This window comes from Castor canadensis, chromosome 5, assembly GCF_047511655.1.
Source record: "Castor canadensis chromosome 5, mCasCan1.hap1v2, whole genome shotgun sequence".
Taxonomy (NCBI): domain Eukaryota; kingdom Metazoa; phylum Chordata; class Mammalia; order Rodentia; family Castoridae; genus Castor; species Castor canadensis.
Genome location: NC_133390.1, coordinates 178,030,792 through 178,099,531, shown reverse-complemented (window position 1 = coordinate 178,099,531; position 68,740 = coordinate 178,030,792). Strand labels below are relative to the sequence as shown.

The 68,740-nt window shown below is 46.9% G+C and overlaps 5 protein-coding genes across 9 annotated transcripts; 3 read left to right on the top strand and 2 right to left on the bottom strand.

Annotated features, from left to right (window-relative positions):
• Positions 1-12,397: 12,397 nt before the first annotated feature.
• On the top strand, positions 12,398-21,128 carry Prelid3b (PRELI domain containing 3B). Its single transcript, XM_020173626.2, has 6 exons — positions 12,398-12,558; positions 16,252-16,420; positions 17,563-17,652; positions 17,861-17,931; positions 18,049-18,151; positions 19,475-21,128. Exons 1-6 carry the CDS (start codon positions 12,527-12,529, stop codon positions 19,592-19,594), a joined length of 585 nt encoding a protein of 194 aa, XP_020029215.1. The 5' UTR covers positions 12,398-12,526; the 3' UTR covers positions 19,595-21,128.
• Positions 21,129-21,675: 547 nt separating this feature from the next.
• Atp5f1e (ATP synthase F1 subunit epsilon) lies at positions 21,676-25,031 on the top strand. Its single transcript, XM_020173627.2, has 3 exons — positions 21,676-21,836; positions 23,399-23,525; positions 24,894-25,031. Exons 1-2 carry the CDS (start codon positions 21,805-21,807, stop codon positions 23,520-23,522), a joined length of 156 nt encoding a protein of 51 aa, XP_020029216.2. The 5' UTR covers positions 21,676-21,804; the 3' UTR covers positions 23,523-23,525; positions 24,894-25,031.
• Positions 25,032-26,114: 1,083 nt separating this feature from the next.
• On the bottom strand, positions 26,115-44,847 carry Tubb1 (tubulin beta 1 class VI). Of its 2 annotated transcripts, none has more exons than XM_074075036.1 (4): positions 44,650-44,847; positions 29,949-30,057; positions 29,325-29,435; positions 26,115-29,224 (listed from the first exon to the last, which is right to left on the bottom strand). In XM_074075036.1, the coding sequence occupies exons 1-4, from the start codon at positions 44,827-44,829 to the stop codon at positions 28,152-28,154; spliced, it is 1,473 nt and encodes a 490-aa protein (XP_073931137.1). In that variant the 5' UTR covers positions 44,830-44,847; the 3' UTR covers positions 26,115-28,151. The 2 variants fall into 2 exon arrangements, with proteins under 2 accessions (XP_073931137.1, XP_020029217.1); XM_020173628.2 differs by lacking the exon at positions 44,650-44,847 and adding an exon at positions 32,828-33,159.
• On the top strand, positions 37,358-51,809 carry Ctsz (cathepsin Z). 2 transcript variants are annotated; one of them, XM_020173631.2, is made up of 6 exons: positions 37,358-37,704; positions 43,134-43,297; positions 47,761-47,940; positions 49,775-49,925; positions 50,256-50,421; positions 51,272-51,809. In XM_020173631.2, exons 1-6 carry the CDS (start codon positions 37,550-37,552, stop codon positions 51,380-51,382), a joined length of 927 nt encoding a protein of 308 aa, XP_020029220.1. In that variant the 5' UTR covers positions 37,358-37,549; the 3' UTR covers positions 51,383-51,809. The 2 variants fall into 2 exon arrangements, with proteins under 2 accessions (XP_020029220.1, XP_020029221.1); XM_020173632.2 differs by lacking the exon at positions 37,358-37,704 and adding an exon at positions 42,447-42,686 and having other exon boundaries at positions 51,272-51,808.
• Positions 51,810-51,898: 89 nt separating this feature from the next.
• On the bottom strand, positions 51,899-66,924 carry Nelfcd (negative elongation factor complex member C/D). 3 transcript variants are annotated; one of them, XR_002212986.2, is made up of 15 exons: positions 66,792-66,923; positions 63,284-63,402; positions 59,358-59,467; positions 58,439-58,548; positions 57,284-57,391; positions 56,679-56,831; positions 56,352-56,482; positions 55,276-55,441; positions 54,929-55,063; positions 54,361-54,500; positions 53,596-53,710; positions 53,143-53,238; positions 53,011-53,062; positions 52,467-52,596; positions 51,899-52,376 (listed from the first exon to the last, which is right to left on the bottom strand). XR_002212986.2 is itself a non-coding variant. In XM_020173630.2 (15 exons), the coding sequence occupies exons 1-15, from the start codon at positions 66,876-66,878 to the stop codon at positions 52,342-52,344; spliced, it is 1,773 nt and encodes a 590-aa protein (XP_020029219.1). In that variant the 5' UTR covers positions 66,879-66,924; the 3' UTR covers positions 51,899-52,341. The 3 variants fall into 3 exon arrangements, 2 of the variants coding, with proteins under 2 accessions (XP_020029219.1, XP_020029218.1); XM_020173630.2 differs by having other exon boundaries at positions 52,922-53,062; positions 63,284-63,399; positions 66,792-66,924; XM_020173629.2 differs by having other exon boundaries at positions 52,922-53,062.
• Between the last annotated feature and the right edge of the window lie 1,816 nt (positions 66,925-68,740).

The following is a 68,740-nucleotide window of genomic DNA, read 5'->3' as shown; positions in this document are numbered from 1 at the left end:
TGTCATAACAATAATCAACCCAATTACTTAGAGAGAGTCTGTATGACTTTTCTTTCCAAGATACTCTTGGATCTTCATCAGCTGTTGAGAGGCATCACAACAATAACATGGAGCTCACAGAGCCTCAACATCTGAAGAAAACACCTTCATTTATTATCTAGCAAATGTTCACTAGGCGCCTAGTAGGTACCTGAGAGTCTATAAGGATCACCACACAGTGTCCCACAGTTTATGTTCTTCCAAGTGAGTGGCCCTTCCACAAGGTCCCCTGAACTGGGGCTCCTCTACAGTCCCACGTGCCCTGTGTGTCCATGCCAGGGCTACCATCCCCATCTGCCTTCAGTTCTCCACAAATCTCCTGTCCCCAAGCTCTTCTTTCTCCCCAGAATTCCTCCTCCATCCCCTCCCCACAAAACATCACTTCTGTTCCCTTGTGATTCAACTACTGGATCAGTTTTTGAACATCAAATGTTTTCTCAACTTTACATTGCTACAAATAATTCTGAGATCTATAGCTTTGGCCAAATTCCTGAATATTTCATGAGGGTAGACGACTGCACCAGGAATCACAAGGACAAAGAGGAATGTTTAAGACTCTCCATGGATATGAGTAAAAGGCTCTCTGGAAAGATTGTGTCAACTTATTCTTTCAATAGAAGTGCATCAAAGTCCTGATTTCACTTGATAGGTGCCAACTTTGACGAAGAGCTAGATTTTGATTTTGGAATTTGATACTCCAAAAACGCTAGGCTATTTGAACTTGCATTAATGGCTCACCAATGCCGTGGATCATTTTTCACATTTATTAACCTTTTTTATCTACTGACACTTTTTCTACCAATTGTCTGTTCATGGTGTTTCATTTTCTGAAAGGTTTTAATACATTAAGAAAATAAATATCTAGGGGCTGGTAGAGTGGCTCAAGTAGTGAGAGAGCCTGCCTAGCAAGTGCCACCAAAAAATAAATAAATAAATAGAAAGAAAGAAAAAAAGCATCTAATGCTTCATACTTACAGTAAATATTCTCATACTCTATTTTCTTTTTAATTTGTTTAATGTTTTCCATATTTGTGAATCCATTCACAGATGAACCTGTATGGACAACTAGACTTTTAGTATTTATCTCTTTGGTTGGTCTAGGATTAATTTAGACAAATAACCTGAGGGAATCCAAGCTGTTGCTTTTACCAAATACTTAACTGACTGTCATAGCAATATTTATCCACTGATCTCTCCTTTCTCCTTGAGTTAGAAATGTGAATCTAAGCCGGGCGCCAGTAGCTCATACCTGCAATCCCAGCTACTCAGGAGGTGGATATCAGGAGGATCGCAGTTTGAAGCCAGCCCAGGAAAATTGTTCGAGAAAACTTATCTCAAAAAAATCCATCACAAAAAAGGGCTGGTGGAGTGGCTCAAGGTGTAGACCCTGTGTTCAAACCCCAGTACCAAAAAACAACAATAAAAAAAGGTGAAAATGCTGACATAATTGAGTGCTTCAGTATGGTTGATTTTTGAAGGTTATCCACTTCTTCCTGCCCATTTTTGCCCACTATCATATTATTTTAGCTGCTGTGGCTATGTCGTATGTTGTAATATCTGGTATATCAGATTTTTCTCTTCGTCTTTTCAAATCTTTCTGTGTGATCTTCACCTCTTTACCCTTCCAAATGAGCACTGGAATCCCTCTGTCAGGTTCCCAAAGCATCCTATGAGGATTTTGATTGAAATTTCATTAAACGCATTACAAAGAATTGACAACATCAAAACATTCAATCTTCCCTCCTGGGAGTATGGCATGCCTTCTCGTGTCCAAGTTTTCTGCTGTGTTCTTTTGAAAAATTTTATGACTCTCTTCATTTAGGTCTTATACATCTCTTATTGAGATTTTTTTTCCTAGATATTTCATATTTTGAATAGAATTTTTCCTCTACTTTGAAGTGATCATTGCTCGTATGAACTAAAGGCATCGATTTTGCACTTTTCAATTCATTTTGAATAAAATTTAAAAACACATTATATTAACTCTTCAGATAAATCACAAGTACAATTTCAGTAGCTATACAACCAATATTATGCACTGACTGCTTTTGTTAAAAATGTAGATATCTAACTGGGTGCTGGTGGCTCACGCCTGTAATCTCAGCTACTCAGGAGGCAGAGATCAGGAGGATCACAGCTTGAAGCCAGCCAGGGAAAATAGTTGCTATCTCAAAAAAAAAACCATCACAAAAAAGGGCTGGTGGAGTGGCTCAAGGTATAGGCCCTGAGTTCAAACTCCAGTACCACAAAAAAAAAAAAAAGTAAATACCTAAATGTATTTTTGATGAAGACACTAACCAGTTGGTGGAAATAACAAATAGTATTCGAGGAGCTCACCTTATTCAGAATTACATTCAATGCCATTTGAAGACAAGAGAAAATGCTGGCATTGCTTCCTACAGCCAGCTTTTTTCTACATTATTGCTGTTAGTTAACAGACAAGTCAGAAAAGGAAAAAGAGGGGAGATGTGGGTTTTGGCCTTACTCGTCTGCATTCCAGAGATTCATAACACATGGACTCCAGTGCGTCCATTTCCTATCTGCTAGGTGTCTGGAGTGTCTGTAGGGACTCAATATTCCTCTAGGCTATATCCACCCTCAAGTACTCATGAACGTTTTCATCGTCATTTAATGTAACACATGGTCCATAAAAGGGAATGTTTTCTGGTAGAGCTTTGGTTTCATTTTGCAGTACTAACTCTGAACAAAATGTCTTACTTTTCTTTCTTTCCCAATGGATTCAGTACATGCATTATCAAATATTTCTTTGATGAAAAATGGATATAGAAGGAACAGGGTGGATTTGGGGACATTTTAACATTAAACAAACTTGCAGCGCACAAGTAAAGCAATAGGAGGGACTGACCGGTTATTGTCTAATCAATCATTTGGGAACTTTTTCTAATAGGGCCATGCACTGATTTACTAAGGACATGTGGCTCAGCATTTTTTATCTTGGCCCCAGGCCTAAAAAAAACAGCTGTTCTCTCAAATGAATGCAGTTTGGGCTGTGGGCACTTGCCTCCCTCCAGACCTTCTCTAAGCAGCCAGAGAGGGCACAGCCATGCTTCTCTCTGCTCTGATCTCCCTCAACATGGTCTTGGGACTCAGAGAGCTGGTGAAAGTACTGCTCAGCTTTGGGCAACTGCTGATCCTCTCTACCCATACCCTGTGTTCTTTCTGGTTTGAGGACCTTCATGTGCCTTACAAGTTCCAAGTTCTGTTAAATGTCTAGGTTCTTTAACTGTCCACCCTCTTTTTGACAAGCAATTATTAATAAGGCCAGATGTTACCAAATGCTAAGAGTTGCCTTGCTTTCTATTGGGTCCTTTATTCCCTCAACAAATGTTTTGTGCCTGGCAGGGTGCTCGGAATGTGTGTAGCCACCAAGGGTATGTCTGCAAATGCACAGACATCTCTGCAGAGATGGCAGTCTGGTGTTCTTTCTCGCCATATGCTGTCTCTCACCAGAACTGAGAAGATATTGAAGCCTCTGGATCTCTCCAGTCCTACATTTGGATTGCTTGGTAGTTTCAAATGTTATCATTTCACTTTATACTTCATCAAAAAAAATCTCTTTGCAAATCTCCGAGGTGATGTCGGAGCAGCTTATGTCGATAGGCTGCTCTCTTTCCACAGGTCAAGAGGTACACTGATGGCTAGAAAGGATAAGTTCTTTGGCTTATTTTAGGAGAATGATATGATTTGAATATGAAATCCTCAGCTGGTGGCACTTTGGGAGGTTATAGAAACTGTGGAGGTGGAGCCTAGCTGGAGGAAGTAGGTCATGGAGGGTCTTATACTGGGGACCCACTCTCTGCTTCCTGTTCCCTGAACAACAGCCTCTGCCACACACTTCTGCGGCTGCCATGATGTTCTGCCCAAGTGCAAGCAACCACAGACTGAACTCTCTGAAACATTGCACTAAAATAAACAATTCCTCCCTCAAGTTGTTTGTGTCAGGCATTCTAATGCAGAGATGAGAACAGTAACTAATAAAGAGGAGGTGTAGAAACACAAGTTGAGATTGGAAGCAGCCATCTCTGTATCATCTCTTCCTAAGATGTTTGCAATGTTACCTGAATATTCAAAGAGTAGGCCTGCTCACTGCTGGATTGGCTGGCTAGCCAGTGTCTGATTTCATTCTTGAACACCATAATTCAGGTTGGTCTTTCTTTCCTGAAATAACTGCACAAACTAGTCTGGACACACAGCAACACACAAGTAGATGAAGAGTTACTGCTGGGCCAACAGGCACCAGTCGTCAAATCCATGTTGGCTCCCAAGGCCTTGGAAAAAAAAACTACCAGATATTCCTCTTGACCTTACTCAAGAACCTTCTATCCACAGGTGTAAGCTACTTATATTCCACAGCATCAGGCCACCCCTTCTACCCTGGGGCTCAATCGCCAGGCTCAAATAATGTATTTTTTAAGGAGCTTGATCAGTCCTCATAAGATGACTCATGGCAGACATCAGACTTCCCTTCCCCACTTTTGTGCGTCTTTTAAATACGGCTCTTAAAATGGACATAAAATGTCACACTTCTGCAGAAAGCAAAGCATCGACTCTCCCCTGGATTCTGTGAACAGAATGCAAGTATTTACTGTACTTCCCCTTCGGTTTAGAACATTGCAATGCACCCACTTTCTTTACCAAAAGCATAAGGGCCACCCAGCAGGTCACATTCTGATTTTAAACAGTTGTGCTCTGCTGTTGCTGGCCTTTGACCTGAAGAACCAAAACGAGGGAGGCACACACCCAAGCTGTGTGTCGTTGTGAAGTAGCCCTCATCCCCTCTATAATTTTGTGACAAGCGGCTCAGACTAGGAATTGGACAGGTGAGGTCCAAATTTCTTCACCACTTTTTTTTCTAGCCGTAAGGCAGGAATAATAGTCCCTACTTCCCTCCTTTACAAGATGTCACCCTGGCAAATGAGAGAATAGCTAGGGTACTCTGAGCTGCTTTGGAGAAAGTCAGTACATTTATTAATTCCAGAATGCATCCTAGGCACTCATTATTGAATGGGTTGGGGTCCAGGTGCTTGAAAGAGGTGACACGCTGAGCCTTTGGAACTGTAGGTAGCTGAATTGCTTTCAGGAGGTGGATTGTGCCTGTAATTGTTCCCTCACTTGGTGTCGATAGTGTTGCCCACTGAAATGTTGTATCTGAAAGGTCACCAAGATAAAGTCAAGCGAGAATAGGCCACACAAAAAGTTGCTGTCTGGATCTGTCCCAAGCCAATATTCAGCTGGAGCTGTCCCTACTTTCAAGGTCCCCTGTGGATGTGGTACTTGGAAGAGGAGCCCCCTACAAGGCCTAAGTCTGTTTCTTGATTGGTCCATTTGCCTCCAACAAAGATAGAGAACTAATTTGCCTTTAGCCAAATGGAGGGAGCTGCCAAGCTCTGCGACAAGAGTTAGGATAAGAGCCAAGCTCTGGCTCCTTTTGTACAAAGATTATGTATCTCTCAAAGAGGATGAGTCTTGGCTCACAGACTGCCTCTCTGTCCACCTTGATGACATGAAAGGCATGCAGTCGACCCACCAACAGCAGGTCACTGTCCAAGTAACTTCAAACAAGAACATCCTCTATAAGGGCAAAATAAAAGAAAAACATGACCCCTATCTATGCTCCTCCAAAGGATGTTCTGAGCCTCTCTGGGTCTTGGCCGCTGACTGTAGACCTCCTCCCACCTCTCTGCCTCCTGATGTTGTAACAGGGACCAAACGATATCAAGAAATTGAACGTGAAACTAAAAATTGTGAAGTCTTCTCCAGGTCTGGCAGGACATGAGATTTTTTATTATCCCAGAAAGCATTTCTGGTCAAGTTTTATAGCCCTGTGTATATATAAGAGTATTTTCATGGTAAAACCTTTTAGCATACAGAGTAAAGCTAATTTTTGTATAGATTACCTGGTTATGGAAGAACGCTAAAAAGGCAACTTGATTTAGTTTTAAGAAATTACCCTTAATTTCTCAGAATGAGGAATTACTGAAATAGACAAGGTTCTCAGAGGAGAGGTTCATTTCTTATGACAGGAATTTAGGGAAAACATGGTTTGACATTTGGGTAAACAGAAAACAGAGATTAAAAACTAATACAGATAGAAAGCTCTAGATAGTTACCTGAATTCTTCAATCACTCAAGGGAACAAAATCAAATTTGACCCTGAATTCTTGTTAAGTTAGAAGTAATGTTAGATTCCCACAGTGGAGAGGTCCACTTTGCAGAGAACAGTGCTGGGTTCCATCCAGAGTCAGTGGGCTTCTGAGCTCCTACTTTCTGGTCTCTCTCTTATGGCCAGTTGAACTCCCCAGGTAACAAAGGACAGAGGGATGTGTGGTCTCAGCTTGAGTTGTGCTGCTCACTTTTTTTTTTTTTTTTTTTGTAGTACTGGAGCTTGAACTCAAGGCCTACACCTTGAGCCCTACATTTGTGAAGGGTTTTTTGAGATAGGATCTCGCAAACTATTTGCCCAGGTTGGCTTCGAACCACCATCCTCCTGATCTCTGCCTCCTGAGTAGCTAGGATTATAGGCGTGAGCCGCCAGTGCCCAGCTCTGGTAACTTCTCTGGCTCATTCAGCGAACACAGACTGTGGCTCTCCCTTGCTTGAGGACTCCTTGGGCCACAAAGTGAAAAGGTGAGAGTAACCCAGGGCTGTGTAAGGAGGGCTTTCTAAAAGTGTCCCCCCTCCTTCCATCTCTGCCCTCACTACTTCTCACCCAAAGTACTTAGTGCATCCTTCTAACTGACATGCCCAGGTAATGCTAGCTATTGGGGCTGAAGAAAGCCTCATTTTTACTGTGAAATCCAAAAGCCCACTAAAACTGAATCCACTTAAATCCAACACCAACATTTCATAGTAAATAGTGAAAATAAAAGTGTAGCTGAGACTTTATTCTGAAAAAGGAGATATAAAATGACAGTAAATTTCTATATACACACACACATATATATATATGCAGTGATGAATATACTTATATTTACATTATAAGATATATACATACAAAAACTCAGAATAAAATTGTAACTTTATGCCTGTGAGGTTTTTTGTTCTGTTGGGTTTTTGGGGGTTTTTTTTTTTTGGTGGGTGCTCTACCACTTGAGCCACTCCACCAGCTCTATGTGAGTTATTACGTACAATGAACCAAGTGCTAACTTTGTTATAATTTTCCCCCACCAAACTGGTAAATAACACTACCCAATATGTTTGAATTTCACAGCCAATCATAGTGATGGACATCTTTGCAGAAATGTTCAGGGACTTGGTTTTCCCAAGGGTTTATTCAAATCACTGCCTTATGACATGCTTCTCTTTTTTTTAAGGTTATCCCTTGTCAGTTATTCTCCTGGAGTGGTAACTGTCTTAGTTCTACACAAAGTTATCTCCTGCTAATTTTGTGTATGACAGAGAAAGTCTTGGGCATCACTACCATCACCTTGATGAACTTCTGCATCCTTTCCAAGAGGCTCAGTTTCCATCCACTTGTGGTGCACTTTCGTCTTGGACAACCAGTGAGAGAGATACCAACAAACACTTCGGGCAGATGAAATTCTATCCTGGGGTTTTTAGCGGGCATCAAGTTTCTATGTATTAGGTTTGATGGTGAATATGTTTATGTTGTGATGAATCTTCCTTTCCTATGACAACATGGACTCAAAACTGAAGAGACAAGAAGCACTCCCATCCCTCTGACCCAGAGCTCCACTTTGTACTTTGAACGGCAGTTGTGGCCACACACAGCCCTTCTACTATAATGTGTCATGATGAGGGCTATATAAAACGCCACAGTAACATGCAAGCTGAACTTGTGTTGAGCTCTGAGAAAGGCACCTCAGAGAGGCCCCGGGGAGTGGAGTATTTGCACAGAACTTCAAAAGGTGAGTAAGACTTTTCAGGGCTAAATGGGGAAAGTGCATTCTAGGCACAGAGAATACCATGTTCAAAGTTCAAGGGTGTGGAAGTGTGTCGTGACAGACAACAAATAGTCAGTGCTGGCACAGAGCTCTACAGAGTTGGGCAATGGTAGATAAAACATGTAAGCCAGACAGGTAGACTGAGCCTGGTAGCAGCCACACACAGGGGACGCAAATGATATTTGGGGCCATATTTTCTTTGTTGTGAGGGGACTGTCTCTTGTCCTGTGCCTTGAGGTTACAAAGTAGCCTTTCTTGCTTTTACCCTCCAGATACAAACAGCACCTGCACCCGCATGGTGACAAGCAACCATGTCTCCAGATGCCTGGGGCCCAGTGGGGAAAACCACTCCAGCCAAGGATAGCTGGAAGAGTACATGAAAATATGGATGACCTAGAGTAGATGGTTGGTGGCTATTTGTGTAATGAACTAATGAAGGGAGCAAAGGCAGAAAGGCTGGAGATGAGACACTCCTGGGTCACATCCTCTGGGTCAAGAAGAAATACAGGATTAAGGAGAACACAGCTATTTTAAAGGAGGAATGGAAGTTGAAGGAGTTCACAGCAATTCAGAGATAAAAGTCATTGCCAAGAGACTCAGAGGAAAAGGTGGTTTGGAGTTTGAAGAGAATGGAGAAGAGCCAAAAGAGCAGTTCAGAAATATACAAGTCAGTCCCAAGAGTGAGATATGCCCACCTCTGGAGTCTATGAAAAGACATCAGGGAGCCCCCAGGCCTTCCTGCTTTAAGAGTTATTATTTAGCAGGTATGGGGGGGGCAACCACTGGTTTTCTATTGACAGTACAGTAGCTATATAAAGTTTCATTTAGGGTATATTTGTAAAGAAGCTAATTCTAACAAAAACACAATGCTTCCTCCTACTGTACTTGCTCAACACAAACACATCCGACCTGTGTGGGGGTTTTCCCCATGTGCCAATCAATTCTCTCCAGGCTGAATCTTTACTTAGAGATTTACAGTCAGATCCCACAGGTTAAGGGCTTGGTCCCTCAAGACCCCCCCCTCCCCACTTCAACGCTGATCTCAAGTCCTGGTCAAATGGCTGCATTTCTGACCTCAGCTGTAAGCTGGGGTTCTCGCCATCCCTGCTGCGGGCTTAATGACTTGCTAGACTGCCTCGCAGAACTTAGAGAAACACTTACAAATTTATTATAAAGGATACTGACAAGCAACTAGATAGAGAAGTACACGTTAGGGTCCAAAGGGTCCAGAACGCAAGAGCTTCTGTCCTTCTGGAGCTCAGGTGCACCTCCCTCCTGGCATGTCAATGTATTCACCAACACTCTTCCCAAAAGAAGCCTATCAGATTTCCTTGTTCGCAAGTTTTTGAAGCGTGTAATCTCCTGCTTTACCCATCCTTACATGGAAGTAGGTGAGTGGGGCTAAAAGCTCCAAACCTCTGATTGTCTGGTCTCTCTGGTGTCTGGCCCCATTCTGAGGCTAAGACTTAAGTCACCTCAGCATCATAAACTCAGGATTTATCTAAAGGACTTCACTATAACTAAAGATATTCCTATCACTCAGGAAATTACAAGGGTTTTAGGAATTCTGTGACAAGAACCGAGGACAAACATTAGTACATTTCTTGTTACAGTCATTTTCTCCTTGTTCTCTGGGGACGTGTTCCAAGATCCTCACTGGATTCTCGAAACCATGGACAGTAATGAACTGTCCACACAAGCACTGCAGTGCCTCAGCAGTTGACCGGACAACTGAAAAGGCTGCTGACTAACGGGTGTGTAGTGTATACAGCGTGAATACGTTGGCCAAAGGGATGATACCTGGATACCAGGACAGAGTAAGATAGCACAGGATTTCATCACACTACTCAGAATGGCATACAATTTTAAACGTATGAATTATCTACTTCTGGAATTTTCTATTTAATATTTTCAGAACATAGTTGACCATGAGCAACTGAAACAATGAAAAACACAACCATGAATAAGGGTGGATTATTATATGCCACATTGTTACAAAAAAATCAAGCAATAATTGAATAAGTGAGACAAAGATACTGCAAAAAGTTAGTGAGTGAAGTTTAGAAATCAAAGAGCTGAGGCCAGCTGAAGTTGGAGCCACGGCCTCACCAGCTTCCCATGCCAGGCCTGCCTCTGGGACCTGCTAATAGAGAACCCACTAACATTGGTGTCTGTGTGTGGCTCTTCAAACACCAACCCTTGATTGCAGCCAGACAGCCATCTCCTCCTCTATGGTCTAGGAAGATGCCCATACACCCTCTTCCATTAGAGCTGAGGCTACACTTTATACTCATGGGTCTCTTTGCTCAAAACACACAACCCTCATTTTAAATATCTCTTCACTTATATTTTGGCTCCCTGGCCAGCTGCAAAGTCTCTTGCAGGTAGGAGTCACATCTGCATACTTCCTTCCAGGCACTGGGCTGGGCAGGATCCCAACCAGAGATCACAACCGGAAGGGTGTGGGGACAGGTGTCATCCCTGGGCCAGAGCCATAGAGCCAGTTACTAATTTCAAATCAAGTTAATTAACCTGCTAATGACTTCCCTATTCCTGTGAAAGGCACTGTCAATAAACACAGTGTTTAAGGATCCAAAAAATATTCATTTGCTTCCTCTGTGTCTCTCTCAGGTGAGTCTCCAGGACATAGTACTCATAAAGGTCTTGCTCTGTGAACCCAATTAAGAGCTGATACCATTTACACCATGGGAAGACACAGGAAAGGCACTTGAGTCTGGACTTCCATCCTTCCATGCTCCTATCCCCATTACTTCAGATGCTGCAAGTAAAGTCAATAGACTCATGTAGTTGTGCATCTGGGAGAGGTGAACTAGGTGTCATTTAACTTTCAGGTCTTCCAAGAAAGAAATCTTGAATTGGGGGCAAAAGAGCGTTCTGTAAAATAAACAGACTAGGAATGCTGAATGGCGGGCAGCCTCACAGAGCTCCAGGGATAGCAGGGACAGCTTGTTCTGTGTCGATGGTTCCTGAACCAGTGTTTTTAACACCCAGCAACGCTAACTTCACATCAGAATCAAGACTAAGGCACCCTTGGCAGCCCTTAAAGCATTACCTCCCCCAAAGAAATCACTCTAAGTATCATAAGTTTAAAAAAATATATCCTAGGTACCACAAATTGCACTTAACAATGACCCAACCATATTATTTCCACCCTGTCTAATGTAATTTTTCTGGTTTTTTTATATAAAGGATTTTGGTTTTTTTAAAAAATTATCCGCCCTCCAAGATTAACCTGGTTTTATTTGTTTTTTTAACAATCAAACAAGCTAAGCACAAGAATGAGTCAGTACTTCTAACTAGCTTCTGAGTAACCGGATGTCAGGATTTTCTCCATAAACATCAAATGGCAAATTACTCTTTTGGAAGGGACAAGCTGCAGAGTAAGGGGGAGCAGGGGTGGGAAGCCTTACTGTGAAGTTCGTCCCCTGGGTAAGGCTCATCTTTGAATGGAATAGCATACCATTCCCTCCTACCCCCTACTTCTTAGTCATTCATTTATGGCATCAGTAATTGTTAGGTAGGTACAGGGAACCACTGAACAAGTCTGGCAAGAGTCTCACCCTCAGGGACTAGTCTAGTGGGAGCTGAGCAGATAAACTAGACGGCTTCATTCATTCATTCCGCAAACAATCGCTCTTTTGTTTTTCAATGGCCATCGAGCCTTTGCTCTCTAGGAGTACTGAGACTCTCATCATCCAGCAAGACAGGTGAAACCCTTGCATTCAAGGATGACTTCCAGCGGGACTTAAAACAAACAAGATGACCTCAGAGTGATAAGGTCGGAGAAAAATGCAACAGGATGTTGCGATGGTGGGGCGGGCGGGGGGGGGGAGGGGCGGGGAGGATCTGCTACAAATGGTGACAAGGAAGACCTACGACCTCAGGGAATGCCCACTCCGTCCAGCCCCGGTGCTTCTGACCGCACCCCTCGCCGGCATGGTGATCATCCTGTCCAACGCCTATGCTTCTCACCCCCACCGAGGGTCATGACCTCTTGGGGGCAAGTGGAATGAGCACAGAGTTCGTTGGTTGACTTCTGCGCCACCATTCCCTGGATTGAGACGGGCCTTGGGAGGAAACTTTCTAACAGGACAGCACGAACATGTGCTCAAGCGAACCCCACCAGAACCAGCCATATTCACAGGCCTCGCGAGCCAGGAGCGGGCGGGTCAGACCCCACTGGGCGCCAAGGCAGCCGCTGAGACGCTCCGCGCCTGCGCACCACAACACCCGCCGGCGGCCTCGGCGCGGCTTAAGTCTGCGCCGGCGCGCTGTGCCCGCGCGCGAGAGGCGGGGCTTAGCTGCGCCGCGCTGCGGGGCGGGCCTTGGTTGCGCTGAGGGGTGGAGCCTAGTTGCGCCGCGCTGGGCCTGCGCCTGGCCCGGCCGGGATAGGGCGTGGGGCCGCGCGTCGGGACGTCCTCGCGCCGGGATCGACGGCGCCTGCGCGTTGAGCGGCCGGCCGGGGTGCGGGGCGGGGCGGGTGTAGTTCTGTTCCTGATTGTCCCGTAACGCCGCCGGACATCGCGCGGATCTTCGGTACCATGAAGATCTGGACTTCGGAGCACGTCTTTGAGTAAGTTTGGGGCGCGGGGGCCTGGAGCGCGGCGAGGCCGAGGCGGCCACCGAGAGCTTCCCGGCGTCGGACCTGGCGCGTGGAGCCCAGCCTGAGTCCCGCGGGCTCAGGGGGGCGGGCCAAGGTCACGACCCCAGGGCCGGAGCTGGCGGCCGTCGGGACCCCCTGGCCAGTCTCCCAGCTGTCCAGTGGGAGAGGCAGAAACGGCCGTCGGTCCTGCCCCTCCCCCCAGCGGCCCCTTGGGGTCGAGGGGGCGTTGCAGAGCACGCGGTCCTCGACCGTTCCCGGATGGCTACTTCCGGCCTGGAGAACCACCTGCTGGGCCGTAGCCACGAGGGTCCCAGGAGCCGGGTGTGGGTTTTCCCAAATGTTCCGGTGCCCCGGTCACCGTCGGGTGGAGTTTCTCACCTGCAACCTGAATTTCCGGTGAACTCGGGCCTCCCGGATGCGAAACCTTGACGACGAACAGAGTCGTAGATTTGGGCTCAAGGTCTCGCTCTGGCTACAACAAACTTGTGACCTTGCTTTCCCATTTTTTGATCCGAGAGATGGAACATGGCAGTATGGCTAGGCCTGCTAGTGTAAGATCTCTGCGACTATGTTCAGAGACACCTTTTTGATTGTCGTGAGCTTTTAGTAACGAAAATAGGCCTGAAATCAATGGGATGTTGGGAAACATTTATCTTCTGGACCTACAATGTCACATACAAAAGAACCACAAATTAAACAGCCCTTTTTTTTTTTGCGTAATTAATTGGTTAATCCATTGTTCTGGCACTCATTGACTAATCGGTTTCCTTTCTGGTGTGAAATGCTACTTTGTCATAAACACGGTTGTGATTTACATTTGAATCCACTTCTAGGGTATCTACTCTATTCCACTGATGTTGCTGCTGTTGCCACACTGTTTTAATTATTATAGCTTTGTACTATATTTTAGCCTAGACGTTTGAATTTTAAAAACTGTTTGTGGGACAATTTTAAAAGAAGCTGTCAACATTTTCACATAGTGGACCAGACACATCTGAGGACCTCTTGTATCCTGGGAAGAATTGATTATTAGAACCAGCAGGAAGCTTTTTTTTTCCCCTCCCTGGTGTTTGTACCTGGGGGCTGGGGGAGGAGAAAGACTAAGTGTGTACTCTTTCTGATGACTTTTAACCTCCTTCACTAGTCCATTTCAGCACCAGAGATACTCAGCCTCAGTCCTCTTTCTAGTTTGAAGGTGGCAAATTTCTTGGCACGGACTCTGTTTCTTAGAACTTCCTTCTCCTAGGGCTTCCTAATACTCTCCTTCCTCAGCTTGTGCCCACTACTCTATCTGCTTCTTCTGCCCTTTTTTTCACGTTCTCTCCTCTTTCTTGTCAGTGTAAATAATAAGAGTCAGTTATTGACCTTCCTGTCCTACATTTCATTAGTGATCTTAATCCTCTTTTTCTTTTTGTCACAGACCTCTTTGAGATTTGGTTAGACCCCTGGATCTCTCTCCTGGAAGACAGACATAGTCAAATAAATGCTACCCATGTCCCAGGAGAGGAAGCCTTTATCAAGCTTTCTCTCCAGGCTGTACTACTCAGTCAAGGTCCCACCCTGATACACAAACATGGATAGCACCCAGATCTGTACCTTAAGCTCCCTCAAACTTCAAATACTTATTCAGGTTGCCCAGACACCTGAAGCCATTACCCAGATGTGCACAGGGTCTTTGAACTCAGCAGCTTTGAAGTTGAAGTCATAATCTGCTCACAAATTTTCTCACTTTCATGTTTCCCCTCAAGTCATCTTTCTACATCCATCCCATCTGTGATTTTCTAGCACATTCTCTTGAGGTCTGTCGTGTAGTTGGCACTCAGTTGAAGTCACTGGTTGATCTATCAACATAAAAGGTACAGAATGTGCCAGGCATTGCCCTTGGAGTGCTTACATTTCACTAAGTCAAGACATGTTGCTGCCTTAGTGGAGTTAACAGTGTCCCCGCCTCCTTTTACAGGTGCAGACACTGGACAGGTCAGTAAGCCACAGCCAGATTCTTTGGTGCTGTCTTTGAATGTCTTCCAGTGTTACATCTTTTTCACATAACTATGTAAGCACAGTTAACGTAAATTGCTGGAAGACTGCTAATCTTAATATGTATCCTTTGTAATGTTTGAGCTAGTTATGTTTCACAGAGCAGTCCTACTCCAGGCTGAGTCCGCATCAGTATTTTCAATGACTTAGAGAACAGAGGTAGAGTCAATTACAAATAATGCATAACCACCCAAAGCCACACAGCTATTTTTTTTTAGGGGAGGAGATAAGCGCAGCTAACCATGCTTTATGACTAAATGGACAAGGAAAGAGTTCATCTGATTTTTATTTTAGATAGTTGCCTTGGTAACAATCAGAGTGCTTGGCCTGATTGTCTTCCATTTGTGGAGACTGTTTAGGTTTACGAAGCTGTTCCACTAACATACCTACATTGATTGAATAAGGCTTGAGATTAAAAACAGAATGAGGTTCATTTATACAGTATCATAGAGAAAATGAAGACAATAAAAAGTCATGTAACTGGTTGTCCAGGGTTCTGGGAAGTTAATGGAGTTGAGGTTTTTCTTCTGTTGACAAGATGTAGTTGTCAGTTTGAGTTGTCTAAAGGTTGAACGAGATTAATGCCTACCTGTTTTACTTCTACAAAAATAAATAATGCCATATATATATCAGTTGCTGTAAGTTGACACATCATCTCCAGATCCTGTCTTTCCTTTAAATGAAGATAAGAGCACAGATAAGTATAGAAGGGGTTGGGATCAGACTGCAGGTGGACTGACCCACCTTTCATAATAATCAGGGGTTCTTTGAAAACTGTGTCTTTTTATACAAAGCATTTATAGAGGTGAAGAGGGCACATGTACATCACACTTTGAATCACTCGAACACATACGCTTTTTCAAGAAAATAGAGATGCTGCAAGTTGTCAGGCAATGTGGTATTATTGCCAGTCAGTCCTAAGTGGTAAGCAAATGCTTATTATATTAAGAGAGCCTATTAGAAAGCAGCAGTTACAGGTGCCTAAGAACATTCTATTCTGTTGAGTGACCTTTTCAAAACAGAGATCAGTGTCACTTCTTTGAGGACTACAACAGATACTAACTGGAGAGAGCCTGCTGTTGTTTATTATGTTAATGTAGAGGAGATTTTTAATAATTAAGCCAATAATACTTTAGATCTTTATGTAATTTCTATAAGAATTTACAGTGCAAAAAAATTAATTTATAGTGCCTATAAGTTCTTTCACTCTATAACCTCATAGAATGTGGTCAGACAAAAGAATAAACAGTAAAATGACAGTTTTTGCTGCTTGTTTTAGTAGAATATAATTTTTAAAATACGTTTTTATGAATCGGTGGTTCTTGCTTACATGTGAAAATGGATAATGTTAAACAGGAAAGATTATTTCTCAAACTGTAGGTAATACTCTAGGTAGTTTGATCTTTATAGACTTCAATTATTGTGTATAGCCGGTGTTCTAGAAAAATACACATTAAAAATGTAAATTGAGCTCCCAAAATCCTCATTCAGTCAGTGCTTCAAAAAGTAATTTTCCCTAGGTAAACTAATTAAATTTCTATTGTAAAGAGTGATTTTATGGGTTATAAAAATTGTCAAATTCCAATGCATATTTTTAAATGTTTGATTTTTGGTTCTTGTTGGCAGCCATCCGTGGGAAACTGTTACAACAGCTGCAATGCAGAAATACCCAAACCCCATGAACCCAAGTGTGGTTGGAGTTGATGTGCTAGATAGACACATAGACCGCTCTGGAAAGCTACACAGCCACAGGCTTCTCAGCACAGAGTGGGGACTGCCTTCCATTGTGAAGTCTGTAAGTATGTCCCGATTCCCAGAGAAATGTGACTGCGGTAGAGAAGTTTTCTAAACCACATTATAATTTCAAATAGGTTGTGGGAGCCAATTCCGAATGTCATTTTTGCATCAGTTCAAATTGTATTATAATAAACTTGAGTTATGAGTGTATAATGAATTGGAAATATTATTACAGTCTTCATGAAGGCACTGATAAAACCTTCTGAAGGAAGCCAGCTAATGCTTTGTAATCTAAAAGGAGTTACATACTTTTCCCGCTTTTGCCAGCAACTTGAGACCAATAATAAGATTTAGAAGTAACAGTCTGGTCCTGACTCTTGGGTGACGGTTGCTGTGGTCAGTGGTAGGTTGTATATATCAAGAAAGGGAAATATTCTCAGGCTTACTGTAGCTGCATTTGTGCCATGGTCTGGTACTCTTTCGTGTATGTTTAGAAACAGTTCTATCCAGTTACAAACAAGCAGTCCTTAGTAAGCTGATTGAACCAACAAGAAACTAGAATGCCAGCTTATCATGATGTGAGAAAACCCAACGTGGTAAGTGGATCCAGGTTTCTGCAGGGGGGGTCTCTTTATAGAAGGCAGGTCCACTCAGATAACTTCAGTACACATTTTTGTAACAGCAGAGTCCTGATTGCCTCCTTTATACAACCATAGCATTAGATGGTAGGGGCCCAGAAATGAGCAAAATCAGGGATGGGCTTCAGAGTCACACCCAGGGAGTGACACTGGGTACCACTGTATGATCCACTGTGAGATGAAGCTGTGAGGCCGCCTCCCTTGGCCTGCCCTGGGATGCTGGCATATATTCATGAGTTCTCCCTTTTCTAGATGCCATATGTCCCCACGTCTTCTGATTTCTGTATTTCAGCTTTGATGTTCCATCGCCACACCTAGACAATTTCAGCATCATGCCTTATTTTGCATGGGCTTCTGGGAAAGGTTTTTGAGAATGGCATGGTGTATATATCCTGTTAGATTCTAATAACCTTTTTTCTGACCTTTGTTTCCTCCTGCTTTTTGAAAACAGGGTTTTGGTTCAAGATAATTGTAACACATTTGTACCTTCAAACAAAATACTGACACACTTGGTTAAGAAAGCCTTCCTCCTCTGATCGCTAATTCTGAATATTTCATTTAGCTTATCGGTGCAGCAAGAACCAAAACATATGTGCAAGAACATTCTGTGGTTGATCCTGTAGAAAAAACAATGGAACTTAAATCTACTAATGTAAGTCTTACCTCTTTTTAACTTTGAATTGTTTGGCGTGAAATTGAAGTTATTTACACAGTAATACCAATGTGGTTTATTTGTTGTTGGTTTATATGTTTAGCTAGTAAGATTTTGGGTTGTGTGTTGACTTTCAAAAAGAATTTTTTTAACCTTTGCTTCTGAACTGATTTGCTTACTCTCCTCTGCCACTCCCCTGTCTATATAGATTTCATTTACAAACATGGTTTCAGTAGATGAGAGACTTACATACAGGCCACATCCTCAGGACCCAGAAAAGTGAGTAAAGAATGTTGTAACAAACTTATTTTACAAGTGTTTTAAATTTCTTTTGATGAACTGTTTTTTAAAAAATGAAAGTTGGCTCATCTGAAGCTGTGATATGTTTTGTGCCAGAACTGTTTTGACTCAGGAAGCCATAATTACTGTGAAAGGAGTCAGCCTTAGCAGTTACCTTGAAGGACTAATGGCAAGCACCATATCTTCAAATGCTAATAAAGTAAGTTGGCTGCTTCCTAATTGTTCATTATTTCCCAGGTTCATTTCCTGGAAGAGTTTGTGCTGAATGTGTATCCTTGTTAAGCTGACTCTCACCCACCCTGCAGCAAGCCAGTGAGCACTAGGCAGTCATTTGCACAAGCTCTCAAGTCCAGCCCTCCTGTTTATATGCAGGCACTCTTACCAGCCTTTCAACCTTGCACAGTTAAGTTCAGTTCTTTGTGCCTGCCTCAGTTTCCCACCTGTGGAGATTGCCCACCTTACAGGATTTTATCCTTGACTAAGTGAAATGGCACATAGACAGTACATAGCCAAGGCCCCGCCAGAGGGAGTCTTGATAGTGTACAGCTGTGTGTCATTGTTTAAAGTGCTGTTTCGTACCCCATTTTCATTATTGTCCCCCTCCCGTCAGGTTAGACTTTTTCTTCTAATCTTAACCCCCCTGAAACTATACAATACCACATACATATGTGTGCTTTATAAAAGAGTGAAAGTTCCTCCCCCATCAACCAGTTTTTTGCCCTATTGACAAAGCATGAGTTAAAAGTAAGTTTGGAGAAAGAGATAACTGATGGACTGTTTTTAACACAGACTTAATACAGTTTCTCAGAAGTCAAGGATATTCATAGATGTCTTCACTGTGCCAGGCAGAGTGCTAGTCTAGACTGGGGTACAGCGGGGAGCAAACAAATAGGGCCCCTCCCTTGTGGAACTAAGAAGAAGGAGCATGTCCTTAGGAAAGGAAAAGTAAGAGACACGTATGAGAGAGCTTAATGAGTGTTGGTGATTAATGTTTCTGCCAAGCGCTGGCTGGGGAGTGGGATACTTGTGAGGGATGCCAGGAAGAGCCATCCGTGTGGAGGAGCTGCATGTGCAAAGGCCCGTAGACAGGAAGCACAAAATGCTCCTCCTCCCATTCTCAAGCTGTAAGGCACCAGGAAGGAAGGGGGGGGTGAGGAGGGAGTCAAGGCCCTTCAGAGCTTTGTGCATGGTTTTGATTTACAGTGTAGACATAAGAAGGAGGGGTTGGTTGGCCACTCTAATGATGAAATAAGACATCCTGTCATTTAATTGTAGATTCTTTTGAGAACATCTTTTGCATACAAAATAAAAATTAGTTTATGGATCAAGCAGTTGCTCAAGGCATTTGATATTTGGTAAATAATATTAGAAAGAGAAAGCAAGGACAAAAATGATGTGTCCTCATGAGATTTAGTTATACTCAGAACACTCCCTGTTACTGCCTGGTGCGTCATTTATGATACACACCTCCACTCTTACTCAGTGACAGTAACTGTGTCGGGTTGTTTTTGGTTTGTTTTAGGGCAGAGAGGCAATGGAGTGGGTGATACGGAAGTTAAATGCTGAGATTGAAGAACTGACGGCCTCAGCAAGAGGAAGCCTAAGGACGCCGATGGCGGCCGCAGCATTTGCAGAAAAGTGATGAGGCGTGGTCCCAAGGCTCTCCAAGCTTGATGATATATTTATTTGTTATTTAAAAATACAACTATTCTAGGTAGTTTTTTTTTTGTTTGTTTTAAATGATCTGGAGTAAGGTTATGTGACTTCTGATCAAAGATCCAGGGCTTCTAAATGAAGGGATCATCTGAGGTTAGGGTGGTCTGAATGACTGTCTTAACTTTGAGGGCTCAAGCATTTATATGAAATTGTAAGGTATTTTTGTTTGTTTCTTTGTTTTAAGTACTTGGAAGAAATTGGATTGACATTGAGTCTCCTTAAGGTAGAATCTTTTCAGATACTGGAACACTACCTGGCTTTGGACCAACCCCAGAACCAAACAGAATCACCCTACATACACACAGTTGCCTTGCTGCTGTGAACTACAATAGCGTGCTTGAAGGAACTCACTTTAAAAGGAGAAATTGTATAGTTTTAAAATACATTAATTTGTACAAAATTAATTGCTCTGCTGAAAACCACAGTGTTTTGATACTTAAATAGTATTTTTGGAGTGAAAATTAGCACTAAAGTAATACATGACTCCAACAAAAATTTTACTTTATTGTATTAAAGAGTACTGTATTGATTTGCCAAAGTTTTATAACTTAGTAAAGGTCTTACCTTCCTTGGATTTGTACTTTGTGATTTAGCACGCTGTACCGTGGGCTGGTTGCATTAACTGAAAAATAAAGTCATTACCTGAGTTTTGCAGCACTCTTAAAGAGAACACTTAAACAGAAGAATGGCTGTTCGCATCTTTTAGCATTTCACATTTGCTTTAACTTATAAATTGCCATGTGTCAAAATCATGGTTTTGTAATTGCTAAGGCATGATATGTCAGGTTATTTGAATATAATTACTTTTTGAGGTAATTGTGACCACAAAAATCTCTTTTTTACATGAAGAGCTGTACATCATTTGAAATTATTCACATGGTGTCTTGATCTGAAGAAGCATAGATCCAGGTAGTTAATGTTTTTAATAATATGTGGCACAGCCGGGGCGAGGGGGTGTTGGGGAGGAAGAAAAGTCACAGGAGAAAGGCCTAAACTAACCACTAAGTAAGCTGCACTGCAGGTTTTATTTGTGGAAAATCTTTATTTTGGAAGCCAGAGGGTGGCTGGAAAACCAGAAATAATCCAACAAATGTATTTTGTTTCATATTTTGTAACCAACAATTATCAACAACCTAGTGTATTTGATAGTTGCAGTTGTTACATGGAGTATTTTTTGTTAAAAGGTGGTTAGCTTTTGCCTTTATTGTACAGTACTTAATGTGATCACCTTCTAGTTGGATTTCCTATAAAGAGACCAATTAATATGTAAACAAACCACAGAAACAGGCTACCACGCTATTTTAAAATTAGCATTTTTCTAAAAGTATTGCTTAGTTTTTAAGAATTGCTAGGCCATTTGTAAAGGGTTAAATCCAATAAGATTTGCTATTTTTTTGTAACCAGAGGTAGTTTTTACAAATGAAATAACATGTCAGCCAAATAAAATGCTGCAAAGTAAAGCGATTTGTACAGTGTGTAAATTATACTTCCTCAGAAAAAGGTGTGATGCTCTGATGGAAAAGCGATTTCCAAAGAAATCCTTAGAGGTTTTTTTTTATCATAAAAGTCTATAAACGTGCATTTTCTAATGCAGCCAGGTCCCTCTTTTTAAATAGCTGCTACTCCATGCCTTTGCCAGTTAAAATACAAATAAATGCACGAGGAGCCCAGGCCTGGCGGGCGCCGGGCGTCGATGCTCCTCGGTGCAAGGTGAACTGCCGTGCGTTACGGCCCTTCGGTCAATAGGACTTATAGCCGCGTGCTTCTGATTACAACTTATTACAACAAGCCAAGGTGCGAGCCCCCGCTCGCGGAGTGCTATGGCGGCCCAGTGGGCCCACGCCGCGAGCCGCGAAGCCGGTGGGCGGGCGCGGCCGGAGGGACGCGCCCGGGGATTGGAAACCGTGACCCGGGCCGCGCGTCTCCATTGGCTCCTGGCTCCGGGGGGCGGGATTCTGTGGCAGGGCAGCAGGGGCTGTGCGGAGGGCGGGGCGGGACAAAAGGAGATGATTGGCAGGGCGTGCGCCCCGCCCCTTCCGTTTCTCGGGTCTGCCCTTCCTGCAGCTGGGCCGCCTTGCAGAGCCCGTCATTGTCGCGTCCTCGCGATTCGGCTCGACGAATCGAACTCGGGGCATCATGGTGGCGTACTGGCGACAGGCTGGACTCAGGTAGGCCCGGGCCTCCAGAGGGCAGAGCGCCTGGGCGCGGCGGGTCGGTGACCGCGCGGGGCCCGGCCTGCTGCCCAGCGGCCTCCCGGGTCTCGGGTGCCGTCGCCAAGATGGCGCCGCCATGGACAAGGCGCTCTAGCGGCGGGCGCGGGGTTCCAGGGGACCCAGAACGCCAGTAAAGGCACTGGTGAACGTGATCAGTTTTCTCCCAGGGACATCCTTTTCCTCTTGAGTTGTGCATGGTTAATGTTGTAAAAGCAGCACAGCTTGGGACCGAGCGGCAGGCTGCAGTTCGGTCTTTTCCCGACATCGGGGAGGGAAGTCTTCTATAACGTCACTTTCATTTTCGTCTTGCGTTAACCCCGATGACCTCTAAACTGTGGGGAGCGTTGCGCTGGGCGAGAGCCGGGCGCGGGCCCACGTGAGTGCGTGGCCTCCGAGAGAAGTGCTGTTGACCCTGGTGTGACACCTGGTTTCTTTGTGGAAACCCGTGGCCACTTCGAGCAAAGAACCAGGTGTCACACCTGTGAGTTGTTAGGTGGAGCAGCACCTTCCAGTGGTAAGACTGCATGCGTGACTGCCCTGCAACACCCGGAGCCGCCGAGTTTCCCAACTTGCTAAGGTCAAGCCGACTTGCAGACTTGGAGGAACAGACACGTTTATTAAGCAGTCTACACTGGGATCCGTGTTTTTTCACACTTCTCCTTCCCTCTCCCAACCACCTGCAGCTCGGGTATTGGTATCCTTTTATTCTATTGTTTAATAAGCAAGCTGCAAAGTTTGAACAGCCTGAAAGTCACACAATTAGTAGGAGTGGAAGCAAGCTTTGGAGCTCTTCCCTCCAACTCCCAAAAACAAATTCTAAAACATGAGAAGTAGCCTCCCCCCTTCCTGTTTGCAAAAAATGCAAAAAAGTGATCTGACATCTTTTGAGAAAACAAGACATCGATGGAAGTCCATGTACCAAACAGGAAGCAGGCTTTTGGCTATTTTGCTAGAACTGATGTTCTCTGAGGACTTTAATTTAATTTAGAAACCTTGATTAAGAGGTGTTTTCAGTGGCAGACTTGTGAGGCAAAATCCAATGTTCTCAGAAAATCTTTTATCATAGAACTTTTTTGATTCAGAGGTTTTTTTTGTCTTCTAATCTATATGTATGTGTGTGTATCTACATTTGCATATATATGTGCATATATATCTTGTAATAAGAAAGTTTAATTAGAGAAATGGACAGGGAATCATTAACATTTTGGCCTGTTTTTATGGGTTTTTTTTTTTAATATCTGTACATCATTTATCTTAAATTAATATGCTCTAAAAAAGATAAAATAGTACCAAAAAGAAAAACTGTGATTATCCCTCTAAACATCAATTAATACTTTGGGCACATTCTTTCTAATCTTTCCTTGTATTGATTCTTTATGGCCTTAGCCACTTTTAAGTTCAATTCTGGAATAACATACAACCAAACTAAAAAGTACAGAAAGAAAACCAAAAACAGAGTAGCTCAGATGTGTAGTGGGATTCTTGATAATTAACATGGTATCTTTCATTTTCTCCAGCTACATCCGATTCTCCCAGGTTTGTGCAAAGGCAGTGAGGGATGCATTGAAGACAGAATTCAAAGCAAATGCTGAGAAGACTTCTGGCAGCAGCATAAAAATTGTGAAAGTGAAAAAGGAATAATCAGTAAGTTACTGATTTATTTAGAAGAATTGCATCTTAAATTTTTAGAGCACCATAACAAACTACTTTTAGTTTGGAGTTCTGTCCATTTTTAGTCAGGCAATGCATTTTGAAGTTAAGGTAAAGCATACAGGTCATAGAAATCCTATGACATAATAAAAGAAGGTCCTTTCTAGGCGTGACAAGCAGAAGTAACTGGCACATTGATTTTCAGTTCATTTAGCAACGCTTAGGTAGAGCCATCTTATTTTAATTAAACCCGTTTCATTTGTCTGCACAAAATCAAATAGGATAAACTCTCCTCTTTTGTAATTGCTGTTGGAGTTACATAACAGTTCAGAAGCATGAAAAATTATAGTTCTTTGCATTTTTATTTTCCCCACATCTGCTAATGTCCTCACAAATCACTTCTTCCTGAACATAAGGGCTAAGTACAGGCAAGGGTCCTGCTATTTAATCAAACAGTAAGATCTGCCAGACCCTGCAGCGAACATGGCTCTGCTCCATTTGTTACACTTTCAGACTACTCTGTTCATTTTAGTTCTGCAGAGATGTTGGTGATGTAAAGTTACATTGTCAGGCAATAAAAAGACAGTTCTGTGGAGTTGATAAGTTCAGATTTTTGTGCTCCAAACTACAAAAGTGATTTGATCACTCAGCTACTTTTTTGACATTGTTATTTCAAAGATAAGCAAAGCAAATTATCAGAGAGATGTTTTTCAGATTTAATTTTCTTGTTTTACTTTTTAAAAGCTTCAGATCTGCGTGCAGAACTGCGATAAATATTAATCCTTTGGCAGCTCGTGGTTATGAGCAATTTTACTTACTGGAACTGTCTCCCTGAGCACTTTCATTTTCATTTTGAATTAGTAAATACTTTATTACAAGCCTGAAGATGCAGTGTTTTGAATTTAGCCCTTCTTCTAGCGGCTCTGGTCTAATCTCACAATTCTGAGTAATGAGACGTGGTTTTATGTCGGGTTGTTCAGTTTCACCCGTGAGCTAAGTCTGCAGCAGTGCTGTGCCCGTCTGCATCTAATTCCTGTGACTTTGCCAGGGCCTTGAGGTCAGGAAGTCATGTCCACCTCCTGAAAACAAAGCATTGGCCCTTGTCATTATGTCCCCATTAGCACAGGGGGATATGAGTGTTTGTTAAAGGCAAAGCAGTTTCTTTCTTGCTGCGGGAGTGGTTTTGCTCAGCAGGGAAGTGCCCCATGCCTTCCCAGCCAGTGGGGCTCACACGTCCCATATGAATTGCAGCCAGTTACATTACAGTTCACAATAAGGAAGTCAGTTCTTGTATTCTTGTTGGACTTTTAAGGAAACAAAGAGCTGGCTAGCAACTGTTGCATTCTCTTTTTTTCCTCGTAGACCCCACTAAAGCACGAAGTGCTACGTTTTCATGGTGAAGACTATGGGCAAGTTATGGCAGATTGATATCATCTCACTACCTGGGGAAAAAATAACTATCTATAATTTAATGATGCCAATAAATTGACACATGGTTCACTTCCTGTTGGTTTTTGGTTTCTCTCAGACTTGTTCTTTATTGGAGTTATTTGCACAACTGCATGCTTACAACCATATGAACCAGGAATTCTCAAAAGTAGGGAAGGGCACACAGACTATTAAATGACCAAATGAACTATAGGAAACATTTTTTAAATGTCTCAAAATAGAAAGTTCTGGGTTTTGTGATATTGTAATCAAAACTAGACACTGTTACTGCGACTCTGTTACCTCTAACCTCTGAGTTACTCAGTCACATCAGAATAGTGACTGCTGTCTACCAGCCTCATTCTGTCTGATAGCAGTGTCGAAAGATGACTGCTTAGCCAGCAACCCAAATGAAAATGATACTGAAAGAGTATATTGAAGAACAGATAACTAAATCGTGGTGCTTATTTTTTACTACATATATAAAATCTATAAGAACTATTAATTACTAGGACACAAGCATCTTCATTACAGGGACAGGAGTGAATGAGTGACAAGGTAGTAAGGCCTTTTTAGTACCACAGTAACTAACAGAAGGCTAAATGATTTCCAGCTAAGTAAGTAGAGGGAAGGCCAATGGGGTGACTAGAGGTAAGACTTACGGGCTGGGGCTTGTGATAGGGGAAAGATTAAAGAATCCTGAACCAAGGCTGTGATGAAATAAACCGGCATCCAGCCCTGAAGAGTATTGAGCAGGACAACTGCCCAAATGATGAGTGAATCCCAATCAGACTGACTTGTAGGTATTTCATTAACTAGTTAGGTGATGCTTAAGGAGTGGAGAAGCGCAGTGTCCTGTGTGCCAAGTGAAGGATTCAGACAAGCTCAAATTTTAATAACTGCCGTCTCTGGCATAGAGACCAACGTCACCGTGGCAACCATACTGCTAAAGGAACAAATTCTTCAACGTCAGGAGGGGTGGATTTCTCTCGGCATGTAGTTTCTTGTTGGTTTAATCTATTTGTGCCATATGAAGTAGGATGGTGAGGTGCATTTTGGAATATTTCTAACTACTTAAATTAATCAGTCTGGGTGGGTAGGCTCCAAGAAAAAGAATTTACTTAGTCTGAAATAAAGCAATTCAGCCATTTGAAATTGAATTTCTTTGTACTTTAGTGATTACTATTGAACACAGTAATATAAGTCAAAAATTTTTTTTCAGAAGGATTTAAATGTATAACTTTCTTTATTTAATTGCTTTTCTAGATTTTTGAAGGAAAGTGCCAGAAGAAGCATGTATATGTTCTTACATAATCAGGCTGTAAGTTTTTAGCATCTAAGAAAGTTATTACCTTCAAACTAAGGGTGCATAGGTGCAGTTTCTTACTAAAACTAGTGCTTCTTGAACCACACACAAGTATAAAGTGCTTTAAAAACTTTGTACTTTTTAATTTTGTGAGTAGAAGACTTATCAGAGATACCAACGACAAAGCCTGATTTTCTCTTGGTATATATCTTAATTATTTCCTCCTCCACACATGAAAAGAGTGAAGTTTCTCAGAATGAGCAACTCCTCCATCCCTGCTGCTTTGTTATTGCTGATTACAGCAGCAAGTCAGTAGATGAGGACCCAGTTTCCTGCAAGTAAATATTTCCTGCAGGGAGGTCTGAACATTTTCCGTGGACCAAATAGTATAGCTCAGTGGTAATTCTATATGGCCATTAAGACCCGGCTGGTCCCGGAAGGGATGGCAGTGCTACATTGTCAGAAATAGGTAAACTGTAATTAAGGGCTTATGGATGATTTAATTATGCTCTTGTGTATTTGGTGCTGGTATAATGCGAGTAGATTAAAATCTTGTAATAGTTAAAGCTGTGTCATCAGGCAAACATTTATGGCAACTTCTACAAATTAATTGGAACTGTAAAAGTTCCCTAATGAGACAATGTCCTCCGTCACCAAGAAGGACACTGTGGCCGTTTCTGCTTAATTCCTACATTTGAATGACAGCTGAGCATGTGGTATGTCCTTTCCCATAGAGCAGGGAGGCTGCAGAACATTTTCGGGGGTGATCATGGGATGACAATGAAAAGGACATTACTAAATCACCTTTAAAAGGAAAATCAGATATGATTATCAATTCATTCCTGGAATCTAGTACTAATAAGAAGCTTAAAATGTGGAGGCAAATTGCAAAAGGTAGTTATTAAGAAATAAAGAGCAGAGGATTGGCGCGCTTTAGTTTTGCTTGTCTTTTTTTTTGGAGGGGGGTGGATTTTTTTAAGAGAACCATGGCTTTTTTTCCTCCCTTTTTGCTTTTACAGTCAGTGTGTTGAGGTGTACTCAGTCTTCACCACCCTCTCTTGGATACTGACTCACGTTTCCCTCAGCCCCAACCCCGAGCCTCCCTTGTGCTCTTTCTTTTGTTTTTTGGGGTTTTTTTTTCAAGGTCCTGGTTTGAACTCAGGGCCTTAATCTTGAGCCACTCCACCAGCCCAATTTTTTGTGATAGGGTTCTTCAAGATGGGATCTCATGAACTATTTGCCCAGACTTTGAACTTCGATCCTCCAGATCTCTGCCTCCTGAGCAGCTAGGATTATAGGTGTGAGCCACCGGCGCCTGGCAAATTATAGGATTTTTTTTTTTTTTGGTGGGACTGAGGTTTGAACTCAGGACTGCACACTTGTAATGCAGGCACTCTACCACTTGAGCCACACCTCCAGTCCCCATGTGATCTTTAGGCACCTGACTTTTCTGGAGGCCAGTGGGCCCAGGAAGGCAGGACACCAAGCAGTGTGAAGAAAGGCTGAGGTAAGAGTCACCCCACCCCAGCTGCTAGGTGCCTACCAGTGCTGCTAAGCAGTTGAAGAGTGAATAACGTCAGTCACCTGCAAACCCATACATGGAGTCTGGATGCCTGGCACAGGGTTAGATGTGCAGTAAATACTTCCTAATATTGAAACAAAGGTGGCGCTCCATGGTAAGTCTGCTTTGCTATTAAAAAAGAAGATAATAGAATGCACTGGATTTCAAGCCCTTCTTGGGTAGTAACTGAACAGAGACCCTAATACCTATCAGTTGTCCCACCTCCTTGGCTGGGCTGCTTCGAGGGCTGGCTGTGAGTGTTGGGGGAGAGACATGAGTCCCTGGAAAAACTTCTGTGAGTGGCTCTGCACAATGTCTTTTCTGGCTACTGTTCCTGATCTGCGTCCGTCTGTTCCTCTTCCCCGGCCTCCTCATTTTCCTCCATGGCTTTAGCATCTTGAAATTGTTGGTACTCAGACACCAGATCGTGGATATCACTCTCAGCTTCCCCAAACTCATCTATGTCCATCCCCTCACTGGTGTACCAGTGAACAAAAGCTCTCCTTTTGAACATGGCTGAGAAGTGCTCAGAAACCCTGGTGAACAGCTCTTGGATGGCTGTGCTGTTGCCTATGAAGGTGGCCGCCATGTTCAGGCCCCGGGGCGGGATGTCACAGACAGCCACCTTGACATTGTTGGGGATCCAATCCACAAAACAGCTGCTGTTCCTGCTCTGCACAGACAGCAGCTGTTGGTCCACCTCCTTGGTGGACATCTTGCCCCGGAAGATGCAGGCCACTGTCAGGTAGCGACCATGGCGTGGATCACAGGCAGCCATGGTGTTGCGGGCATCAAACATCTGCTGGGTGAGCTCGGCCACAGAGAGGGCCCGGTACTGCTGGCTGCCATGAGCTGTGAGCGGGGCGAAGCCAGGCATAAAGAAGTGCAGGCGGGGGAAGGGCACCATGTTGACTGCCAGCTTGCGAAGGTCTGCGTTGAGCTGGCCTGGGAAGCGCAGCGAGGTCGTGATGCCACTCATGGTCAAGGACACCAAGTGGTTGAGATCCCCGTAGGTAGGTGTGGTCAGCTTCAGCGTACGGAAGCAGATGTCATAGAGTGCCTCGTTGTCGATACAGAAGCAGGCGTCTGCATTCTCAATTAGCTGGTGGATGGACAGCACGGCGTTGTAGGGCTCCACGACTGTGTCTGACACTTTGGGGGACGGCATGACACTGAAAGAATTGAGGATCCGGTCCGGGTATTCCTCTCTGATCTTGCTCATGAGCAGGGTGCCCATGCCTGAGCCCGTGCCCCCGCCCAGGGAGTGCACTATCTGGAAGCCCTGCAGGCAATCACAGCTCTCACTCTCCCTCCTCACCACATCCAGGACATTTTCCATCAGCTCCGCTCCCTCTGTGTAATGGCCTTTTGCCCAGTTGTTGCCAGCCCCAGAGTTACCTGTGGCAAGGAGTAGATAGGGAAAGGCAGGTAAGGCAGGAAGGGCAGCACTAGGAGGCTTTCTCATCTCCTCCTGATGAAGCCATGTGGAAACACCTACCATGGACAAAACTGTCTGGTTGAAAGAGGGCTCCTAATTTGCTGGACCGGATGCTATCCATCGTCCCAGGCTCCAGGTCTACCAGGACCGCTCGGGGCACATACTTCTTACCTGTGTTGAAAAATAGGAAGAAGTCAGCAAACTGCTGTTTTTCTAAAAGTTCATGTTTTACAAAATGGAACCTTGTAATACTAAAAAGAAGAATGAATATTCTAAAGGGGTCTTTAGTAGGTCAACTACTATCCCATCCTATCTTTTGCCCCAACAACAACCCTGCAAATCTGTGAGACAGCTAGGAAAAAAAATGGCCAAAAGAATCCTTTTTCCACCATTGTCTGCTTTGTTCCTTGCGTTGCCTGAGACAGAAATTGTGCTCCTTCCTGTTGGGATTGACACAAAAGAGGAAGGTAGGAACGGAAACTACCGTGACCTTTGTGGTTTCCTCCCCAGTCCTGCCCCTTGCACAGGGATGGGACCCTCACACCATAGATTATGCTATGCTGCCTGTCTCTTGGCCCCTGACCTGGGCAGCACTTGTTTGACACTTGGGTGGTGTGGGCTTTTGTTCCTTCTTTGTCCAGTTCCCAGTCATTGGGCCGCTGCTAACTAGGCTGCCAGTCTTACCGTAGGCTTCGTTGTAGTACACGCTGACCCTCTCCAGCTGCAGAGCAGAGGCCCCGCTGTCACCACCAGCACAGTCAATCCCATGCTCCTCCCCGATCATCCCCCAGAACTAAAAGCAGAAGGAGAGAGGTTAGTGCAAAGATGACCCAGAAGGTTCCAGAGAGCTCCGGAGAGGGAGTTGGTGCTCTTGGCTCTTCCCTGGGGCTGCCGGACCCTCTGCAAGACATTCTTCTTTTCCCTGTTCCTTTTCATAAATGACGAGAGCATAATTCACTTTTTGCCTTACTAAGTGTGAATATGGAGACTGCATTTTATACCCACCTGAACTCCTGCAGTAAAATGTCAAACACATAAAATATTAAATTGGATTTTGCCCCTATTAAATTCAGCCCATTGTACACATAGAATTTCACATCAGACAATGTATCACTAATTTTGCCTGGTAGTGCTCTAAGCTAGTAAAGCGTAAATCCCATTAAATGAAAATAAACCAAATTTTTATCTGATTTCACAATAATATCTTTTCACTTTGAGGGTTTCTTTTCATGAAGTTTTCCAAAAAGCCCATGCCCCCCTCCAAGCATGCTTTTATGTAACATACATTTTTGATGATCACAAATTCACAGTTCAGAATTTTGCATAGCTGTTGTCTTGTAACTGCTTAGACCATCCTGTACTTCCAATCCCACATAACAAACACGGAAGCAGACACTGGGACGGCCCTCTGAATCATCTGCGGAAGCCCTCATTGAAGTGTACTGAAAACATATCACCTAGGTCAGAATCCCCAGAGGTAGCTTCCCAACCATATCTTTTGAAATACCTCTGTGCAGAGGTGTCAATATCAAGGCTCTGCTTAATAACAAGACTCATTTTACAGTAAGCTCTAGACTGTGAAGGGCATGGAATAGTAAGGAAATTGAAGTCCTGAGTCAGCACAAATTAAAATTTTTCTCAAAATTCTTAGGACCCCCAAATAAGAAGTCATCACTCTAACCACCACACAGCACTATCCAGGAGCACAGCGAGCCCCTATCTCAACCCCGCACTTCCTCTCCAAGGCCTCTCTCCGTATTATCTTCCAAGGTCAGAACAGAGGCTCTTCCACCACTTCTCTGTGTGTCAGTTACAAACATCTTGTCACTGTGGCTTGTAAGGATGACCACTGCTTTCCAAGCAGTATATTCTAGGCCCCTCCTAGGGTTAAAAGACCTACAATAAAACACCTTCATTTTTTCGCAGCAGAGTTTCTCACACCAGCCAAGAGGTAGAAACAACCCAAAAGTCCATCCATGGATAAAAGGATGGACAATCTGTGGTAAATACACACAATGGAATATTATGCAGCTGTTATTTGAAAGAAAGTTCTGACACCTGCTCCAATTTGGGTGAGAACATCATCAGGCTTAGGGAAATAAGGCTGGCACAAAAGGACAAATACTGCATGATTCCACTTAGACAAGGCACCTAGAGGGACAGAATTCATAGAGACAGAAGGTAGAATGGAGGGAGGGGGATGAGGAATGAGGGTTTAATGGGGACAAAGTTTCCATTTTCTAAGACATTCTGGAGGATGAATATGAATGTTCTCAACACTAGTGAATTAAACTACAAAAAAAGGTCAAGAAGGTCAGTTTTATGCAATGTGCATTTTATCACACCTAAAAGATTTTTTTAAAGATTTTTCCATCTTTTTTTGTGTGCGGTACTGGGGTTTGAACTCAGGGCCTACACCTCGAGCCACTCTATCAACCCTTTTTTGTGATGGGTTTTCTTGAGATAGGGTCTTGAGAACTATTTCCCCAGGCTGGCTTTGAATGGCAATTCTCCTGGTCTCTGCCTCCTGAGTAGCTAGAATTAACAGTTTTCTATCTTTTTAAGGCTACATAATATTCCATTGTGTGGATAGACCACATTGTCTTTATCCAGTATTCATCTGTCAGTGGACATTTGGGTTGTCTTCACCTTTTGGCCTTCGTTAGGAATGCTGCTATGAAGAAACTAAAGTCTTTTAATGCAAGTGTTTTAAAACCTTGCTTTTAATGCAATTCATGTTAGTAAATGTAATTTCAAAATAGCAAAGAGAACAAGTAACATAGATGCTACACAGGTGTTCATCTCGAAATCAGAATATTGCCCAGTCATTTCCCAGACTGTGGGCACAAGACCAAAGGCCACCTCTGCACAGACGCTGCAGCTGACCCTACTCACAAGATTATAGATTTTGGCCTCTAGCACCTGTCTTCTTAATGCTGACTGTCTGAATGGAGCAGGTACTTCATAGCCAAATTTAAGCAGGAGGGAGGGCAGAAGACAGAAAGACTAATATGTCAGAGGATCTGTTTTAATTCTGCCATTGTACACAGCAGCTTTATTTTGGGTTTGCCACTCTGCTTTTCTGTTGTATACTAAAACAACATTGTCTTCACCACCTAGACATGGACAGGAAGGAAAAAGACACCGTAGAGACACGGCATAAAAAACTCCCAACAAACTTCAGAAAGCTCTTTTAAGACCAATTACTGTTTTTAGATATGAAAAGTTCTTTACTAAGATGATAAAAGTAGAATGGTTGAGGGCTGATGGAGTGGCTCAAGTGGTAGAGCGCCTGCCTAGCAAGTGTGAAACCCCTGAGTTCAAACCCCAGTGCCGCAAAAAAAGAAAGGAGGAAAATGGTTGACAGGTGTTCTACACTTCACGACAACGCAGTTAGCATTAGTTACATTAACTATCTAAGTCTCCAAAGACCTTGTGTAATAAGCCAAATATGGTGACCAAGTGATGTTTCCTGCAAGTCTCGTCTTCCCTGCTGATCTTGGTTGGACTACATCTGTAGGCTGTGGGAAGCTGCACAAGTAGTGCAGTCAGGTTTTACCTACCTTGGTTCCAATCTGGTTGCCACACTGGCCGATCTGAATGTGCAGAATTTCTCTCATCCTTGCTTGGAGGCCGAGGGTAAGATCTCAGAAGGCTCAGACTCTAAGACAGCTGCCTTCTCTGTGTGAGCACTGGTGGGACTGGCTAACCAAGCCACCCTTCCAGTCAGCCCAAGGGTGTGTCCAGCCCAGGGCCCAGATCCAGCCTTCCCTGCCCTCTGCCTATCATCCTTCAGAAGGGGGGATGCTTTTCCTCTCCTGGCAAATATTGCCCAGTCATTTCCCAGACTGTGGGCACAAGACCAAAGGCCACCTCTGCACAGACACTACAGCTGTCCCTACTCACAGCACTTGCCATGGTAGCCTCTGGACACCAACTGTGGTCCTGATGCCCATGTATGACAACTGAGTGGTGGCTCCCAGCTCCCTGAGGGTGGTGGGACCTTGGAAGAGTTTTCTCTGCCCAAGCGATCATTTCATTTAAACTTATCAGTGGACCTGTGATCTCCCACCATGCTTCCTAAGGAGCAATTTGAAAGCCACTAGCAGCACTCAGGTGACCTTGGGGGAAAACATGAGTGGACGGGTTTTATTTTTTAAATTATAAACTGTAATGTTAATAGAAGTAACTAGTACTTACAATAGTAAAATGATCATGGAAGAAAACTTCCTTTTTGAACTTGACCAAAGCTGTAAAGGCGACGTGATTTTTTTAGGAGCTCAAGAAACCACCATCAAGAGAAAATACAAACCAGGCGTGGTGCCGTGGTGCAGCATGTCTGTAATCTCAGTGCTCGGGAGCCTGAGGAGGAGGGTCATGAGTTTGAGGCATATATATAGATATCTATCTATAGATATGTATATATCCATATCAATCCTGCCTCAAGAGAGAAAGACTCCATATCTTTCACAACCTGGCTCCAAACTGTCCTGCCAGCCTTTTTCCAGACTTTGATCCTCAGAAATACTGTGTTAAGACAAGACCGGAGAGATGGCCCCCAGGATGTGGACCCCAAGGTGACATGACCCTAGACTTAGGACCAGAGTCCCTGATGCCTCCTCCTTGCCTCCACAAGACCCCTGACCTTGGGTGAGTCATTGGAGCCAAACCCTGGAACTCTAGCCCCTGTTCTGAGCCTGAGATCGATCCCTGAGTCCTGTCCCTGAGCCCTGTCCCTGAATGCTCTCTTCAGGCCTTGTGGGGCCCACAGTGTGTTCAGGAACCCCAACAGGAAGGTGAGTAATGATGGAGCATGAGGGAACTGCTTCTTATTCCACTAGAATTTGGCCTCCATGTGTAAGGGCCTGGGCTCTAAACCACAAGAGAAACCCGGACCTGCGAGAGGCTGTCCTGAGAGCTCAGGGTCAAGTGTGCAGTTCTCCAGTATTACCTGGATGCCCATTAAGTGACCCAGATCCTGGCCAGATCTGTAACAGGGAAAGGAACTGCTCTAAGGGACATTGTTAGGACACCTGTCAAAATATCGACTATGAATACCGGATACCAACATTGCATCCATGTTCTGTTTCTTGACTTTGACCAATAGCACTGTGGTTCTGTGAGTGGAAGTCCTTGTTTTCAGAAGAAACTACACCTGGGAGCACTTCAGAGTCAAGTTGTTATGCCAGCCACTCACTCTGTACCATAACCACAGTGACGATGTGGTCAGTGTAGAGAAAGGAGGTAAGCAAATGTAGCCTGATGTGACCCACTGGTGAATCTCTTCAAAGTCAGCACACAAGCTACCCTCTTGCCATGTCTCAGTAGGTTTGGAATTTCTTTCTACTTAAACCTGAATGACCACACAATTCTCTGATGCTTCTGGTAAAGAGCAGCATGTGTAAAATCAAATAGAAATTCATTTGTACTCCTCAGTGTTTTCATAAGCTAAGAAGCGCACACAGAAGACAGTTCAACTTCCACAGAAGCTGACTGTCCCCTGCCTCAGCTCTGAGCCCCCCTCCCTCCCTCCCTCCGTCCTTTTTCCCTCTTGGTGGAGCCCCCTACCTACAAGACCTACCACAGCTCAGATGCAGCTTCTACTGCCACGCCCTCACCAAGGACCCCTGAAAGCCCTTAAATCTACAGTGGCCACAGTGGGCTCTGCTTGCTAATTACTTGTGCATGTGCCTTATCTCCTGACCAGCAGGGAGCTGCCAGTGTCATGTCACCTTTGAGTCCCCAAAGTGCCAGATATATAATAGGGACTCAGCAAATGTTTGTTGAGTGCACACCAGCAGCTGGGTGAGTTTGAGCAGCAATGCTCAGAACGGCAAGTTTTCTTAAAGCCAGTAATGTGTTTATTCAGGAGTGTGACCTTCTAATGGTGGGGTGGGGACGAGGTGCCCAAGGACTTTTTCATCCCTTCCCTAAGAGGTGGTCTAGGCTGAAAGTGTAAGCTTTTCCAAGAAACCCTGCCATAAGGCAGAGTTTGGAGGGGGAACAGCCACAGTGGGCTATTACCCTGCCATGACGGCCCGGGCCTCTGAGCAGAGCTGCTGAAAGGGGCCCATGTGGCTGCACACTGCCCAGCTCAGGGACTGCTGGGCTGGGCCAGAGGGCATTTTTGATCTCCTTGTGTTCATTCTTCGCTGTATGAGCAGGACCCAGTGTGCCAGGGTGCCCCCCCAGCCCTCCTCTCTGGAGCACATTCCTCTTGGTCACTCTCAGTTTGCTTAGGGAGGGGAAAGCATGGCTTCCAGATGGATGCTTAAAAGGCTTTTCTGTTAATGGGGTAGTTGGCAAAAAGGGGGAAGAAAAGAGAAGCCCTGTTTGCTTTGATTCCTGTATCGCCGGCAGTGTTGATTCAGTCTCGGCCAGGTGCCGAGCTTCGAAGGCTGGGCTGCTGAGAGGACAGGGTAGGGGCAGATGCCAGGCAGGGGAGAGCTGGCAGGTCCTCTCAGGCTGAAGTCCAGTTCCACCACTAAGGAGGACCCTCCCTACCCCTGAACTTTTTCATCTGTAAGACGGGATAACGGTCCCCAGGCACAAGTGTGTTGTGAGGACGAGCTGTCTATGGAGCACACACACACACACACACACACACACACACCTGCCTTGCAGGCAGTGAGTTGCAAGCCTGCCTGTGTAGACAGAGTCATCCGTTCAACACCTGGACAGAGCTGCTTGTCAGCTCTGATACTGTCACGAGTACAGAGAGCTATCTGAATTACAATGTCTGGGCAGAGCAGAGGGTAGGAAAAGCAGTGACTCTGAAACAGCCATCTATCCATCTCAGCTCTGTTGTCCTTACTTCTGAAGGTGCCAGTTCTCCTGAGGAAAGAGCTCTCCTCTGACTACCAATATGGTACATGCCGGTGAAGTATGGATGTGCAGTTGCCCCGGCCTTAGACCAATACAAGTGGCCCTTTCCAGGACACAGCTGGGTGGTGCCCCTGGAGAGGCCAACATCATCCCCAAGACAGCTTTTCTGCCAGGCAGATGATGACCCCAAGCTCTGAACTTTGGCAAGTGGCTAGAAGTGACCATCTATGATGAATAACAAAGTTGTATTCTGCCCCCAGAGAGAGGCTGTGGCACAGGCAGGTTAGCAGTGACTGCCTTCAAGGGTAGAGTTTCACCTGGCCTTGCCCAAAGGGACAGAGGGTAGAAGCAAGGGCTCATCTTAGCATGCTGTGCATGCAGTTGCAGAGATGCTGAGATTATTAATCAGGACCAAACGGCCCTTCACCTGAGACCATGTCCTGCAGGCTGTCTCAATTAGTAGTCCACAAGAAGAGAATGGTAGCAAGCCTTTTCCTGGATGATACTGGGGTTTATTACGGGAACAGAACTGAGAAGATAAGAAAAGCCAGTGTCACCCAGAAAACCCCCAATCGGCCACTTCCAGACTTCCCCCATGAGCTGCCCCAGGGGTCAGATGGAGCTCCCCCACCCTCTGCTTGGCAAATGAAATACAATTAGGAGAAAAACAGAGAATTCATTGATTTCATCTGCCCCTTCGGAGTGCGTTCAAGTTCCTTGAATAACTCAGAGAAGATTGTTGAATTATAGTGTTTGCTTGTGATTCAGACACAGAAATTTTTCCAAACGTCTTAGCAAGTAAATGACATCCGAGGGGCTGTTATGAGTGACTCAGAGAGTGTAGGCAGCCCCTCAGATGAGTGGAGCTCCACTTTCCTGCACCCTGCTTCCATGTGTGTTCTCTTTCTGGAAAAGAAAGTTCTAGGAGGATGAATAAGTAACTTCAAGAGGACAGGGGCTGGGAAGACACGGCCGTTTTGTTACTTGCTTTATGGGGGAGTCTTTGGCCTTCTCCCAATACTAAAATAGAGACCTACAATGCCCAACACCACCCCGCTGGCCATCCTGGTGTAGTCACAGACTGTGCAAATGCCTGGCCACCTCTTGGGAACCTTGACAGCAGCCTCCTGAACTGTGACTTCTCTGATTTACAGGTGGAAACACACATACACTCCACTTCCCCTGAGTGGGGTGACTCCGGCTGTGATTTGAAGGTAATGATGCACCAGCCTTCTCAACTGCATCTTCCACCTTTCTCCCCAGGTGTGCAGCTACTGATAAGCAACTGTGGTGTGAACAGAGATAAACAGAATACCAGCCAGCACCTGGAGCCAAAATCAAACAGAAATACACACTTCTTCAGGCCTCGTGTTTGTCCAAGAAATCTGTTTTTCGAATCTCGGAAGTGCATTCGTTTGCCCAACAAATATTAGCAGAGTACTGTTCGGAGAGTTTGAGGGATGTTAGAAGAGCAAAAAGTATGGGCCCCGCCCTCCAGGGACTTGGAGGGTGACCAGAGAACTAGCTTTCCATTCTGTGGCCTTCGCCCATCTCTCTGCCACCACCTCTCCTACACTGCTGTACTTGGCCATCATGCAACCACCACCTTAGCCAGGTGAGTGTCTTTCCATCTTATAGAAACAGAGGAGGAGGTTTGGGGAGGGAACTGAGTCACCCAAGCCTGAGGACAGCTTGGTGAGCCATAAATGTACTCTCCCAGTTAGGGTCACTGTTCCAGGTGTCAGGGGCAGGCCGGCCAGCCAGCCTGCCTCCAGTAGGGCAGCCAAGAAGCCCTGAGTGTGTATGACCAGCCTCCCATCCCTCTGGTGCAGAGCTGTGTCCTGTCCTCTTAGGCCATTGCTGTCAGCAATCCCCGCCACAGCACTGGGATTAGCCCCTAATGGACTTTTAGGACCTACTTCCTTCCATGCCATCCTTCTGGTGACCAGGTCTCACCCACTGCCTTCCTGAAACTAGAGACAACAGGGGTAAAATCCAATCCTCTTATGTGGCTGATATGATACAGGATTGGGAAACAACCTGGGCAGGGAACCAGGGAAGGGCAGAAAAGGCCAGGAAAGGAGGGAATAAGGAGAGATGGGTGGAAGGGTTCAAGCCTTGGCCCAGCTGTGGTGAGGAGTCCTGGATACCTGTGTGGGGTATCAATGCCTATAGCCTGGTGGTCTGACAGCTCTCCTGGGACCTCCCCATGGGCTTCCCCTGGTTCATCACACCTGCCAAATGTGCCCACCTACCAAGGCAGTTTCACACACTCAATCCCAGCTCATAGGATATCTAAGAGAATGGTTCCAGACCAAATTCTCCAGGGGCCCGTCACTAAGAGTTCCTGTTTTATCCGTTTCCAAGCCCTGTCTACCTCCTGAGCTTTTCCGTGTGTTCCCTCAGCAGAATGCAAGCTCCTCGCAGGCAGGGACCTTGCTTGCTAAAACAGAAGTCTGCTCTATGCTAGGTGCCACCAAATACATGCTAAAGGCCTGAATTTAGAGGACAAGTGATTTTGATCAGGTCACTGTGCAAGCAGGCCCAGGTATGCTGCAGTATGTGTTTGTGGACAATGGCAGGGTCCATGGCAAGCCTCGGCGCTCTTCTAACCATCCACAGAGGGGTTGGAGATGAGGCTGCAGCCCGTGAGGAAGCCATCATGCCCTGCAAGCCTGAGGGCCTCCTGAATACTGTCAGCAGCCATCAAAACAAATGTCGTATCCAGGAAGTGGTTCCACTCGGGAATGTGGAATAAGAGGAAGTGTGTGCAGCTCGCTTGGGTGGGAGCCAGACAATACAGCATGAAGGAAAGTGAGCAGAAAGGATTTTGAGGTCACTTCATGGTAAGCCCCAACTCTCTGCATTCTCTTCTCAGATTGGCAAGGTGGGCTGGCCCTGGCCTAACTAGAAAATATGTGTCTTGCTCTTTATAAGGACAAGGGGAAGATCAAATTATTTTTAGAAATGAATAGGCTTTTGTGTCTGTGGCCTTGGATCATGTGTTTTCCAGGAGACTTTATGGGACTTTTTTTTCATAAAAATATTATATTCAAATCTGCACTCAGGAGCCTCATACTAAGTGTAGGTCTCTTGACTTCTCTGGAGGCTTGGTCTTCCCATCTGTAAAATGGGACAATAGAATCTACACACACACACACACACACACACACACACGGTTGTGGCAAGGCTCAAAGGAGGACTTTAGAGTCCTCCAGCACGTCATCTGCTCAGCCCTCTGCTCTTAAGCACGTCAGGAGCAGGAATGACTCAGTTACCTCTAAGAACAGCCTAGGGCAGATGGCCAGTTTCTCAGGCAAAGAACAGTTTACAGGGCAAATGGCTAGCCCTGACATACCTGCTTGATTCTGCCCCAAGCTGAATGGCAGAGACACACACTTCTTATAGAACAGTTACTAGAAGCAAGGACCAAACAAGTAGGGCCTCCCAGGTAGGAAGGTGCCAGGCCCTGCCCTGAGCTCCTCCGTTCCAGACCCAGAGGAGATGAGTCACTACCCCCAAAATGACCTCACTGACACCCGCAGTGCAGTGGTGTTGAGAAACACACCTTTCAGGTTTCCAGGAGTTCCTAGGCTGCCAGGCAGGTGAGTCTACTTTAAAAGAAAGGCCCTGGGGATAAACTCAACCTTCAGCAAGGGTCTGGCAGGCAGCCAGTCCAGCAGGTTCTCTGTGCTCCTCCACTGCTGTGGTCCCAACAACCTTCTCACTTTACCTGTGGGCCCTCCAGAGAACTCCTTGGGCCAAAGAGTTCACTAATAGCAGCACTGGAATTTGAATTTGGTTGGGTCAGTGGCCACCCCAGGCAGAACAAGCTCAGGGATTTACTGAAAGGATCCCTCCAACTCAACTTTAGTGACCTGCAAAGTGATGCAGTTCAACAGGGCTTCTCAAAGCAGACTATCAGGTGGATATGCACCCACCAGACCAGAGCCAAGCTCAGAGGGAAGATCACCTGACACACTTGGCTTTGCTGGGTCTGACCCATCACAAGGGGCTGAAAAGTAGACAGCAAGTGAGTCACAATCTCACTTCCTTCTTCTTGGCTTGAAAATCAATGTGTGGACCCCCTCCCTTCCTCTCCTGGCCTGTGTTAGGGAAACCCCAGTGGGTCACTGCTTGTCCATTTTGTTTTTAAATTTTTTTTATTTTATTATTTAGGTGGCACTGGGGTTTGAACTCATAGCCTCATGCTTGCTAGGCAGGTGCTTTTACTGCTTGAGCCACTCTGCCAGCCCAGCTGGTATATTTTGGATGTCTTATTCCTTACCAGCCTAAAATGCCCCTCCCTTTAACCTGCGTTCAGTGAGATTCATTCAAAGAGTTACTTCACGACCTGTGCTTATGGAGCAGAACTGTGAGTGCTTATTATCTTCGATGACCCTCCCCTGGGGCTGGCAGGTGACATGAGATCATCAGAACAACTACATAATTTGCAGAGCCTCCTTCATTACACCTAGTGTGGGGGCTCTTTTGAGCTTGGGGCACTGTGTGACTGCTGGGGTCACATGTCCACCACTGCAGGTCTTGACTGCCTCCAAGCCTTCTATGTGTGGAGGACCTGCTTTGAGAATCTCAGGGTGTCTTCAGAGTACCCCAGGTATCCCAACGCCACCTGACAGGAAGCGCCATGAGTTCAGCATGTCTGCTTGCAGCATTAGGGACGAGAGCCCCGGCATGTCCTCTCTCCCTCTCTCTCTCTCTCTCCTCCCGTTTCCTGTGTTGAAGAATGTGGTTTGGACTTTTGTACCACTCAGATCCTGACTATCTACTTGGGGTGTTTTGCCCCACAGATAGGGTTTTTAGTTTTTTCTTTTTTTGCAAGATTAATTTGCTTATTTTGTGGTGCTGGAGACTGAACTCAAGACCCGGGGCAGGCTAAGTACATGTTCTGCCCCTAAGCTGCATCCCCAGTTCCTAGCTTTTTCTTTAAAGGAGACAAAAAAAGCTTACCACTTCAGTAGACCCTATTTGATGACATCGGAGGGCCAATGGAGCCCAGCTTTCTTTATCCTGGGAATGACCTGGTTCCCTTCAGGCGTGGAGGCCAGAGAGGAGAAGGAGGGAGCAAAAGTGGAGCTGGTGAGTCCCTTCCCACCCTTCGTCCCCCCACACCAAGCACAGGCCTTTGCAGCCAAGCTGAGGCTTCTCTCTGTTGGGGAGAACTAGCCTTGGAGTGGGGTCTCCAGCACCCACAGCTCCAACTGGAGCACTCCTCCCAGGATTTGAGGGTGCCTCACTCACCCCACCCACCTCCCCGCGCCTGGCCGAGGGGAGGAATTATGGAAAATCCTTCCAAAGACAAAAACACCAATAGACAGAGCCCTGTGTCTACGCTTTACCTCAGTGACCACTGTTCAGCTGAGCCTGGCTTTTCCGTCTGAGACCTTGCTCTGCTCTGACAGGAGGTGTCAGGAATCCCCAGTCCTTCTGGGATTCCCAAGAGTGGTCTTGGAGGTAACTGGCAGGCAGCCAATGTGATTCTAAGCAGAGGAAGATGTGTGTGTGGTGAGGGGGTCTGGCAAGTGTGCAGAGAGCAAGGGAAAAGCAAAGTGAGCTTCCCAAGGGCCTCAGATCCCAGGCCTATGGAGACCCAAAAGCAAGAGGCCTGGGCCCTTTTCTTACAAGATGGAGGAAAGTATTCTGTGGCTTGCTGACAGTGACTACCCCTCACGGGGCACATAAGGGAGGGAGAAACCTTCAATTATGAAACTGAGTCCCAGGGTCTCACTTCTGCTTTTGGTCCCTCATTCGTGAAGTCGGCTTAGCAGGAAGCCTTTCCAAGAATCCTTGGGAGTCCAGTGCAGAACTCATGACTTAAGTGCCAAGCAAAATTTTCCTTTGGGGGCACTTTCTAGAAGGATCTTGCTTCCTGTGACTGATAATCATCTTTCCAGAGAGGGCCTGGGCCTTTGGGAAAAGGTTCAGAAAGCCCCAATTCTGTGGGGTCGGAGGCCTCCGGCCAGGACTTGGGGAATCCATAGAGTTCCTAGGGGAAGCCTGGCGCAGTTGGGATGCTAGGGGCATCTCTCCAGAACAGGGCCCCAAGAATCCTGGGCTGGGGCCCCTCACCCCACGCCAGGGCATGGGGACCCCAAGAAAATGAGTTAAGTTTGACACTCACACACTCGTGAAGCCACTCAACCACGGTGGCTGGTGGTGGGGTCAGAGCTGGGATCTTGGCCACGTGACCTCGTGCGTGACTCCCAGCTCGGGCGACCCGGGGCCCGGGGCGCGGGGCGGGGCGGGGCGGGGCAGAGCGGTCGCGGGACGGCCCCGCCCCGGGGGTGTGTCCGGCCGCCGCGTTACCTAAAGGGCCGGGCGGGGCCGGCCTGGCGCGTGGGCCGGGTCGGGGCGCGGGGTCGAGGGCGCGGCGCGGACCCGAGCGGGAGCCGGTGCGAGGTCGAGGATCCGGAGCGGGACCCGCAGCGCAAGCATGGCGTCGTCCGGGCCGGTGCGGCCGACGCTGCTGCTGCTCGTGCTGCTGGCGGGCGCGGCGCGGGCCGGGCTCCACTTCCGCCCGGGCCAGGGCTGCTACCGGCCCTTGCGTGGCGACCGGCTGGCACAGCTGGGGCGCAGGTGGGCGCGAGGCGGTGGCTGGGTTGGGGACAGGCCCGAACCCGGGCGAGGCGCGCACTCCGGCGTCCTGGGACCCAGCCTCTTTGGGGGTCCCAGGAACCGAGGCGCCCTGCCTCCCTAGGCCTGGGAAGCCCTGATCCGGCCCCTCGGCTTTGGGGCTCACTCTCATAGGCGGGGGTGCACTAGTGTCTGCCAGCTAGGGCCATCTGCATTCCCTCAGGGACGCGCTCCCACGCACCCGTCTGACCTTTGGACCTTGCACCACTGACTGGCATTGCTTGGAGAGCACTAGGGTTCTCTAATTTCGGGAGCGCCCTGCCTCTTTCACAGTCTGATGGTGCTGGGTCTGTTGCCTCACCTGGGGATGGAGGCTCTAACTCCCACGCCCATGGCGGGAAAGGGCCTAGGAGCTCCAGTACTGACTTTGATGGGTTGGTTTCTTCCCAGGACATACCCCAGGCCTCATGAGTATCTGACCCCATCCGACCTCCCCAAGAACTGGGACTGGCGCAACGTGGATGGTGTCAACTATGTCAGCGTCACCAGGAACCAACACATCCCCCAGTACTGTGGCTCCTGCTGGGCCCACGGCAGCACCAGCGCCATGGCAGGTGGGTAGCTGCCACTTGACTGTCCAGGCTGCCTCCTGGTGAACACAGGCCACCATAGCCCCGGGGTCCGCAGCCTATGATTCTGTACCAGGATTCAGCCTGGGCATTTCCCTCTGCCAAGGAGACTCAAGCTGGGTCATTCCACAGAGTCTCCACTGTGGGCCTGCTGGGGCCTCTGGGTGCCAGGCAGGACTGGGACTGAAGCTTGGTGACAAGAGCTCACAGATGCCCTCTCTCCCCCAAACATTCAGCCATTGGGATGGAACCAAAAATGCAAAATCCCCGAGTCCCCAGCCTGTCTCTGAGGACAGGGAAGTGAAACTGCTTCTCAGTAGCAGTTAATGTTTGAGACAAACATTGTCCTGCACTTGAAATATTGAGTGAGATTGGCCACCTGCAGCCACCCACCTAATCTGGTCACTGCTCTCAGCCTGGCCAGCTTTCTCATCTGGACCTTAGCCTTGTGGGCCCCAGTGAGGACAGGAAGACACAGGGCCAGGAGGGAGCATGGATCTGAGCACCATCGTGAGTGCTCCTGCACCCAATGGGAGAAAAGATGAAAGCAGAGGAGCTCCAGGCCCACCCATAACTCTTGGGAAGGGCCCTGCCATCTCCTGTAGCCCCGGTCCAGGAACCTGACTTCCAGTGGAGAAGCGATTTGCCCTGACTGGAAGTTTGGCCCAGCTCGGTGCTGTTTTCTCCCCTGGTTTGGTATCTCTCTAGCCAGGCCTGTGCTGAGGGTTAGTGGTAGTGTGGCTGCAGCTTATTTAGGCCTCTTAGCTGCCAGGCTCACTCTGTTTGCAGACTAGTAAACTAATTCTCTTTGTGGAAGGTGTGGAGACTTGGGCATAGTGTGAGTGACAGCTGGGATTCAGCCCCAGAAACCTGGGCTGTCTCTAGGGCGAAGAGGTCCTGGCAGCATAGGGTCTGGGGCATCTAGCAGAATCTCCTCTGGTGGCCTGGTCCTGTCTCTTTGGGGACTGGTGAGGAGGCCCCAGGGGACTGGAACATACTTCTAACCCTTCTGGAAGGAAGGGCTGAGCTACCATCTTAAGAAATGGAAGGTCTGGAGTTACTGGACCAGGCAGATGGGGTATGAGTGGGCCTGAAGGTAGAGGATTGAGCAAAGTCCAAGAATGCTCCCTGGAGTGGGTGGCGGAGCTGCCATTGGGGAAGCGAAAGGGCCTTCTCAGCAGGGACCGAGTGACTAAGAAGGTCACTAGGGCTGTGTAGGAGTCACATGATATTGTTTGCGTTGCAGAAGATTACAGGGCACTGGGAAATGGCTAGAGGCTGGTTGGGCTTTGTCCCCTCTTGGGTGGGTGTTGGGCCCTGCCGAAGTGGCAACCTACCACATTCTGAGATGGAACGTCTCCAGACAGGTGGCTGCTGCACCCCTCCTTCTTCTTAAGCTCCTGAGATCTTCGGCTGCAGACCTTGCTTCCTCTTTCACTGAGACGGGAGAAGCCACCAAAGGGGACTTCTATGTGGCCATGTGCCAGCCACTGCAGCAATGGGGCCAGAATTTGCATCTAAGTCCCTCGCTGAGGCCACCCCTCCCTGTCATAGGAAGCCATCTTCATCCCCTCAAGAGGCTCTCCCACCCCAAACAGTGACCCTTGGTCTCAGCCTACCTCCTACCACTCCAATTCCTGGCTCTCACAGGGGGATCTGAAGTCCCTCCTCCTTCCCACTCCAGCCTCCTTCCTCTCCTTTCTTGAGCCCATGCTGGCTTCACTTCCATTTCTACCACTCCACCGTTCCTGCCGCAGTCACGGGGCCGCTGGTGGGCAGAGGCAGACAGCTATGTCCGCAGGCCTCCTGCTTGACTCTGCTCTGCCACCTCCCTGAAATGTGGCCTTCACTGCACCACACTCACCGCCTCCTCCTCCCCACCAGCCCTTCTCGTCTTCCTTGCTTTCGCCTCATTTCTAAACTTCCAGTTCCCAGGTCTGAACTTTCACTGCACTCACTTCACATCCAACTGTCTATCACCCCGTCTTCTAGATCCCTGTCACTTCCAACCTCAGATGTTCCGGTTCACACTCCTGCGCCCCCCCCCCCCCGCCTGTCTTTCTCTAGCCCTTCCCCCAGCTGATGCTCATGCAAAAGCGTGGAAGCTGCCTGGCCCCTCCCTGTGTCCCTCCTATAAACTGGCTCCTGTACTCCTTCCTCCAAGATGCCCGCCATCACTCTTCACTGGACCTGACTGCTGCCCTTGTTCCTGCCTGGTCTCAAGACTAGAATGTGCCTTTTAAACCCAAGTCTGGTCCTGTTTTTCCACTTGAAACCTTCTCATGGTTTTGCTTAGATAAAAGACAGAACCCTTTGTGACCTACCAGAGCCTATGCATCCAGTTCCTAGACTCCAGGCTGCTCTTGCGGAGGTTAAAGCATTTGCTACCTTGTCGTGCCAGGTTTCTCTTCTGCCCATATCCTCCTTGGATGGATGTCCTGTTGGCCACCCTAAGTAAATGATACTTCACCCCCTGACATGTGCTCATAGCACTGTATGTTTTGCCATTTTGCCTCCCTCTCAACGGTTTGAGCCCCATGAGGTGGACAGTAGTCTGCTTTGCTCTGTCTGTGTGTATAGTACACAGGATAGTGCCTGACATATGGCAGATGTGAATAGAAACCTGCTAGCCTGTCACCAGTAGCTCACACCTGTAATCCTAGCTACTTGGGTGGCTAAGATCAGGAGGATCGCTGTTTGAGGCCAGCCCAGGCACATAGTTCGAGAAATCCCCATCAAAATAACCGGAGCAAAATGGACTGGAGGCATGGTTCAAGCAGCAGAGCACCTGCTTTGCAAGTATGAAGCCCTAAATTCAAACCCCAGTCCCACAGAAAAAGAAATCTGTGAGAAATGGGAAAGTGAGAAGGGTGGAAGTGGGGTGTAGAGAGGAATAAGGAGTTTGTGGTCACGTCAAGAAGCCTGGTAGTGCCTCAGCCAGTTGGTCAGTTTGGATCTGGACATCTAGGTTGGATGTGGAGGGAGAGGCCAGGCCTGAAACTGTCCAGCCAGTCATTGCCACTGGGCCTTGGCTGCTGTCACCCAGAGGGAGTTGGTGAGAGGAGTGAAGGGCTCCCAGCAGGCCTTAGGAAACCTGCGCTGCCAGTGCAACTGAGGTGGTCCAGGCAGGAGGTGCTTCCCAAAGGCTGCCACTGCTGGGAGAGGCTGTTTGGCTGAGGATGGAGATAGGGACCTTGACAAGAGTGACTGCAGCAGAGCTGTAAGGTAGGCATAGCTGAAGAGAGATGTGCAGACAGCGGGGTACCTGTCTCACACAGCTGTGGGGGGGGGGCGGTGGCTGGGCTGTGTTCTGAGAAAGGCAGGTCTGCGTAAGTGCAGAGGGCCATCACCGATGGGGGCAAGGAGGGAGGCTGGAAGGAATCAAGTCCTGGGGAAGGAAACGGGAGGGACCTGGGCCTGTGTGCCCTGGGCAGCTGAGCACCGTCCTGCAAATGGCATAGGCAGTACATTTGTGGACCTGGGAGCTGGACTAGGTGCTTTTTGGGTTTTTCAGCGACATGCTCAGTGAGGTCATGAGGTGGGTGGGTGGGTTCCAGAAGGCCCTGTTCTGATTGGATGGGTGGACTTGTGGAGCCAGGACCAAAGTGGGTGAGAATCTGGGAGGTAACATAGGTGGCACAGAAGTGGAGGTCACAGGAGGGATGGAAGAGGGACACAGGCTGGGAGGGGCTGCTGTGGGTTCATGGTACCCAGAGGAAGAGCAGATGAGGCTGAAAATGAGGGTGGCTGGTGTGTGTTGTAACGCTGCTGTCCAGAGAGTAGAGAGTGAGATGACCCTGGAGTGAGTAGGACTGGCCAGCAGGTCTGGGTCCCCTTCTAGGAGGGGAAGCAGGTCAGGTCAATCAGTCAAGCCGCAGTGGGTACAGTGGCTGCCCTGCCTGTCCCTGGCTGCCCCCAGTGTGTAACCCTAGGCAGTGAGGGCTGCTCAGAGTCCTCTGTATTCTGGGGGGAGCTTGGAAACTGGCTCCCTGCTGGCCTTCCCTAGCAACGTGGATGGCATCCAGCCCCTCCCTGAGGGTCATCCAGCTCCCTGGGCTGTGCTGGCTCATGGAGACACCTCCCTTGGCCCCTCTCTGGTGGGAATCTGGCAGAAGGCTCTGGTGCCACCCTCTGTACTGGTGGGTGAGTAGTCATTTTCCAGTCTTCTGCTAAGTGCTTCTTGGGGACCTGCACATCTGGCCCTGCTTTCAGGTACTTGCAGCCCACTGTGTCCAGGAAGGGTCACAGCTGAGCTGAGGGCTCCATGAAAAGGTCTGCATGGCAGGGGGCATTCCAGAAAGGGACACACACAGCTGGAGCCATGAGCACAGGCTGGAGGCTGGACAGCGAGCAGCACCTTGTAACCTGATACAGGCTTCCTGTGCCACTTGAGGAAGTGGGACTGGGTTCAGACCAGCGGATGCTGACCAGGGTACTGACCATTGCAGATCGCATCAACATCAAGAGGAAAGGCGCGTGGCCCCCCACCCTGCTGTCGGTGCAGCATGTCATCGACTGTGGTAATGCCGGGTCCTGCGAGGGGGGCAACGATCTGCCAGTGTGGGAGTACGCCCACCAGCACGGCATCCCCGATGAGACCTGCAACAACTACCAAGCCAAGGACCAAGGTAGGCTTTGCCCAAGCCCCACATCGCACCCCACTCCCTGTTCCAAAGGAGATGTGTCTGTAAGCCAGGCCAACTCTGTGTATGCTATGACTGGGGTGCCAAAGAGGGTGGGGACAGAGAAGCCAGCCCCAAGGGAGAGCTGGTTCCCAGAGTTGGTTCCAGTCTCATCCAGGGCCATCTTGGACCCAATGGGACTAGAGAGCAAAAACCTGGAGCTCATCATCCTTGTTGAGACCAACAAAAAGCTTGGTGTGGGAAGAGGCCAGAAGAGCAAACCCCACCCCCCCACCCCACCTCTGGGTCTCCAGCCTTAGAACAGGTCAGACCCATTGCCCCTGAAGTCAAGCCTGGATGCGGTATGCGAGTTCTGATATCCGCATTGGGTGGTTTTATGGGCTTTGGTAGAAGAGAGCTGCAGGTGGGCCTCACATAGGGAGGAGTGCTGGTGAGAAGCTGCTGTTCTGAGCTATAAATCAGTGGGCTCTGCTGTATTGCAGCATCAGCCTGGTGCTGGCCCCAACAAGCTTGGGCCCAGCATGGCTGAGCAGGGCAGATTGGCCTGAAGACCTTTACTTGGCACATTCCTTCCGTGCTGTTCCCTTTGGAAACCAAAGGAAAGAAAAAGCCCAGACACGGACCCTTAAGTGGCAGCTGTAAGCCACCAACCAAGATGTCTCTCACAGCTGGAGCAAAGAGCTTGGGAAAAAAAACCAAGGCTTTGGACCTGGAACAGGGAGCGAAGAGTGGGAGGAGCCCTGTGCAGGGTGCTGCCCCATCAGAGGGCTGGAGGGCACTTGACTCCATGTCTCCCAGTGGGGGTCCCTCACCTGGCCTCCTGGGCCTTACTGCCCAGACCAAAAGAATTCTCTGGACTGGTTGGCTGAGTCCTCTGTCCTGACTGGGTAAACCTAGTAGGACAGAGACGCCAGAAGGGGGAAGGTAGAGAAAGGAAGGCCAGCAGATTGTCCTGTGGAATGCCTTTGGGACTTTGTCCACCTTATTCCATCCCCAAACTGGTGTTGTCCAGCTGAGGCTAGGCCCCTCTAATTCCACCCAGCCTGACAGGTGAATGGATCTCATCAGAAACCTGATTGTAATAAAAACCAGTTTTGTCTTTGTATTAGCAAATGTGGGTAAATCTACCAGTTGTGCTGGGCACTGGGCATTTGGTTTCCAAGGGACAAATTAAACCAGCACTTTAATCCTCCAGGAGTTTACCTCCCGGGGGTAGATCTAGGCAGATGTGTAGTTGTAGCAGGAATGAGTAACAGCAAATGTGGTAGAAAAGCAGGTGGAGGGCAGGGCAGGTAGAGACCAGAATGCCCTGGGTTGGGGTACGCATCAGGCAGGACTAAGGCCTCACTTTCTTTTTCTTTTTCTTCTTTTTGTTAATGTCTAATTTTTTGAAACCTCTTGAACCAAATAACAAGTGTTTCTTCTTTGTAACCAAATGCATTGGCCTATGTGTTCACTAGCCAGCAACAGAATCATCTTAAGTTTTAGTAATTTGATTATACTCAGTTTTCAGCTACAAAGTATTGTGCAAAGGTCCTTCTTCTGGCCTTTTGAAGAAAAGAGAAAAAGGCCAACTTTAGAGTGCTTGCAACATGCTCACTAAAGCTTGCCCTGTCTGCTCTGCTACGGCTGCAGGAGGCTTTTCATAACTCCTTTGCAGCTGAGAGAAGTGCATTATTAAGCAGCACCTGATCGCAAGATGACTTGCGCTATTAGCTAAGGAACAGTAGACTAAACCAGAAAAGTGGAGGGGATGGGGCATGTTTGTTAGTGGGTTAATGAGGAGACAGTCTCACGCTGACTTCTAGCTCTTTCCTAGAGTGTGACAAGTTTAACCAGTGTGGGACCTGCACCGAATTCAAAGAGTGCCATGCCATCCAGAACTACACCCTCTGGAAGGTCGGGGACTACGGCTCTCTCTCCGGGAGGGAGAAGATGATGGCAGAGATCTACGCCAATGGCCCCATCAGGTGAGGGTCTGTCAGGTGTGTGCACCTGTGTCATTTCCGTCCTTTCCTTCTGGCTAGTCTCATACCAGCTGCCACATTACCCTCACCTTAAGCACTTGTTTTCTTAGAAATAAACCTGAGCCAGTACCTGACCTGCCCCTCACAGGCTCAGTGGGTAAGATACATAGAGGAGAGGCCCTAGCTGTGATGGGGGGCGGAGCTGCGTCCACTGGGAGTGCTACCACAAAGTCCATCCAGAGGCACCTGATGTGTGCTAAGCTGGATTTTCACAGTGGCAGACCACCTCTACCTTCTTCTGGTGTAAGGGGGATTTGAACTGCTTGCTCGCAGCTGCGGAATAATGGCAACAGAAAAGCTGGTTAACTACACCGGAGGCATCTATGCCGAGTACCAGGACAAGGCCTACATAAACCATATCATCTCTGTGGCTGGCTGGGGTGTCAGCAGTGATGGGATTGAGTACTGGATTGTCCGGAATTCATGGGGCGAACCGTGGGTAAGACATTTTCCCTTTCATCAGGTCAGACCTAGAAAATGGAGTCCACACTCCTCTCGCCTGTGGCTCTCTTGATGTCTCCCTGAGAACTGTGGCCTTGAATTGAGAGCTTCTCGGTGAAGCCATCTCTCTCCACCAAGGACACCTGGGGCCAGACCCCTTTGTTGCATGGGGCTGTTACTGCCTTCCTGGCAGCTTCCCTGCTCTCTACCCATAGGTCCCAGTAGTTCCTCCCACAGGCCTCAGCACCTGCAACCAAAACTGTCCCAAGACACTGCCAAGGGCCCTGGGCCCGGCTGGGACGCACTGCTGCAGACTGCCTCCCTCCTGTACCACCAGCTCATTCCTGCGCCTGCCTATTTCAGGCTCTCCTAAGGAACGTGCTCTAGGTTTTTCACAAGACTTCTGAGCTGGGCCAGAAACTCAGGGGAGACAACTGCCAGATTCCTAAGACCTAGCACTCGCCACAATAGCTCAAGACTCAGACCTCACTAATAGACAGGGAGCGGGCCAAGTGCTCAAGTGAAAGGTCAGTTCTTCTTAACTAGCCACACCTGGGGGTGTTACCCGGCAGACACGTCACCTGGTTTAGAATACGTGCTTGCTTGCATCAGTTGCCACTGGCACAGAGGGCCATGTGTTGAACATTAACCAAGTGAAACCTTTCATAGAGGATACTTCCGAATGGGACCATGGGAAGGCATGACAGACAACTAGGTAACTGGTCCAGACATTTAGGACCTGCAGGGCCAGGTTGAGTGCAGAGACCAAGAGCAGGGTCTGAGTCTGAGCGCAGGGCAGGATGCAGGGCCCGTGTACTTGAGCTAATACTTGCATTTTGCTCCTGCAGGGAGAGAGAGGCTGGATGAGAATTGTGACCAGCACCTACAAGGACAGGAAGGGTGCCAGCTACAACCTTGCCATTGAGGAGTCTTGTACCTTTGGGGACCCCATTGTTTAAGTGGATGTCTCTGGAAGTGCAATTCTGGAAGTGATGTCATGAACTGTCACCAGAGGAATCTTACAGCATGGGTACAGGACCCTGGTGAATGTCAATACTGAATCCTGGTAATGGTGCTGAGCCCCTAGAGGAGATACCTGTCAACATGAGAACCTGTGTGGTACTGACTGAAAGAGCATCCTGAGAAGACCTAAGTAGATGACAACAACTGCACAGGACCCCACCTCCCAGTGCCTGTGGTCGGCCATCTGAAGAGTGGTCCTTGAGAAGGGAGCATGGGACCTCCCCTTTCTCAAACAGAGGGCTTGGCCTTTGCTATCTAGTAGCTGTGGCCTGTACTGGCAATTTAAGAAGTCAAATGATTCAAGACTCACCAGTTCTGGTGTCACCTGGGGGTCAGTGGGGGGCGGTGGGGGGGTAGTAGCAATTTCAAGTTGCCCAAGTGATGAATAAAATACCTGGCTTCACCCAAGGACACAGCCCAAGCGTACCTTATTTACATGAGAACAATGTAACTTCCAATCCAACACAAAGGCTTTTTAAAAATTTATTATTATTAGCAAATCTAAACAACTACGATAAAAGAACTAACCAACTGAGTTCTTGAGAAAACCGAAGTCAGCTTGAAAGTGGTTGGTTCACTGAAGCATCTTTCTGAATTCCCACCACCCCTGGGGACTACTGGATTCCCCATGAGGGACCACAGGCCTGCCTCCTGTACTGAGGTAAGCAAGCACTACACACAGGACACAGGGCGGAGCTGCACTGACCAGAGAAGGGCCTGTCCGTAAGAGCAGGTTGCACAGCACTACCATGCTCTTTTTAAAACAGTTCCACCCCTCCTAGCAGACCCCATGTCTAAGAGGCTGAGCGAGCCTCTGCAAACAGCAGCTTCCTGAAAGGGTCCTCCACAGCTGGGCCCCAGAAGGTTCTGCTTCAGCCCTGCCAGGTACTGGCATTCAGTTCACCATGATGAAGTTAGACTTGCAGTGAGCTGCAACAGGAGGCAAAGTCACTGGTCAGAAACGGGAGGTGAGAGGTGATGTGTCCCACTGAAGCAAAGGGATACTGGAGTAGGCCTTACCGATGAATTCCGTCACAGGATCATGTTCGCCTTCTGTTTTGATGGTGCCTGCAATGCTGTCATTTTCCAAGATGGGGAGGAAAAGCTGCACGAAGTCAGAAGTGTACGGAGGGGCAATAACATCCAGCACCTAGTGGAGAAACTCAAGTTAGTTAGTGTGCCTGCATGGCTGGTGCGGACTCTACACCAACATTCAGGGAGATGACTGTTAGTCCAGAGATCACCTGCCCTCCCCCTTGGCTTCCCTGGCAACACCAGTCTCCAACCCTTAAGGTACCAGGGTGGTAATGCAGGGAAACACAGGTATGAGATGCTCAGCCAATTGCTGTCATAGTCACCGCCATGATTATCAGAAATAGTTCCCAGAGTTAGGTACAAAATAAACTAAATTAAGGCAGAAGGGGCACTGCTAGTGTAAAGAGTATGAAACATGAAACCAACGGTGCGTTGCTGACCTCAGTGACAAAATATCGAATGAGTGAAATGTCAGTGTCCAGCTTCTCCAGACACTTTCGGATGTAACTGACCACAGGAAGTACATAACCTCGACTCAGCAGGTGAACCATCCTGTCCAGCAGGGTCTTCTTCAACTCAAGCTGCAGAAGAGCAGGGGGGCAAAGGAGCTGGTCAGAGCAGGGTGCTCCCCAACCCTGCCAGGCTCTGGGGCGCTTCTTACCTGCTCCATCACGTCCAGCTGGGAGTGTTCAGTCTCAAAAAGCTTAACAAGCAGCTGCAGGACCTGGGGGTGCAGGAGCTGGTGGCAGGTGCTGATCTATAATAGGCCACAGGGATCCTCACTGAGCAGTGTGGTTGGGCCTCCAGGCTCACTCTCAGCACACAGACAACCCAAAGCAGCTCGTCACTGATGATGCACACAGTTCTGTATGCTGGACCCAGGACTGGCCAGCTTCTAGGCTACTCATTCTTCCCATGACACTTGATAAAAACTGAGACATCTACACAGTCAATGAAACTACATCCTTATAAGGAAAATCCTCACTTAGGAGATGAATGACTAGCTCTGAACAGAATACTGAACTCACCCAGTAGATGCAAAGGAAGCACCAAGACGAAGGTACAACACACAGACCCATTGGATACGTCATACCTGGTCCTTTCACCTTCTTACCTCATCCAGCAAGGCCAGGTGTACTGGAGTGTGGTCAGTCTGCAGTTGGAAGTACCTTGGTTCTGACACAGTCCAATCAACCCATTTCAGCACGCCCATTGCTACCACTGGGAACCTACCGTAAACAAGAGTGCTTCCTTTAGACCAAGAGTGGAGAAACGGCTACCAAAACATCCTAGGAGAGTATTAAGGTTAGGAGCCTAAGAACAAATTCCAAGTTCCATCAACTCGCTCTTAACTATGTGCAGCCATAGTAGAGTATAGTGGGAGTGGCTTGATGAGATCAGCAGCCTCTCAAAGGTGCAGAGCAAGAAGCAAGATTTGATTCTCAGTTCATTTCAAACCACTTTACCAACTGAAAAGGTAAAGAACATTAAGCAGAACAATTTGGTGGACTGGGCTGAAGCTTACCTTTATTTAGCACACCCATTTTTAGTCTCCAGTACAAATAAATAAGGAAAAGATTCAAATGCTTAAGAGGATGCACTATTTCTAGTGCACATCTATTTACGTAACTGACATAATCACAAGTCATTTCTAAGCAAGACTTTTTGGTTTAACTTTTACTACAACTTTTTCTAATTCTGGGTGATCTTCCTTTTACTTGGGCTAATTTATGAGGATTTACTAAACAGTAAATACCTGAAAATTACTCATGCTACAAAAACTACTTAAAAGTTTTCCGTACATGTAAAAAAGAAAACTAGAGTACTTATGTGAGGCCTTTGTCCCCTAGTGAGTTTGGGACCCAGTGTCACTGCTCACCTAATACACTGATAAAGTGTGCTCAGCTCTGCCACAAGTTCAGAGGCCCCTTTGTTCTCATTGCAACACAAATTGTGAACGGTTTCTACGGCTTTCGACGTTGACTTCAACTCATCTTTATTGATGCTCACCCGCTTGTTCTGAAACACACACAAGCTTGGTGAATCATGACAGTGCTATGGTCTTGCTATCAGGGTATCCTGGCACAGGCCACCTCTCTCTGCAAGTCCCCTTTCCCATCTCTGAAGTCAGAAGGCAAGGTACTGTCAAACTGCACAAGTGCACAACATACAGCATGTGAGAACCAGCAAGTCTGCTGTCTGTGCATGGCTTAGGGAGTCAGTTTCATTTTTAGTCATACTTCACATTACAATTTGCAGAAGTATTAGAGAAGCTACATACATCTTCTTGGGACATTTAGCACTTTCACTATCTTATGCACAATATAAAGACATTTCCAATGCTAGGCAGACTCAAGATTTCTTATAGCCAAAAGCTCCAAATAATACCAAAGCAGAGGAGGACACCTGTCTCCTGAGAGCCCCCGAGTCCTCAGAGCTTACGGTACCTTCTTCCAGGTCTCAACCACACTTGCTGCATAAGCCAAGATGTGGATGTACTTGTGTTTGTGGTCCTGGTTGATCCTAGCTCCTGGCTTGAAGAGCGACTGCATGAACAGGTCCAGGAAGGCCGGCACCCGGATCTAAGAAGAAGCACACCAGGAAGGGGCTGGCAGGAGGCATGCACACTCATCCATCACGCAGGGCTCTAAGCAGCAGGAGCATGATGGGGAAGAATGGAAACCAGAAACATCAACAGGGATTTGTACTCACTGCCCAAGTGAGCGAGGGGAATGTAAGAGCCTTCCAAAAGCTACCCTGCCAGTGGGCCTCATTAAAATGAGAGGCAACTCACTAATTCAACAGGAGGAGGGTCCATGCTGGTAAACATCTTGAACAGGACGGTGATGTCTGCAGGATTCAGGGCTCCTTTGGACAGCATGGCCCCAAGGGCCTGGCAGGCCCGGGGGTAGGAGGCAGCTGTGCCCAAGGCCAGCGTGATCTGGCTAGCATCGTGGCCTCTTGAGAAAAAAACAAAAAACAAAAAACCATGCACAAGAGCATCACTAACGAGGCACCTTTTTCCTTCTTACATTTAAACTTGGGGGATCCCTTTATTTTCTCATATTTCTCTTATTCACTGATTTACTGACTAACTGACCTATGAACACTACATTTAGAGCAAACTGGGAAAGAACAATTCCAATATACCTTGTAGACTCAATAAAAGAATCATGTACTTTTTTTTTTTGGGGGACAGACTGGGTTTTGAACCCAGGACCTCACATTTGATAGGCAGGTGCTCTTTCCGCTTGAGCTACTCCACCAGTCCTTTCTTGTGATGGGTGTTTTTTCAAGAGAGGGTTTTAGAGAGCCTTCTGATCTCTCTGCCTCCTGAGCAGCTAGGATTACAGGCATGAGCCACCAGCACCCAGCAAGAGCGAGGAATCATGTACTTTTAAAAATACCTCATAAAGATTCAGTTGCAGAAGAAAGTAAAGCTACTAAGAGATCAACTTGCTTTGTAAGACAGCTGGCGAAGTGGCTCAAGTGGTAAAGCACCTGCCTAGCAAGCATAAGGCCCTGGGTCCAAACCCCAGTAGTGCCAAAAAAACCCAAACAGTTTATTCTTTAAGAAATGGACTCCCTGACAATCCTTAGCAACCACCTGAGGACTGTTCAGTGAGTAGTTTGATATCCAGACTCAGGGAGATCTTTGCCATGAATCCCAGCATCCAGTGAACTACAAAATGGTCGTCATGGCAATACTCTAAAAGGCAAGCTTTCCCCATGGATTAAAACTATCCTGACTTCCAGCTCTACTGGGCAGGAGTTCACCTAGATGCCAGAAGAGAAGGGGCTGCAGGCCAGGTTGTGGACCTAGGACGTAGGCTTTGTGAAAAGGGAGGGCAAGAAGAAACACAGCCTCACTTCTCCTGGGCAAAGCGCTGCACCTCCTGTGCGACCCTGCGCACCGCAGAGCCTCCCTGCTCCTCCTGAGCCAGGACGGACATCATGGCCTGTGCAAACAGGTACGTGTGCTCCCCATGGCAAACCATTTTCTGGAAGATTACAGGGAAACAGGACTCAGTGTTACACCGTTAAGTGTAGAGAAGAGTTCTTGGGGCAGAGAAGAAGCTCTGGATAGGTGTCTTCTGATCTGGAGATGCTCTCCAAGGAAGGGGGCTTTCATGCTCAGAGACCCAAGACCCCAAATAGCATTCTTTTGACTCAAGATTCACAAAGTAAAGAACTTACGGCAAACTCAGGGAGATTTTTTTCAAGGTTTTCTTCTCCTCCATCCAAGATTGTGGCTAGAGAGGTTCGAAGCACTCTAGAGAACACTTCCAACTGCTGGCACGCAGTGGACACGCTGGTGATCTCCCCTTGGTACCCTGCATCAGAAATCAGCTGCCACACAAAACAAAGCTGACTGTCAGCACCACCTTTCAGAACATAGTGGCTGGCTGGTGTATGTGCCCAATGGAACAAGGCCAGTCTCAGGTCTCCAATCTTTACTCTGCCTCCTTCTTTGCCACAATGTAGGCTCTGACCCCCACTCACAGCCTCTCCTAGGGTTTCATGTGTAAGCGGAATCCGATCTTCCAGCCTTGCTAAAGGCCCTCAGCACACCTGCACAATCTAAATACATCCCTAGCTGATCCTCGAACAAGCCAATGCTCTAAGCACACGTATGAGTCCTACACTTCCTTTTCTCAGCGTAAGGCTTACTGCAGTGAAACAACGAACACCTTACTAAAAAGCAAATATGACCTTTCTAAGGAAACAGGACCACCAAACAATCAAAATTCCTTCATTTGTATACACTTTCATCTTTTCTCTTTCTCCAGGACTCTTCCTACCTTCACAGTGAAGTTAAGCATTAAGCAGTCCGGATGAGCTTCAGCTAGCTTATAGAACAGATCTCTCCATGTGGTGTGTGCGATCATCTGCTCAAGCCACGCTGGGGTCTGCAACAAGCAAGCAGTGAGATAAGAGGCCCAGTGTTAGCCTAGGTGAAGACTATGTTGTACAAAACAATCACAGGCTTTTCCAACTGGAAGAGCCTGATGGGTGACCTCAGTTCTGGCAGAAGCAGACCCAGGGCTAGCCATGGCCACACGATCAGCCAAGTGGCAGGCTGAAAGCCCCTGGATGCCCACTTACAGATTCTGATAACTCTAACTCAATGTGAGAGGGTACAGAAAGGCACCTCCTGGGAGACACAGGACAATCTTGTGGAAGCACATGTACAGCGGAGCTGCCACACACACACACACACACACACACACACACAATCAACTCCTCTCAATGGGCTGAAGGCCCTTGGCAGAAAAAAGACCTTCTTCTTTTTTTTTTTAATTCATATGTGCATACAAGGCTTGGGTCATTTCTCCCCTCTGCCCCCACCCCCTCCCTTACCACCAGAAAGACGTTCCTAATTGCACACGTGGTTCTGTTTATCGCTACATGCAATGGCCATGAAAATGTGTCTCCTGGCTCTCCTACTGTGCGACTGATGGATCAGAAGCTGCACCCTGAGCCTACCATCCTACCAGCCTGAGTGCAGGGGAATGCCTGAGGCAAGCCAGTCTAGAAGACAGGGCTCATTGGCCTGCTGGCACTCCTAAAAGCTGTAGTGTGGCCTAAGGCACTTTATACTGACTTCTTTACTGACCTCTAGCCTTCAGGATCAGACTCACAACCCAGGTTTCCGGTACCCCGGCCTCCTCTAGCACCTTCCTACACAGGGTTTCCTCCCCTCCACAATCTCCTGCATGTCAGACCCTGTCTCACCCCATACCAGAGCTGCACCTTGGAGTCAGCAGGAGTTTACTGTGCCTCTTCTTGCCGGAACCTCTTGGGTAAGTACTACATGGTCTGGGTGCCACAGAGAGGGCGGTTCAGCCCATGATGCCCAACTCCCATACTAACATGATCTGCCACATGCCACCACACACATGGAACTAGCAAAAGGCCTTGGGACATGCTGCCAAACAAGGAACAGTAGACCTCACCTCTCCTTCTTCTGTAAAAATAGAGTCTGCTTTGCGGGGGTCGAAATGTTTGATCAGTAAGCTCTTCAGGTGGTTCTCCACAGTCTCCTGGACTTGCACCGGCTCCACACCTGAAAGGAAATGGGAGCTCAGCAGATGACTGGCACCTCGGCGTTGCTGGTTCTACAGAAATGCCATTGCCAAGGTCTCCAAATGCCACAGAAGTGCTTCTGACCACTTCTGAAAGTGAACAAGATTTGGGACCTCTTAAAACTAGTTACGAATTCTAGTCAGCGGTAAGACCCAAAAAAAGGAGCACAGTGTGGAACAGCCAGGACAGTCCCCCTGACTACATAGAAGGGACAGCAAGATCTTCAAACTGCTACTGAGAAGACAAAGGGCCAAAGCAGACAGGTAGGAAGATGGAAAACACACCCTGCCCTCTGAAGAGCCCAGGTGCAGCCAAGAGCCACATTTGGATCTAAGCACGGTGTCAGCAGTGAGTCACCTGATTTCTGAACAGTGCTTACTTAAGTGATGTCACTGCACCCCATTCAATGAACTGACACTGAGGCTGCACTCGGATCTTATTAGCTAAAAGCCACAAAGAGAGCCAGCCCTGCGTTATCTACCATCAACACTGCTATGACAGGCCTCCTGAAATGCTGCACTGAACACTGTGCTGTCCCATGCTCTCCTCATGGTGGGGAGAGCAGGCCCATGAGAACCCTGTTTGCAGCTATCTGCAAACCTCGGGGACAGAAGTGCAGAGCAGTCAAGCAGATAAAAACAGGAAAGAAGTTTAATTCTTACTCACAAACCTTAAAAACCAGAAACACAAGAAAGGTGCTGCCAATTTATCAGCATTATAGTAACCCAAAGGTCTATGAAAAGTGGGGGGTGGGGTGAGTAGCCAGGACAGGGCTCATCCTCCAAGCACCTGTCTGAATGAGCCACTCAGCCAGCAGGTTCACAGTCTGGGCCACAGCAGTGTAGTTCTCGGATAAGAGCTGGATGACATTCTCTGGAGACCCTCCTGCCTGAAAATACCTGGGGGGGGGGAAAAAAACAACTATTACAGTAGAACAAATGTGGGTGAGCTGGGGTAGATAGGGAGATAAGGAGAAAGGTAACCAGGTTTTAAGATGGATTTTATTTATTTATTTAAAACAATAAATAAAATTGGCAAACCTCTAGCCCAATTAACTAAAAAAAGAAAGAAAAAAAAAAAAGGAGAAGACCCAAATAAATAAAATCAAAGATGAAAAAGGGACTATTCCAATGACACCAACGGAAATACTTTGAAAACCTACACTCCAGCAAACTGGAAAATGAAGAAGAAATAGATAAATTTCTTGACACATATGACCCACCAAAATTGAACCAAGAGGTCATGAGAGACTTAAGCAATGAGACTGAGACAGCTATAAAGAACCTCTCAACAAAGAAAAAGCCAGGTCCTAATGGATTCACTGCTGAATTCTACCAGACCTTTAAAGAAGATCTAACACCAATGCTCCTCAAACTATTCCATAAAATACAAAGGCAAGGAAAACTACCAAACTCATTCTAGGAAGCCAGTATTACCCTAATATCAAAGCCAAGTAAAGATGCATCAAGAAAAGAAAGTTAGGGGGGTGATCTAACCAATAAGCAGTATAAATCTATTTGAAATTGTCACAATGAATCCTGCCTGTACAGCGAATAGATCCTAATAAAAAATTGATAAAATAAAAAAAGAAAGTTGTGGGCCAATATCTCTGATGAACATAGATGCTAAAATCCTCAATCACATACTTGCTAACAATCCAACAGCACATTAAAAAGAACATACACCATGATCAAGTAGGTTCCACCCAGGGATGCAAGGATGGTACAACATAAGCAGATCAATAAACGTAATACAACACATAAACAGAATCAAGGACAAAACCACATCATCTTATCAACAGATGCAGAAAAAGCAAAATTCATGATAAAAGCTCTGAAGAAACTAGGAATAGAAGGCACATTCCTCACCATTATAAAGGCTATAAAACAAACCATATGACATCATATTAAGTGGGGAAAAAGTGAAACCATCTCCTCTAAAATCATGAGCGAGGCAAGGGTGTCCTCTATTCCCACTCTTACTCAACACAGTACTAGAATTCCTAGCCAGAGCAATAAGACAGGAGAAAGAAATACAAGGGGTTCAAATAGGGAAGGAGGAAGTCAAACTGTCTCTATTTGCAGATATGATCTTATAACTGAAAGACTAAAAACTCAACCAAAAAACTCTTAGTGCTCATAAACACATTCAGCAAAGAAGCAGGATATAAAATCAATATGCAAAAATCAGTAACATTTCTATACACAAACAATGAACAGTCTGAGAAAGAAACCACGAAAACATTATCATTCACAATAGCTTCAAAAACATTAAATACAGGAATAAATTTAACAAAGGAGGTGACCGAACTATAGAATGAAAGTTACAAATCACTGAAGAAAGAAATCAATGAAGACATTAGAAGATGGAAGGACAGCCCATGCACATGGGTCGGCAGAATCAATATTGTGAAAATGACTACACCACGGAAAGCAATCCCTATCAAAATTACAACGACGTTCTTCAGCAAGATAGAAAAGCTCATGTGGAAGCACAGAAGACTCCAAACAGCCAAGGCAGTGCTGAGCCAAAAGAGCAAAGCTGGTGGCATCACAATACCTGACTTCAAACCACCCTAGAGCTGCAGCAGTAAAAACAGCAAGGTGCTGGCACAGAACAGGCATGAAGACAGTGGAACGTAAGATGCTCAAACAAACCCATACAACTACACCCACCTGATTTTTGATAAACAAGACCAAAATATGCGTTGGAGAAAAGATATCCTCTTCAACAAATGGGGCTGGGAAAACTGGATGTCCACCTACAGAAGATGGAAACTAGATCCCAGTCTCTCACCTCATACCAGCATCAATTCAAAGTAAAGACCTTAATGTAAGATCTGAAATGGTGAAATTACTCCAGAAAAAGAAAGAACACGCTGGACCACAGGAGCACAGGTAGCAACTTAACAAATACAACTCCAATAGCTCAGCAACTAAAAGAAAGGACTGAGAAATGGGACTGCATGAAACTGAAAAGCTTGTGCACAGCAAAGGAAATGGTCAACAGACAGAAGAGACAGCCTACAGAATGGGAGAAAATCTTTACCAGACACATATCTGACAAGGGATTAATAACCAGAATGTAAAGGGAGCTCAAAAACTAACCTCTCAAAGAATGAACAACCCACGGAATGGGCAAATGAACTGAGAAGACAATTCCCCAAAGAAGAAGTCCAAATGGCCACCAAACCTAAAAGAAATGCCCAGCATCTTTGGCCATAAAAGAAACGCAAATCAGAACAGCACTGAGATCTACCTCATCCCAGTCCGAAAGGCCACCATCAATAACACAAACCACAAATGCTGGCGAGGATGTGGGGAAGAACACTTCTATGCTGTTGTGGGAATGCCAATTAGTACAACTGCTATGGAAAGCAGTATGGAGGTCCTTCAAAAAACTAAAAATGGAACTTCCCTACGATCCAGTGTTACCACTGCTGGGCAAATATCCAAAGGCATGTGCTCCAGGATGTGATAAAGCCACTTGCACACCCATGTTTACCGCAGCCCTCTGCACAAGAGCCAAGCTCTGGAAACAACCCGCCACTGATGAATGGATGAAGAAAAGGTGGTGTATACACAAATGGAGTTTTATTCAGCCATAAAGAAGAGCGAAATTCTGTTCTTTGTAAGTAAATGGATGGAACCGGGGAGCTTCATTTGAGCCAAGTGAGCCAGGCCCAGAAGTCAAAGGTCACATTTTCCCTCATATGTGCAAGCTAGACCTATAAGTTAAATGTATATGTAAGTACAAACATATATATTTATATGTATATACACACACACACACATACATATATAGTAAGAGAGAACAAGATTGTACTAGTGGGTGTCTGAGGGGATTACAGGAGGCGGGAAGGAAAATGGTAGATACTGGAAACTACTGAAACAACCCATCTATATGAATATAATGTAATGTAACACACTGTAAGCTGCTGTATTAGGGGAGCATGGTGACAGAGAAAGAGTAAGTAACGGGGAGTTAATTTGATTAAAGCATGGTATACACAGGCCTCAAAACCCCTTAGACTATCAATATACTTAAAAAAAAATAAATTAAGGACAGGAAGGTAAAACAGGTCTTTTCCAGGAGTGAGTACCAGAGGGAGGGGGGAGGGCATAAGGGTGAATATGGTGGATTATCTTGCATTCATGCATGAAAACAGAAGAATGAAACCTGTTGAAATTGTTCTAAGGAGGAGGAGACGACTAAGGGAGAATGATGGAGGCGGTGAATCCAACAAGCTATATTGTAAGCACATAGGTAAACATCGAAATGCACCCCTGTGCAACTATTATATGTTAATGGAAACCTCTGGCAGTGCTGGAGCTAGAGCTCAGGGACACCGAGTTACACCCCCAGCCTTTTTTGCCACACGTTTTTGCCCAGGTCCAGCCTTAGACTGTGATCATCCTACCTAAGCTTCCAGCACAGCTGGGATTATAGAAATGCACCACCATGCCTGGCTCATTTGTTGAGATGGGATCGTGGTAACTTTTTGCCCAGCCTGGCTTTGCACAGAGATCTCTACTCCTAAGTAGCTGGGATTATAAGCATGAGCCACCATGTCCAGCACAGTATTTTTAAATGACGAGGGAACCCTAGACTGTGCAGGATCACATTCTTCTTACTTCACACATCATCTTCTGCGTCTTTTACAAACCCTCTCTGAATTATACGCTCCTCCCCAGTACAGACACCTTCTCACATACCTCTTCAGAGTGTTGAAGATGGAGGGCTCCATGATATAGTCTCGAGTGGAAAACTTATGCAGACATTCCTGCTGTACCTCTGCATCATCCTCTCCTTCACCAGAATCATCTTCTTGCTGCTGGAAAGGGTATTTTTCATTAATATAAACATCCTGTATGTATAATGCCATCTGTTTTCAAAGTATCCCACTCATGTGATTTCATGCCATGATGAAGGCTGGACAAGTAGTAAGTGATACAAAAATGGGATCCGGGACCACACCCAGTAGGATGTCTGGCCACTCCACCCAAGGCAAACCCTGTGTATCATCATGCACGTCACCTAGCCTGAGTGGCTATGTCTCCTTCTGTTAAACAAAGACACTGTAATGCCCACTCCCAGTCAGCTGTTGTGACGATTCCATGAGCCAATTTTTGGAAGGGCCCACAGTAAAATCTGACATTTATCTCAAAAGATACAGGCAATAATTATTGTTTTCACTATTATTACTTCATACATGTCATGTAAAGCTTTCCAACAAAGGCTAGCAGAATGATCCTTGTTAGAAAGTAACAATCACTAACTTGCCTCAAATCAGCAGGCCTAGCTGGAGTCTAGACCCACTTCTGGCTGGAAGCAACCTCATGATTGAGCCTAAATGCAAAGCAGGCTGCTTCATCAGCTGACAACCACGTGGTGATGGTGGACTGAATGACCCCAGGTCTGTCCGGCTTTAATGCTGTCATCCTAACAACAAGCAGATACTTTTGAGCCTTACACTGTACTGAGACTGGGCTCATCACCCAGAGAACCTAAGGCAATATAACATAAGACATGGTTTTTCCATACAAGGACTTCACAAACTAGTGGGAGTCCAACCTCCGGCAAGTGACTCTAACAGAATTGGTAAGTGCCAGGCCAGGGACCTGCAAGCTATAGTCAAATCCAGCCCTCTTCTTATTTTTATAATAAAGTTTTACTGAAACACATTCACACTTACTCTATTATGTACTGTCTATGACTGCTTTTCCCCTAAAACTACAGAGTTAAGTAGCTATGGCATGGTCCTACACAGCCAAAGATATTTATTATCTAGCTCTTTACAGGAAGTCTGCCCACCACTGGTCTGGACTCACATTCTGAAAGCAGTGCTCTGGAAGCAGACAGAGTGTGATGATGTAACTGTAAAGAATGGGTCTTCTCTCAGACCCTATTTGTGAGCACAGCCTTGAAGAAGGCCAGCTTCACCCTAAGAGTCATTCTCATGTGTCCACATTGCCCTGATGGCCCCTCTCCCACTACCACATTTTCTCCAGCATCATGTCACCTACCTGCTCGTATAACCAAAGTTTGGCATAGACCTCTCTCTTGAGCTCCATACTCAAGTGTGCAGCAATCTATTCTCATTTCCATCCAATGCACCTGTAGCACTACAAACTCCTGAATCCAAACTGACCATGTCTTTCCCCGGAAACATATCTTCCCACAATTTGTTGTTTTTTTTTTAAAGCACCCCTCCCATCATTCACCTGTTACCCAGAAATCTTGGAGGAATCTTCAATTTCTTCTCTCCACTCCCACATCTGTCACAAAGACTCATCAACTCCATCTCCTATACACCGACCCAATCTGGCCCTTTTTAAAAAATTTGCCTTCTTCATCCTTGTTTTTTGTATGTTTGCAGTAGCAATACTCCCCACATGCCTCAATTTCAATCATTCCTTGCAATCACCTTTCCCATTGATGGTACAGTCACCCTCCTAAGCCACAAATCTGACATCCAGCTGTTTAGTTTCCTAGCTCCCTCAGAAATCCAAGCTGCAGCACAACCTAGTCCTTCCCACCTTGTTCATCTCTTGCCACTCCCCATGTGCGAGCTGTAGCCAGGCTAATCTACGTGCATGTGAGTAGCCCTTAGCTCCGATCATCTACTTAACACAGTAGCCTATTACACATCTTCCTGCCTCTCCAAACAATCTAAGACAACATCAAGTGAATAGAATTTGGGTCACCCGCTATTTTTCCCCTCCAAGCACACAGTCAGTTGGAATAAACAAGTGACCCATCCTCATCATCAATGAGAGCCCACAAAGGTCAATTTCTAACATGAGACTCCACAGCATCCCACCAGTGGTCTAGGCTTGATTCTCCCACTTCTAACTGCATACACTGGGGCAAGTAACTCAGTGCTGTCTATGAAACAAGGGCAGAGGACTGAATGGCACCAAGGCATATCAGTCCTAACAGCTTATGACTCAACTGCTCAATATGAACAAGAAGTGCCAAATACAGGCTCACCGCCAAGCTAATTCAGGCCTTACATTTCTCCACCTGGACCTCCTCAGTGGTCCAATTTGGTAAAAGGGCAACAGAGACAAAGGACGTGGATGGGTTCCCCATTCCTTTATTAATTTTATGACCTCGTCATAAAAAAAGACTAGGTCACTTACGACCCAACTCAAAATCTTCAATGAGGAATCCATTATCTAGCCCAGGCTCCCAATTAGCCAAGTCTGATTCTTTATCCCCTCCACTAATAGTCCCCACCGCTGCGGGACGATCCAACGCGCAAATCCATTCATGTCACACCCTGCCAAACTCTTGAGAAAGAGCCTTACAGTTCTCCAAGACTCTTGGCAAACTCTTCCTTATAGACTGGTGACCCAGGCAACTAACCACACGGGATTCCTTCAGTTCCAAAAACACCACCTCTGCATCTTCTATGCCCTCACAGCACCACTGTCCTTGCTCGGGGAAGTAAACCCCATCGCGTCCTGTGTTCCTTCAAAACTGATCTTGATTCCTATTAAAAAGGCAAAGTAAATCCCGGGCTCCCCCCGCACACAAGTAGAAGGTAGTTCCCAGAAGTAGGGCCTGTGAAGCTTGTCAATCATGCACGTGGGGCGGGTCACCTCTCCTGTCCCAAGCCTGTGTTCAGGGAGAAAAGAATGATGCCTCCAGGTCCCCACCCCCACCCCCAGACGGTCAAGGCCGCAAGACCCTTCCTGTCGTCTAGTACAATGAGTGAAATCAGCCCAAAAGTGTTGGAAGAAAGTTTGGTTTACCCCAAAGTAGAAAGTTCTACTTTTTTCCCAGGATGCTGGTTTGGACTTCGGAGTTTTACTTTGTTTACAACTGTGTGACCCAGACCCTTTGCACCAGCGGGGCGTGTCCGACCCGCCACGGGGCAGGAAGTACCAGTGCCTCGCTCGGGCCTGGATGAGTGGTCCCCCCAGGTGCCACAGAGAGAGAGCGCGCGTGGGGAAACTGAGGCACCAAGGCGGCAGCAGCTCTGGGCTAGCCCGTGGCCCTTGCTAGAGCCAGCTGTTCAGACCCGTGGGCCTCGGGACCGCGAGGGGCCGGGCCGGACCGCAAGGGGCCGAGAGGAGGGCGCAACCTCGGCCGCCCGGCGTTCACGCCCCCCTTACGCCCCGGCCTGGCCCGCTCCGGCTCCGCGGGGACCAGGCCGGCCCGCCGGCGGCGACTACAAACGAGCCTCGTCGGGGAGCTCTGGGTGCTCCCCCTCACCTGGCCGCCGTCCGCGTCGTCGCCCCATTCGGCCGCATTTCCAAAGTAATCTTCGGCCATCATGGAGCCTGGCGCGGAACCAGCCATACTCTTCGCGCGGCAGCGCAGCGCATGCGCGTGGCGGGCCGGCTGACAGAGCGCACGCGCAGCTCCGTGGCCCCGCCTCCGCGCGCTTGTTCTGAGAGGGAGGCGGGGTCAGTGGAAGGGGCGTGTCCAGTGAATGGGGCGGGGCTTAGGACTTCCACGCCCGGACAAAAGAGACCTGCTAAGCAAAAGCCTGCAATTGATTCAGGAGCACAGCCTCGATGAGCCTCAGGGCCTTGAGTTCCGCCTGGAAGTTTCCCACTAGACTTCCTCATCTAACAGCTGGACCCACATCCATCCGGGACAGTCACTAGGGCGCATAACAGTATTTTTATCATTGGCAAAAACTACTAAATGCAATGTAAAGCAGAACTGTTAATGAATTTTTGGTGGAGGAGGAGCCACAAAGGCAAAAGGGTCTAGAGCCCACCAGAGCCATGATTCTGCTCTGAGGTCTCTGAGCTTGTAGAAGGCAGAAGCACATTCCTGGCAGGTAGCAGGTGGTACAAAAATGACCGGGGTGAGGGTAAGTTTTGAGCAGGGAGGTTAATACCCTAACTTTGGATGCTTTGAATGGTTATGTCCGCATCAGTGAGGAAGGAACCCTTTACTAAGGGCTCTAGAATGTTGACAACAGCCACTGTCCGACGCCCAGGATGTATCAGGCACTGTGCTTTCGGATATTCCTTCTTTCTTCCATTCAACAAATGTTTATTGAGTGGCCTCTAGGTTCCTGGAACTCTGCGACCCCCTGGAACCCAACGGTGAACAAATTGGACATGTCCTGACATTCTTCTGAGGGAAACAAATGAAATGATGACAGGAGGTGACAAGTGCCAGTACTATGAGTAATAGGAAACACTTTCTTGGGGTGGCCAGAGGAGGTCTCTCTGAAAAGCTTATATATTGAGCTGACAATCGTAGGATGGCTTCCAGGAGTCAGAACGGCCAGGGCAAAGGCTTGGTGTGTTGTTTCCTCAAAACAGGAAGTCCACTGAGACTGGCAACTGTCAAGGAGAAACCTGGATGAGGTGGGCGAGGCAGGCTGGGGATTGCTGGGGAATTAGGTCTTTTTTAACCTAATAATGTATTACAGCATTGAGCATAGGGCCAACACATGGTAGTGCTCAGTAAGTATTAATTATTATGATGAAATGCTTGCATTGTTTTGGTTTGCTTGTTTGAAGGGTGACAGGACAGATAGACCTGGTGTTTCTAGCCATGTCCCACTGTTGTGGAGAACTTTCAGAAGGGAGTAAGAGCTGGTGTTTGTACCGAGTGCCAGTGGCTCACACTAGTAATCCTAGTGAGTCAGGAGGATCGTGGTTTGAAGCCAGCCTGGGCAAATAGTTCATGAGACCCCATCTTGAAAACATCCATCACAAAAAAAAGGGTTGGTGGAGTGGCTCAAGGTGTACACTCTGAGTTCAAGCCCCGGTACCACCAAAAAGAAAAAAGCTGATGGTTGAGAAGGAGCTGGGGCTCTGCTCTGAGATTGGCCAAAGTCCAGAAGATGTGGCAGCCTTGTGGGCCAGGAGAAGGAGGAAGAGCAGAGGAGGCTGGAGAGATGCACGAGATTTCAGCTCGTGTGCACTTGAGACTGGAAACCCAGCAGGAGGGCAGGTTTCTACCAGAGTGAGTTCAGAATGGGGTGTGCTGAATCTGAGGTGCCAGCAGAACACCCATGCAAAGGTGACTTTCAGGTGGTTGGAGGTGTAAGTCTGCAGCTCCAGAGTCAATGGATTCCACTCCAGCTTCTGTTCACAAGATTAAAGTATTTAAAGTTAATGAGAGCCCCTGCTGTTGGCTTGTTTCAGAGCTCATTCTCATTTACTTTCTGAAAATGTTGGAAAGAATACATGGTT

Excerpts from the sequence above, each read along its gene's own strand:
- Tubb1 (XM_074075036.1), bottom strand. The coding sequence starts at position 44,829 with ATGCAAATTCTGGCCCCATTGCTGCAGTGGCTGGCACATGGCCACATA. Across the intron at positions 30,058-44,649 it reads ACGTTCCATCTCAGAATGTG|TTCTGGGGGATGATCGGGGA; the intron begins GTAGGTTGCCAC and ends TTCTGCTTTTAG. Across the intron at positions 29,225-29,324 it reads ACCAGACAGTTTTGTCCATG|GTAACTCTGGGGCTGGCAAC; the intron begins GTAGGTGTTTCC and ends TCCTTGCCACAG.
- Nelfcd (XM_020173629.2), bottom strand. The coding sequence starts at position 66,878 with ATGGCTGGTTCCGCGCCAGGCTCCATGATGGCCGAAGATTACTTTGGA. Across the intron at positions 57,392-58,438 it reads TTTTTACAGAAGAAGGAGAG|ACCCCAGCGTGGCTTGAGCA; the intron begins GTGAGGTCTACT and ends TGCTTGTTGCAG. Across the intron at positions 53,239-53,595 it reads ACCTGGCCTTGCTGGATGAG|ATCAGCACCTGCCACCAGCT; the intron begins GTAAGAAGGTGA and ends GGCCTATTATAG.
- Ctsz (XM_020173631.2), top strand. The coding sequence starts at position 37,550 with ATGTTAGAAGAGCAAAAAGTATGGGCCCCGCCCTCCAGGGACTTGGAG. Across the intron at positions 37,705-43,133 it reads GCAACCACCACCTTAGCCAG|GACATACCCCAGGCCTCATG; the intron begins GTGAGTGTCTTT and ends GTTTCTTCCCAG. Across the intron at positions 47,941-49,774 it reads CTACCAAGCCAAGGACCAAG|AGTGTGACAAGTTTAACCAG; the intron begins GTAGGCTTTGCC and ends GCTCTTTCCTAG.
- Prelid3b (XM_020173626.2), top strand. The coding sequence starts at position 12,527 with ATGAAGATCTGGACTTCGGAGCACGTCTTTGA. Across the intron at positions 17,932-18,048 it reads CATCCTCAGGACCCAGAAAA|AACTGTTTTGACTCAGGAAG; the intron begins GTGAGTAAAGAA and ends GTTTTGTGCCAG. Across the intron at positions 18,152-19,474 it reads TATCTTCAAATGCTAATAAA|GGCAGAGAGGCAATGGAGTG; the intron begins GTAAGTTGGCTG and ends GGTTTGTTTTAG.
- Atp5f1e (XM_020173627.2), top strand. The coding sequence starts at position 21,805 with ATGGTGGCGTACTGGCGACAGGCTGGACTCAG. Across the intron at positions 21,837-23,398 it reads TGGCGACAGGCTGGACTCAG|CTACATCCGATTCTCCCAGG; the intron begins GTAGGCCCGGGC and ends CATTTTCTCCAG.